General features: G+C 44.8%; 5 protein-coding genes across 5 annotated transcripts in view; 2 read left to right on the top strand and 3 right to left on the bottom strand.

Annotated features, from left to right (window-relative positions):
* Positions 1-7,080: 7,080 nt before the first annotated feature.
* LOC113936295 (V-set and transmembrane domain-containing protein 1-like) lies at positions 7,081-24,856 on the bottom strand. Its single transcript, XM_027619350.1, is given in 11 exon segments — positions 7,081-7,364; positions 9,304-9,335; positions 9,450-9,487; positions 9,629-9,656; positions 9,922-9,952; positions 9,954-10,015; positions 14,439-14,477; positions 18,521-18,805; positions 18,930-18,965; positions 24,725-24,789; positions 24,852-24,856. Coding segments are annotated over 11 exon segments (654 nt in total). The 3' UTR covers positions 7,081-7,331.
* An 8,472-nt stretch (positions 24,857-33,328) lies between these two features.
* Positions 33,329-34,107, bottom strand: LOC113936293 (persulfide dioxygenase ETHE1, mitochondrial-like). The gene has a single exon (XM_035725234.1). It carries the CDS (start codon positions 34,090-34,092, stop codon positions 33,445-33,447), a length of 648 nt encoding a protein of 215 aa, XP_035581127.1. The 5' UTR covers positions 34,093-34,107; the 3' UTR covers positions 33,329-33,444.
* Positions 34,108-35,289: 1,182 nt separating this feature from the next.
* On the top strand, positions 35,290-40,562 carry LOC113936292 (T-cell-interacting, activating receptor on myeloid cells protein 1-like). The gene is made up of 5 exons (XM_035725263.1): positions 35,290-35,360; positions 37,266-37,301; positions 37,432-37,722; positions 38,011-38,307; positions 39,566-40,562. The coding sequence occupies exons 1-5, from the start codon at positions 35,327-35,329 to the stop codon at positions 39,706-39,708; spliced, it is 801 nt and encodes a 266-aa protein (XP_035581156.1). The 5' UTR covers positions 35,290-35,326; the 3' UTR covers positions 39,709-40,562.
* A 7,664-nt stretch (positions 40,563-48,226) lies between these two features.
* On the top strand, positions 48,227-49,035 carry LOC113935882 (ADP-ribosylation factor-like protein 3). Its single transcript, XM_035725001.1, has one exon. It carries the CDS (start codon positions 48,260-48,262, stop codon positions 48,806-48,808), a length of 549 nt encoding a protein of 182 aa, XP_035580894.1. The 5' UTR covers positions 48,227-48,259; the 3' UTR covers positions 48,809-49,035.
* A 20,931-nt stretch (positions 49,036-69,966) lies between these two features.
* LOC113936291 (T-cell-interacting, activating receptor on myeloid cells protein 1-like) overlaps positions 69,967-71,123 on the bottom strand; it is an 11,751-nt gene continuing 10,594 nt past the window's right edge. Inside the window, 1 exon segment of the mRNA XM_035724917.1 lies at positions 69,967-70,088. Coding sequence (XP_035580810.1) covers positions 69,967-70,088 — 122 coding nt within the window.

Raw genomic sequence — 71,123 nt, forward strand, 5'->3', positions numbered from 1 at the left:
CAGGCGGTCCTTCCGTGAGCACCCGGAGGAGATGCGTTTACAGGCACCAGGGAGTATGCAGGTGAGAACGGTGCCTGGGGAGCAGGAGAGGAGGAGCAGAAGCTCCAGGTGGGGAAATAAAGAACAAGCTGACCATGCCCAATGCTGCTGCAGGCAACCTGCCAAAAGCATTTCAATTACTGAACTGACACTATTTTTCCCTTGCGTGTGACTAATTGGACACCTTTATTACCTAAGATGACTCTGAAGGTCATGAGACTTGCCTTAGATGTCTCCCAAGGGCACAGACCTGTGCCGTGGGTGTGTTAGGGTAATGGGGGCGGAAGGAGAGCGCCAATGTTCTTATCACGCCTGCTTACAGCTCCTACGCTTACGATGAGGGTGACGAACGAACTTGTAACTTGTTCCCATTTGCCCAGGGCTTTCTCAGTTTTAGCCCTGAAATGTCCATGTCCTGTGAAACTCCTCGTTCCCACATCCTGGGGCAGCCCTTTTCCCAGCCCCAGTCCTGGGGTAAGTGGGACAGTTGGTCCTGCTGGTAACAACCCTATCCAGTATCTCTCTCTCTTTATGGCGAGGACGTGGAGTCCTGGTGATTTTAAGAAATCTTCCTTGGGCTCACATAACCTGAACGTAGACCCAACACCATCTGAAAACAAAGGACACCCCCTTTCCTCAGCCCTGGCCTCTTCCCCGGCGTGCCCCGCCCCCCCACCGGAAGACACAAGTTAGGAAAACACCAGTGGCAACCCTCGCCATATTGCATTTGGAATTTTAACGAATAAACCGTTGGGAGTCACTTCATTACAATGAAAGATGTGCTGTAGTGATTTAGGATGAACACCAGAGTGGATGTCCATAAATGATATCTTTTAGGGCCAGCGATATTAACAATATTTGTCCAGACTCTGTTCAAAACAAAATCCATTCTCAGACTAGCTCCGACTCAGAAAACTTTCTTGGGTGTCATTTATTTTAATTTTATTTATTTATTTATTTTGGCTCAGTGGGTTCCCAGAATGACTGAACAAGAAGCCTGCACGGAGAGGGAGGATGCTGAGTGTTGGAAGCAGTCAGAAGCAAGAAAACAAAAGCTGCAGGCATCCCAGCTCCTCCGCGGATGCTCTGAGTCATCTTCGTGTTTCTCCTTAAAGACCGACTTCCTCCACATGGTGAGACAGATGGCCACCAAGAGCTCCCAAGTTTTAAAGAGAATGACTTCCCCGACAAGAGGAACAGAGGTACCGCTCCCCCGCCTGCCCAGTGACTCCCCCGGGGGCTTCAGCACTTTGTCAGCCGTGGGCTGTGCAGGGAGAGGAGGGGAGCAAAGGGGATGCGCCTTCAAGTGCACCGATCCTAGGAGCTGCTGACTGATGCTGGGGCATCAGCTTGGCCAGCTCCGACCAGTGCTGCAGGGCCTCACATTCAGCAGGGACCCTGTGCTCCGGGCTTCGTGCTCTGCACTCACCATCTTGAAGTTCTTAGTAGTTTATCTTGGGATCTGTGTTCTGCTAATGAATTCCTACCGGGACAGTGTAGCATATGCCCGGGGCTTAGAGCCATGCTTCCCTCCAGCTGCCTCCCTAGTTTCCTGGGTTAGCCTGTTCTCTCGGCCTGCTACCACAAAGCAGCACAGACTGGGGGTGGGGTGTGGGGAGGGGGCTTAAACAGCAGAAATCGATTCTTTCTTGGTTCTGGAGGAACCAAGGTCAGCAGGACTGGTTCCTTCTGTCTCAGGCCTCTCTCCTGGCTTCTGGTGCTTCTCGGCTTGTAGACACATCACCCGGATCTCTGCTTTTATGTTCGCATGGTGTTCCCCCTGTGTGCATCTCTGTGCCCAAAGTTCCCCTTATAAGGACATAGTCATATTGGACGAAGGACCCGCCCTCCTCCAGTAGGACCTCATCTTTCAAATTAGGTCTGCCGTGACCCCATCTCCAAATAAGGCCACATTCTGAGATACAGGAGGGTTAGGCCTTACACATAGGAATTTTGGGGGTACACAAGTTGAACCCACAAGAGTGTGAATCGGTGTGTGTGACTGTGCACACGTACAGGGTCTGTGAAGCTCTCTCTGTGGGTGTGTGTATGTGTGTGTGTTATGGACTGAGTATTTGTGTTCTCCCAAAACGCATTATGTTGCAGCCCTAAATTCCAGTGTGGCTATATTTGGAGATGGGCCTCTAAGGAAGTAATTAAGGTTAAATGAGGTCATAAGAGTGGGGCCCTGATCTGATAGTATTAGTGTCCTTATGAGAAGAGCCCCAGAGAGTTCGCCCTCTCTGTCTCTGTCTCTGTCTCTCTCTCTCCACCCATGGCATGAACACAGAGGGAAGGTCATGTGAAGACACAGTGAGAGGGTGGCCTCTGCAGGTCAGGAAGAGGGCTCTCACTAGAAGCTGAGTTGGCCAGCGCCCCATCCTGGACTTCCAGCCTCCAGAACTAAGGAAATAAATAAATGTCTATTGTTTAAATCACCCGATCTACAGGGTGTCACTGTGGCGGCTGGAGGGGTCTAATAGTGTGTGTGTGTGTGTGTGTGTGTGTGTGTGTGTGTGTGTGTGTGTGTGTCTGAGAGAGAGAGAGAGAGAGAGAGAAAGGGACTCTTTGTAGAGCAGAGGCCTCTGTAGGTTCATCATGGAAATCCAGACTGAGACTTCTCTCCCTTCCTCCAAGCTTAGTGACCCCTCACTCTCCTCTGCTTTCTGTCCTCACCCCCCAGAGTGCACCCCCCCCAAGCACACACAGTGAGAGCAGAGAGACTGACACACCCTAAGGAGGTTGAAGAATCTGGGACAGGCCAGGGCCCCAGGATTCAGGAGGCCTCTCTGCTCCTGGACCCCTTCACCCTCTTCCCCCACCCAGTCGCTTTGACTGTGCTTTGCAGACTGACTCAGGCTACAAAGGTGAAGCCACAAGCTGCAAAGTTCCTGGGAGACAAGCCCCATGCGAGTTGCAGAGCCTGCTGGGTCTCTTCACAAAGAGATGTCAGTCGGGCCCCCTCCCTTAGGCAAAACCACCTCTGCGGTAGGATGGACGGCTCCAGAAGTTTAGCACATCAGGACAGAGAGGACCCCAGAAACCATTCTATCCTGCTTGTTTCCCACTTTTACAGATCTGAAAACTGAGGAAGGGGCAAAAAAAGTCTCCCATTGCATCCTAGAACACATATTTCCTGGCTTAATTCAGTTCTTATTCTGGTGATTCATTCAGATTTCAAAAAGCATTGGTCTAGGACAGATGTTGGCGATAGGCCCATCACTTGTGTTTGTAAATAAAGTTTTATTAGAACACAGACCCACCTATTTGTTTACATAACAGATATGGCTGCCTTCATGCTTCAAGAGCAGAGATGATTCGACATAGAGATCTTATGGTCCACAAAGGCTGAAAATACTTTTCAGAAAAAGTTTGTGGACCTGCGGTCTAGGACTTGGCAGGCCTGGGTTTTCTACCTACTGTGTAGGTATATGGATGAAAGATGCTAAACCATATCCTCTGTTATTATTCCTGATAAGGTGGGCATGCATTAGCCAAAGATAGTCTTGGAGGTTTTCTTCTTTGTGTATTAGTTGTAGTAATGTATAAGTAGAAGCTTGGCCTCCTCAACTCTGTGGTTGTGCTAAGGTATAGGTTATAAATGAAAGCAAAGATAAATGCCTGATTTCTTTCCTCTGTGCTTAAGTCTTTTGTGAGTGCGTTTCTAGCATGTTCCAAAGGTAGCCAGTAATATCTTTTTCTAAATTGATCCAGTAAGTGAAAACCCCCCTTACCTCTTTGGCTAAAAGTCTGCAAGGCTGTGAGCCTAGAATTGTCACTGTCAGTCCCAGACTCCTCAGGACAGCTGGTCTGAATAATAATGATGACACAGAAATAGAAACAGGGATGAGAGATACAGAGAGGAAAAGTCTAAATGATATTTGAGCCTGTGGATGTAATTGTCTGAGATATCTCTAGTTCTGTCTTTTCCTTAGTTAGTTTACATGACTCAGTTTCTTCTTTCTTTCCCTCCCTCCCCCCCCTCTTTTTTTTTTTTAATGTGATCTCTAGGAGCACCTGGGTGGCTCAGTTGGTTAAGCATCTGACTCTTGGTTTCTGCTCAAGTCCTGATCTTAGGGTCTTGAGATCAAGCCCCGTGTCAGGGTCTGTGCTCCCTGGGGAGTCTGCTTGAGATTCTCTCTCTCCCTCTCTCATGCATGTGAGTTCTCTCTCTCTCAAATCAATCAATCTTAAAAAAAAATAAATGTAATCTCTACAACCAAGGTAGAGCTTGAACTCACAACCCCAAGAGTCTATCAACTGAGCCAGCCAGGCATCCCACCTTTTTCTTTATTGTTTCCAAGTCTTTTCAAATCAAGTTTCTCCTTTTGTCATTTCCATCCAAGAGTTTCAAGTACGCTAGTAATGGAAGGCAGTGCCCATGAAATAGAAGTGAGCATATGTCATCAGGAACAGGTCTTTCAGTAAAGGGTACTAGGGCAGTTGGTTATCCAAGTGGAAAAATTAGATCCCTACCTCACACCTTAGACAAAAATTAATATCAGATGCATTACATATGAAAAACAAAATTAAAACATTTTAATTTAGAAGAGTAGGAGAGTATATTCATCATGTAAAGTTAGTCAAGACAATGAGAAGTCCCTCAACATATAAATTAAAAGATGAATTACTTTGACTAGCTAACATTAAAAGATACAGAAGGAATGAAAATACGTCACAGGCTTCACGGAGATGTTTGCAGCATACAGCTTACAAAAGAAAGGTGTGCCTGCTCTATATATAAAAATCAGAAAGGAAAAGACCCACAGTTCAGCTGAAAAGTGAACAATGGATACAAATCATCAATTTACAGAAAAGAAACCCCAAATGGTCAATAAGCCTCACTCATACTCAGGAAAATGCAAATTAAAGCAACCATGAGATATCTTTATATAGGCAGCTTAAAGTGGGTTATGAGTTCATCTATTTTAATCAGCAAAAATTATCAAGTTTAATATATTTCTGAATTGGCAAGGACGTGGGGAACTGGGAACTTATTCATCCCTGGTGGAAGTATAAATAGGGAAAACTACCTTAGTTCTCAGTTTGGCTCTCCTAGTGGGATTAAAGATGTGGACATCACAAAATACAGGTTTTACTTCTAAATACGCCACTGAGAGATCACACTTGTGAACAGGATGTCTATTGTAGCATTTTGCTGATAGCATAGCCCCGGTAACAGCCCAAACATCTAGCCGTCGAGGAAAGAATTAAAGAGAAGCCATGGTTGGTGCATCCAACCAGTTCTTTTTACAAATTTGCTTATTGAGATATAATTCACATACCATAAAACCTTTGCTTCTAAAGCATCAAATTCAGCGTTTTTTTTAAAAAAAGTATATTCACAAGGATGCACAACCATCACCGTTTCTAATTCCACAACATTTCTGTCACCAGCAAAAAAAAACCCCAAAAAACCCATACTCATTCTCCTTTCTCTCAGCCCCTTGGCAGGCATGAATCTGCTGTGTCTGAGGTTCGCTTATTCTGGGTGTTTCAAAGAAATGGAATCCTACAGTATTTATGTAGCTTTTTGTGACTGGCTTCTTTCAACTGAGCATGTTTCCAAGGTTCATTCATGTTGTGGCATGTCATGGTGCTTCATTCCCTTTGGGGCTGAGCAGTATTCCATGGTATGGCTAGAAGCTGAATTCTATACTGCGGGGAATGAGCTAGACCCACAAAATTCACCTGAATGATTTTCAACAGCATAATATGGGGGACAATAAAAAGGCACAGGATTATAATATACAATAGGATTCCATATATATGTGTATATGTGAATAACACATAGACTTAGGGTTAGGGTTAGGGTTAGGCAATTTCAAGCAGATTGCCATATATTGACTATCAATAGATGTCTGTGTAGTAAAAATACAAAAAAATGCATAAGAATAACATATAATAACATGGATAAACTTCACCTCTGGGGAAGAGAGGAAGGACAACAGATCAGGAGTGGTAGAAGTGAAGCACAGCAAAAAATGTCTAGAAAGTAAGGACAGTGTGCATATTTCTATTTATATAATTTGGTGTTTTCCTTTATGGTCAAATTATTTCATAATTAAAAACCTGAAAGGAGAAAAGTTACCCAGCATATGCTTATAAGTTAAGAATATTTATATCTGCATCCCAAATCCTTATAGTTTCATTCATTCATATATTAAAAAATGACTTTCAATCCTGATCAGGTGACATAACTTTTGAAGCAGAGCGCATTTATTTATGTTTATATGTAACTGGCCATTCTGTGTCGTCACAGAAAAAAGTGCATGCTCAGAAATGTCCTTACAGTGACATAATACGTAAATTAATGAAGTTATGGGTGCCAAGTGACAAAATCCACATATATTTGGTAAGTCTAGCTTCATTGCATCCTTTGATTTTCAAGAAATAAAATGAACAGAAATATGATGGCACTGAGAAAATGCTTCCATTCATGTCAACAAGGAAACTGGTCTTGGCTTTAAGACTAGAGGGCTGCCCAGCATAGCTTGGAAGGATCATGGACCAAACACAGCTAGCAGCTTACCCTGTTGCATGCCACTCAGAGTCACTTTTGTTAGTTCACAGTCGAGTGTCCCTCTCTGTGGCTTGTATCTGGTGCTTCTTTTCTTTCTTTCTTTCTTTTTTTTTTTTTTTAAAGATTTAATTAATTTATTTTAGAGAGAGCAAGAGAGAGCATGAGCAGGGGAGGGGCAGAGGAAGAGGGAGAGAGAGAGAATCTCAAGCAGACTCTGCACTGAGCGAGGAGCCAGAAGTGGGGCTCGATCCCACGACCCTGAGATCATGAGCTGGGCTAAAAACAAGAGTCAGACGCTCAACCAACTGCGTCACTGAGGTGCCCCTCTTGTGCTCCTTTTCAAAATCCCTCTGTCTATGGGATGCCTCACCCAACAGCAACCAATGGACTTTTCTGGGGAAAAATCTTTCTATTTATGGGGTGCCATCCAGAATCCCCTAAGTGGGTATTATAGTACCATCAGCCCATAGACGTAGGGCATGTTTTAAGTCAATCCATACTAAAGTCACACTCCAGATTTTGGGAAAACCCAACCAGTAATTCTTGAGAGGTGTGGAAGCAAAAAGTCAGAGACTTAACTTTATTACTATGGATTATGAGCCAAGGACGTGGAATGACCTGGTTTCCATGTGTCCAGTCATCCCATCATCTTAACCCACATTCTCCTTCCTCTAGGGCTCCGGCTGTCCTCCTTCACCTGCCGCACTGCACATTCAAAAGATCCTGGGGGCTCCTCAGCTGGGGACAGAAGCTGCCTCAGGTATATAGGTCAGCATGGCTCACTCTCCGGGGGTCTTTCAGTCTTTGGGGGAAAGAGATGGGCATTTAGAGCTTAGCTGTCCCGTATGGTAACTGCAAGCCACATATGGCTATTTACATTTAAGTGAATTAAAATTACATTTAATTTAAAACTTGGGTCCTCAGTCACACCAGATGCATTTTGCATGTCAATAGCCACGTGTAGCCAGGGGCTGTTGTGCTGGACAGTACAGCCATAGGACACGTCCATTATTGCGGGAAGTCCTACTGGACAGCGCCATTCCAGGAATGGCTGTGTCTCGGGGAGGATGAGGGTTTTGACTCTAGTTTTAATAATATGATACTAATAACTATGACTGGTACTAAGAACAGTCATTGCAAACATATGGGGTTGAAAATAAGAACGACCATCCTGTAAGAATACCTACTGGTTATGTAATATTATGCTATTTTAAAAACAACTTTATTGAGATATGACTTATATATGTGAAATTCCCCTAATATAGGTGTGCAATTTGATGACATTTAGTGAATTTGTAGAATGATGTAGCCCTCGCCACACTTAAGTTTTAGAACATTCGTCACCAAAAAAGTTCCCTTGTGCCTGTGTGCGGTTTTATCTCCTCTCCCAGCTCCAGCCATAGGTGACTATTGATTTGCTTTTTCTGGAGATTTTACATAAATGGAACAATGGACAGTCCCCTGTATCTGGCTTTTTTCATAACTTAGCAAATGTTTTTGCAGTGCCTCCATTTACCACATGGATCTATCACTAGTTTCTTCCTTTTTTTTAATTGCTGAATAGAATTTCATTGTATGGAGGTACCACATCATAATATTATGTTATTATAATATTATTATTTTCAACAACTTGCTAATCAATGTCATTAATCCAACATTTAAAATAGACTAGATTTGTTCATTGATGGTTCATTTGTGAACCTGTGAACTGTGTTTTTCCATACCTTTAAAAAATATATGTATCTAAATGAATGCCATGTGCATAGATATTTTTTAAATACAACAGTGAACAATTTGCATCTTTTGTTAATGCCTCTTTTTACTTGCTCTGGCATAAAGAATGAACCAATAAACCTCTGTGTCCTATGGGAAAATGTATAAATATCACCTGATAATTGCTTTTAGAGGTAATGGTAATTAATGTTAAATCACAAGTAAGCAGTATTTCAAATAGAAAAAACTGATTGATGTATATTGATTAACATTTGTTAATTGATGCTTTCATGCCATCCATCTGACATTTAAAATTTGCCAGAAATTCCAGCAAACCCTTTGTGTTTAGTGCATCACTGGATTACACAGGACTGTCATGGGGGATTTTGATCCCCAATAGATAAGGGAGGGAATGAAGGGTCCAAATCACAGGGGTTTCGTGAGTTGTCTCAGACCATACTGGCAAGAAATGGTAGCCATAGGGAGTTGGAACCCAGTTACTCTGGAATACAAAGCATGTGTTTCTTTGTTGAATTATTGAGATATAATTGACGTATAACACCGTATGAGGTTAAGGGGTACCGCGTGTTGATTTGATACATTCATATATTGCAACACGATCACCACCGTAGTGTTAGCTAAACCTCCATCCTGCCACATAATTATCATTTCTTTTTTGCAGTGAGAACAATTAAGATCTAGTCTCTTAGCAACTCTGAGGTTTATAATACAATGTCGTGAACTCTAATCATGATGCTGTGCCTTACATCTCCACGACTTCCTTAACCACTAGTTGCAAGTCTGTACCCTTTGGCCAACATCTCCCCAGTTCTCCCACCCCTGGTAACCACCATTCTACTTTCTGTTTTTTTTTAGTTTGGTCAAAGCACATGTTTTTAAACACAATGTTAACTGGCCTCTTGTCAATCGTGTGAGCTGGGGGCATCCAAGTAACTAGAGTATGGGCTAAACCAGGAGGCAGACAGGGTCAGCCTATGGTGGTAAGTGAGCTCGTGGAGAGAACTCACCGAGACAGATATCCTTTCCAGGTTGGACAAATCTGCATGTGAGTGAAAGGAAAAAAAAAAAATCAGCTCTCAGATTGCAGGAGTGAGACTTATTCTTTCCATCCAAACCATAAGATTCTCTTATGGTTTCTTCCCTTACCACTCACCTGTAGCCTTCTGCTTGGGAAATTCGGAATGGCTGGTTCTGAGAGACAAAAACACATTAAAGTATGGGATCTGAAGACTGAGGGAGAAAATGGGGCATTAGAAGAGGCATGGGAATCACAGACATACAAACAGGGTATCTGAAGAAGAGAGGGGCGCAAGATATGTCAAGTATATCCACCTCTTGGTGGACTCTTCATGTGACGAACCTACAAAACAAAAAAATACAAGGAGGAATTTATATAATGAGAAAATCCTTCACTTCATTCCCCTTCCCTAGTGTATAAAACTGGTGCTTCCCTGGGGTGCCTGAGTGGCTCAGTTGCTTAAACACCCGACTCTTGATCTCAACTCAGGTCTTTGATCTCAGGGTCGTGATTTCAAGCCCGGAACTGGGCTCCATGCTGGGCATGGAGCCTACTTATTAAACAAGCAAGCAAGCAAACAAACCAACCAGTGCTTCCCTGAACTCACCATGCTGGGTACATCTGTTGATGAAGAAGATGAGAGAGGAAGAGAATCAAAATGGAAAGGCAGCTGAAGGTGGCAGTAAAGATTAATCCATTGGCTGGTGGGAGAGGAGCAGGTCGGAGAATCAGTTCGGCTCCTGAGACACCCTGATCAAGTTTAGTCCAACAGGTGTGAGGAGCCAGACAATCTGGCTTCCAAAACTTGCAGCTACCACTTCTGAGCTGGAACGTCTGATTACTATGGGAATTTCCTTAATCTCCCTGACTCTCCATTTTCCCATTCAAAGTGAGGATAAGAACAGTAGCTGCTGGACTGGATGGCAGGGGGTTAACTGGGTGGGCACTCACAGAGAGGGCCTCGCACAAGGGAAATCTCCAATAAACGTTTCAGCCATATCAATAATTCTGATTATTTGTCGTGAGCCTCTCTGTGCTAGGCGCTTCACATGTGTTCTCATCTTGACAAGAAGCACATGAGATGGTGGGAATGCAAGCTGGTACAGCCACTCTGGAAAACAGTATGGAGGTTCCTCAAGATGTTAAAAACAGAGCTACCTTATGACCCAGCAATCGCACCGCTAGGTATTTACTCCAAAGATACAGATGTAGTGAAAAGAAGGGGCACCTGCACCCCAATGTTTATAGCAGCCATGTCCACAATAGCCAAACTGTGGAAGGAGCCCAGATGTCCATTAACAGATGAATGGATAAAGAAGATGTGGTGTATGTACACAATGGAATATTACTCACCCATCAAAAAATGAAATCTTGCCATTTGCAATGATGTGGATGGAACTAGAGGGTATCATGCTAAGCAAAATAAGTCAGTCAGAGAAAGACAATTATCATGTGGTTTCACTCATATGTGGAACTTAAGAAACCAAACAGAGGATCATAGGGGAAGGGAAGGAAAAATAAAACAAGATGAAGTCAGAGAGGGAGACAAACCATAAGAGACTCTTAATCATAGGAAACAAACTGACAGTTGCTGGAGGGGAGGAGGGAGAGGGATGGGGTAACTGGGTGATCGACATTTAGGAGGGCATGTGACATAACGAGCCCTGGGTATTATATAAGACTGATGAATCACTGACCTCTACCTCTGAAACCAATAACACATGATATGTTAATTAATTGAATTTAAATAACATAACCTTAAATTAAAAAAAAAAAAGCATACAAGATAGCTTTACTGTTCCCCTTTCATTCCAATGGGAACAAAGTATCCAGAAGTTAAGGGAATTGCTCAAAGTCACACAGTCGGGATGGGCTTCGCATCCTGGTATGTGTAACCTTTTAGGCCAGTCGGCCACAGGTCAGGGCCGCTCCGTGCTGGCCTCTGGGTGTGGAAACACCAGAGAAGTGACCTCGCAACCTGGGGAAATGCACATTTACCCAGATAACTGTGATGCTGCAGAGGGAACAATAAGTCCAGTCCCATCTCAGATGAACGAAAATCCAAACTCTCTCCCAGTCCAAGAGTTGTTTAAATGGTATATATACTGGGATATTATTCAGCCATAAAAAGGTAGAAAATCCTGCCATCTGCGACAACGCAGATGGACCTGGAGGGCATTATGCTAAATGAGATGAGCCAGACAAAGACAAATACTACATGATTAGATTCCACTGATGCATGGAATCTAAAACAAACAAACAAAAAATTTTTAATTGAACTCATAGATTTATGGAATGTGAATTATGAATCAATAAAAAAGAAAGAAAATAAGTAATGCAAGAGCTAAAAACATGAACACTTCTCTTTCTCTACGCTCTTGCCCATCACTAGGCTTCCCGCCTTATTTCTGATACTTCCATGATCCTTGACCCTATCAGATTTCAGATCTCTCCCAGAAAACATTCCTGGGAGAATAGAGTGGTGGCTGCCAGGGGTCAAGGGCTGGGGAGGTGGGGAGAGGCTGGCAAAACGCTACCAGCTTCCAGTGAACAGATGAATAATTTCTGGAGATCCAACGTATAGCGTGGTGACAAGAGTTGACAAGTGCATAACTGAAATTTGCTAAGAGTAGATCTTAAGCATTCTCACACAGAAACCAAAGGTAAATATGTGAGGGGAGGATGCGTTCGTTAACTCGCTCCTTCCGCAAGTGGACGCGTGCATCAAACGATCACGTCGTACACTTGTCAGTTATACCTCAAGAAGGTGGGGTAAGGAGGAGAGGGGCAGGATGAAAACACCAAACTTGAAGAGCTTGAGTAATGAGGGAAAGTGCCGGCTTCAAAGTGCTTCAAGGTCTAGAATTTGACTCCGTGTGTAGGATAATGAGATTGCAGCGATAATGATTATTTTCTCCCCCGATATCCCACCCACATCTGCCTCCCTCTGTGACAGATGATGCCAGGTCTCCTCCACCCCTGCTCCACAGATCCCTTTGCCATTTTTATGCACTCCGGATCATCGTTTCTCTCACTTCCCGATGTGAACATTTGTATCTCTTTGTCGGGGGACTGCCAGGAAGGACCCCAAGCGCCTCGGGATCTATGTATCCCAGGGATACCTCTTCTGCACCTCCTACAATGTCGCTTTGACATTAGTACTTATTTGAGTCTGTTGGCAGCACTGAATCCAAGAGACCCTCAAAAGCAGCAAACTATCAGCGCATCTCCAAGGACATAAGAGAACAGGGTGGGAACAGGTGTTTCCGGACGAGCGGGGCCCGGATGGAAGAAGAGGAACATCAGCCCTGCCTTACACTTCATCTAGCCTACAGCTTCTCTCACACAACGACTCACTAGAAATGAGAAGTAAACTCTCACAAGACTTTCCCCTTCCTATGGTGCCACAACCCGCCAATCTGAGTTCACCCTGAGATGTCTGCGTTTCCTAGGCCAAATTTCACCTCACTCTTTACAAACTGCCAGAATAAATTACAAGGAGTCTCTGGTGTCAGTGTGAAGGAATCACACTGAGTAGTGGGATACAGCTTGCCACGGGGTGTAAATGAGGTCACAGGCAGCAGAGAGGAAGCCTGGCCTTGTGTGCACCTATGCATCCGTATGTACAGGCTGGGGGCATCATATCTGCGCTTAAAGACTTTATTCCATTTAGAATTGCTGCGGTATAAATTTGAACTCAGAAAGTACATCTCAAGAAACGATCTACACACCCACTAGGATGTCTATAATAAAATAAAAGGAAAATAAGTGTTGGCAAGGACGTGGAGATATTGGAACCCACACGTATTACTGGTGGGAATGTAAATTGGTGCGGCCACATTGGAAAACAATTTGGCAGTTTCTCAAAAAGTTAAACATAGAGTTACCATATGTCCCAGCAATTCTACTCCTAGGTGGATATCCAAGAACATTGGAAGCAGGGACTCAAACAGGTACTTGCCCACCAATGCTCAGGGCAGCCCTAATTGCGATACCCGAAAGGTATGAACAACCCAGTGTCCATCATGGGGATCGGAATGGGGAGAGACTGCTTACAGGGTAGGACATTTCATTTGGGGTCTGAGAATGTTCTGGAATTATAGAGTGGTGATGGTTGCACAGTCTTGTGAATATACCAAATGCCACTGAACCGTGTGCTTTAAAAGGGTGGATTTATGGAATGTGAATTATGAATCAATAAAAAAGAAAGAAAATAACTAATGCAAGAGCTAAAAACGTGAACACTTTTCTTTCTCTTTACCCTCTTGCCCATCACTAGGCTTCCCGCCTTATTTCTGATACTTCCATGATCCTTGACCCTATCAGATTTCAGATCTCTCCCAGAAAACATTCCTGTTATGAATTATGTTCATAAAGCTGGAGTAGAAATCATTTCCCAAGTCTGCTAATACTGAATAAAAACATTTTCAAAGGCTATTACTTATTTTGCAAAGACATTTTTGGGAGATACCTTTAAAAAAAAAACTGGTTATTCCAGCATAGATTCTAATCACAGCCTTGAACAATTTTGGCTCTTTGGAGTCGATTACAGGGAGGTTATGAGTTGCAGAAATTAAGGATGAGTAAGCAACTAGATGCCAACTTACATTATATATTTGGCCATTAAAATCTGGATGAGCTCCTATTTTCATCCAAAGATGCCAAAAGCTCTAACTTTTACAAGCATCTCCAAGGATAGACTCTTAGTCAATTCCTCATGGAAAAGCAACATCAGAGAAAAATAACTTAATATTCACCTGTTTTTGAGAACTTTAAAGTTTTAGCAAATCCTTGATCACACACATTCCCAAAGCACCTGGGCTCCACGGGTCCCCATCCTGTTGCCCAAACCAGACACACAAGCTCATTCCCATTCTTCACAAAACTCCGCCATGGTTTTTTGTTATGTAAAATGACAAGCAACCCACCTCTAGCTGTTTTACTCATCAGCTTTTCCTTAACCCATGAGGAGCTTGGGGTCATCTTCCCAGAAAGGCAGTCATTCTCCCCATCACAGTGAGGAAGCAGGCATCACGATTCTTCTTCTGTGCCTTTTATTCAAAGGGGAATGCCTGCCTCATGAGGTGGATATAATTTGGAAAAACATCTCTCAAATTATCTTACCATTTTTTACTCCAGTAGCTCCACGTCCATTGTGGTCATCTAGAAAACAGGATGCAGGAGGAAAAAAGTCACAATGACTGAGTGGAAACCTTGGGGACCTACGTCCTCACATTCCGTTTATGGACTCTAAGCCCTCTTTGGGAAGCAGACAATGCCTTTTCCACTCTTGGGATGCTCACTGGGTCCCCAAACCAGGGCCAGAACATTAGATGGCTCTTTTTTTTTTTTTTTAAAGATTTTATTTATTTATTTTTTTGAGGGGTGGGAAGAGGCAGAGGGAATCTCAAGCAGACTCCATGCTGAGCACAGAGCCCGACACAGGGCTCGATCTCACGACCCTGAGATCATGACCTGAGCCAAAATCAAGAGTCAGATGCTCAACGACTGAGCCACCCAGGCACCCCCAGGTGGCTCTTTTTAATGCTCCTGGAGTTTGATATTATTTTTAGTAACAAAAACATTTATAAATGATTCCACTGATTTCTCCCCTTCCAATCCTATTCCTTACCAGTCTTCTCCATCCCAGGAAAGAGCACCACCACTTTGCAAATATTTTCTCCCTTTGGTAAGTTGTCTTCTCATCTTGCTATTTCTTTTGCTGTGCAGAAAAGCTTTTTGCTTGATGCAATCCCACTTATTTATTTTTGCATTTGTTTCTTGTGCTTTATGTGTCATATAAAAAAAAAATCATTGCCAAGATCACGCAAAGGAGCTTTTCCCGTTTTCTTCTTGGTGCCTTATGCCTTGGGGTCCTATGTTTAAGTCTTTAATACATTTTGAGTTAATTTTTGTGAGCGGTGTAAGATGAGGGTCCAATTTCATTCTTCTGCATGTGTTTATCCAGTTTTCCAACATCATTTAGTGAAGAGACTGTCCTCTCCCCATTGAGTACTTTTGGCTCTCCTGCCAAATGTTAGTTGATTGTATATGTGAGGGTTTAATTCTGGGCTCTTGATTCTGTTCCATTAATCTATGTGTCTATTTTTATGCCAGTGCCACACCATTAGGATTATAAAACTTTGTAGTATAGTTTGAAAAAAGGGTGTATGATATCCCCAGCTTTATTTTTCTTTCTCAGTATTGCTTTGGCTATTCAGGATCTAGCAGGTTTTTGGTTGAGTCTTGAGGATTTTCCATAATAAGATTATATCATCTGCAAATAAAGACAGTTTTACTTCTTCCTTTCCAGTTTGGATGCCTTCCATTTCCTTGTCTTGCCTGATTGCCCTGGCTAGGACCTCCAGTACTATGTTGAACAGGAGTGGTAAGAGTGGACATCCTTGTCTTGTTTCTGATCTCAGAGGAAAGATTTTGACCTTTTGCCTTTGAGTACAATGCTAGCTGTGGACTTGTTGTGTATGCACTGTTATGTTGAGATGCATTCCTTCTACACCTGATTTGTGGAGAGTATTTGATCTTGAAAGGATGTTGTATTTTGTCAAGTGCTTTTTCTGCATCTACTGAGATGATCATATGATTTTTGTCTTTTATTCATTAATGTGGTCAATGACATTGATTGTGTAGGTTGAACCATCCTTGCACCCCAAGGATAAATCCCACTTAACCATAGCATATGATCTTCGTAATGTGCTGTTGAATTTGGTTGCTAATGTTTTGTTGAGAATTTTTGCATCTGTGTTCATCAGGGATATTGCTCTGTAGGTTTCTCCTAGTGTCTCTATCTGGCTTTGGTATCAGGATAATGCTGGCCTCATGAAATGAGTGTTGGAATGTTCCCTCTTCTTCAGTTCTTTTTTTAAGTAGGCGCCACACCCAGCATGGGGCTTGAACTCATCACCCTGAGATCAAGAGTCACATGATCTACCGACTGAGCCAGCCAGGCACCCCCACGTCTTCCATTTCTGGTAAGAGTTTGAGAAGGGTTGGCATTATTTCTTCTTTAAATGCCTGGTAGAAAGCACCAGTGAAGCCATCTGGATGTGGGCTTTTCTTCATTGGGAGGTTTTTGATTATTGAGGCAATCTCCTTATCTGTTATTGATCTGTTTAGATTTTCTATTTCTTCATGATTCACTCTTGGTTTATAGACTTCTACAAAGATTCTCTTATCCATGGGTGATTGCCCAAGTCTCCAGGTGCTTCTAGGCCATGGCCAACAGGGCCTGGAACTAATTTACAGTCTCCTGCAGGTTCCACAACTGGCACTGAGGTCTGTCTGCCTATTACTTAGGTGGGTGAGACTCCTCTCGGGTCCCTTGCTGTATGGTGCCAGATCCCACAACTCCCACAAAGGCACTTTTTTTGTGGATGGATGCCAAACTTCTTTTTTTTTTTTTTTTAAAGATTTTATTTATTTATTTGACAGAGAGAGACACAGCGAGAGAGGGAACACAAGCAGGGGGAGTGGGAGAGGGAGAAGCAGGCTTCCCATCGAGCAGGGAGCCAGATGCAGGGCTTGATCCCAGGACCCTGAGATCATGACCTGAGCCGAAGGCAGACTTAACGCCTGAGCCACCCAGGCACCCTGGACGCCAAACTTCTGTTGTTGAAGTGGGGGTCAAAAATGAGGGATGAGGGGTGGGGGGGATGGGTTAGCCTGGTGATGAGTATTAAAGAGGGCATGTACTGAATGGAGAACTGGGTGTTATACGCAAATAATGAATCATGGAACTAATGATGTGATGTATGGTGATTAACATAACATAATAAAAAAATTAAATATTATTAATTAAAAAAATTAGGGATGTCTTATGCTGTCCTGATAGTTTGGATTTTTCTTCTTTTCTCAACTTGTAGTGGCTCTGGCATTCCTGTTTTCAGCAGAACAATAACAATACAATTGGATCTGTTGTATGCAATCAGACATCAGAGTCTCTGTGACCTGGAGTCATCTCAGGGTCTATGTTGAGTAAGAGGGAAGGTTTTAGGACTGATCCTGAAGAGGACAGAGCAACAGGGGTGAAGGAAAGGACCAGGGATTCCCCTTTTCCAATGCACCTGGGGACATTCTTACCCATCTCTCTATTAACCACATATTTTATGTTCTGAATTTGACCCTTTGATATCTTGGGACCTTGGTGACCCTGGAGAGATTCCACCCCCCCGCAAGGGTATCCACTTCCCCAAGTGTGCCTCTCAAGTGCAAACCAACCAATCCAGAGCTTACGCTCCCAACCACCTCTTCTATGGCTCTCACACTCTGAGTCACAATTCCCCTGCCCTAATCATTCCAGGGCCAGATACCAGACAATCAGGGACAGCCTCTATACCCCAGAGCCAATCCTAAGCCTATTCCTTCCCACAGAAATCGTGGTAAAGGCTCTTGCCCAGTCTTATTCCTCCCTCTGTTTCCTGACTGATCCTGGTGCTTCTCTATGTGGTCCTGCATGGCATGACATACCCTTCTTCTTGGGAACTCTAACAAACTATCTCTCTCTCTCTCTCTCTTAAAATATTTTATTTATTTATTTATTTGAGAGAGAGAGAGAGAGAGAGAGAGAGAGAGAGTGCTTGAGAGAGAGCACCAGCAGGGGGCAGGGTGGGGCAGAGGGAGAGGGAGAAGCAGGCTCCCTGGGATCATGACCTGAGCCAAAGGCAGACACTTAACCAACTGAGCCACCCAGGTGTCCCCAAAATATCTTTTTCTCAATGACAATCATCTCTTCATCTTTGACCATACTCTACTTCAAATTTTCTATTAATACCTATATTATTTTTTTTAAAACTTTTATTTATCTATTTGACACACACACAGAGAGCACAAGCAGGGGGAGAAGCAGATGAGGGAGAAGCGGGCTCCCCACTGAGCAGGTAGCCCAATGCGGGGCTTGATGCCAGGACCCCGGGACCACAACCTGAGCTGAAGGCAGACGCCTAACCAACTGAGCCACCCAGGAGCGCCTAACACCTATATTCGAAAACACTCTCCCACATCCACCTCATTGATACACACTCAGAATCTCTGATGAGAGCCTGTCCCCACCCTCACTTCCCATTTCCCCCATACTTTACACTCAAGTGGTCACATCTGTTTGTTTCCTGGACTTTTCCTTCCCCAGCCAGGTTCCATCACAGGAAAAGGAATATGTGCCTCAAGAGCAAGCCTGAAGCTGCCTTTCTCACCTTTGACCTTCAGCTGCAGGTATTCACTCTCCCCTGACCACTCCTCGGAGATCATCGTCTTGTAGGCACAAAAGTACATCCCAGCATCCTTCGGTTCCAGGTGAGTGAGGAGGAATTCAGCCTTGTGTTCTGTGGATCTCTGCTCCTGCCTGTACCCGGAGTGCCGCAGCTTCCTCAGCATGAATGTCACATTCTGGAAGTGAAACTGGCACCTCAGGGTCACATTTCCTCTGTGTCCAACCACTAAGCTGGACAAGGCACTGAGGGAGGGTTTGGGAAGCATCTCTGGAAAGAATTCAGAGTTAGTCTGACTCTTCATCATGATGACCACCAGTGCCCTCCCAGAATTCAGAGGATTAAAGAGAAAATTTGGGTTGCAGGAACAGATAATTTATGCAGGAAAACTCACCATTCTTTTTCTTGTCTTCAAAGCCCAGGCTAAGCCCTGGAGGAGAAACCCTCCTGAGACATGGATTATATATTCATCTTTGACTACATATCAGGCAGAGAATGCATGATTAATTTGTTAAAGATCCATTCTATTTCTTTTTTTTATTAACATATTATGTATTATTTGTTTCAGGGGTACAGGTCTGTGACTCATCAGTCTTACACAATTCACAGCACTCACCATAGTACATACCCTCCCCAATGTCCATCACCCAACCACCCCATCCCTCCCACCCCCCTCCATTCCAGCAACCCTCAGTTTGTTTCCTGAGATTAAGAGTCTCTTATTGTTTGTCGCCCTCTGTTTTCATCTTGTTTCATTTTTCCCTCCCTTCCCCTATGATCCTCTGTCTTGTTTCTCAAATTCCTCATATCATTGAGGTCATATGATAATTGTCTTTCTCTGATTAACTTATTTCGCTTAGCATAATACCCTCTAGTTCCATCCACATCGTTGCAAATGGCAAGATTTCATTTTTTGATGGCTGCATAATCCATTGCATATATATATCACATCTTCTTTATCCATTCATCTGTTGATGGACATCTAGGCTCTTTCCATAGTTTGGCTATTGTAGACACTGCTGCTATAAACATTGGGGTGCAGGTGCCCCTTTGGATCCCTACATTTGTATCTTTGGGGTAAATACCCAGTAGTGCAATTGCTGGGTCATAGGGTAGCTCTATTTTCAACTTTTTGAGGAGCCTCCATACCATTTTCCAGAGTGGCTGCACCAGTCTGCATTCCCACCAACAGTGTAGGAGGATTTCCCTTTCTCCGCATCCTCACCAACATCTGTCGTTTCCTGACTTGTTAATTTTAGCCATTCTGACTGGTGTGAGGTGATATCTCATTGTGGTTTTGATTTGTATTTCCCTGATGCCGAGTGATGTTGAGCACTTTTTCATGTGTCTGTTGGTCATCTGGATGTCTTCTCTGTAGAAATGTCTGTTCATGTCTTCTGCCCATTTCTTGATTGGATTATTTGTTCTTTGGGTGTTGAGTTTGATAAGTTCTTTATAGATTTTGGATACTAGCCCTTTATCTGATATGTCGTTTGCAAATATCTTCTCCCATTCTGTCGGTTGTCTTTTGGTTTTGTTGACTGTTTCCTTTGCTGTGCAAAACTTTTTATTTTGATGTAGTCCCAATAGTTCATTTTTGCCCTTGCTTCCCTTGCCTTTGGCGATGTTTCTAGGAAGAAGTTGATGCAGCTGAAGTCAAAGAGGTTGCTGCCTGTGTTCTCCTCAAGGATTTTGATGGAAGATCCATTCTATTTCTTTAAGGCACTTCCTTGGATTGATTTTTTACCTTTTACTTATGTCCCATTGTCTCTCATTCAGGAGTTATGATTATGTACAAAATTCCAGCAACCTTTTCTGATTTATCATGTTGCTTTCATGATCAGGCTTTCTTTCACCATCTAGACATCATTGCACGTTTACCTATATTTTCCTCTCCTGCTTTTTATGACTGCACTTTTCACTCTTGCCACTTAAATAACACAATGGTTATTTTACTGTGGAGTGTGAGTGGAGGGTTTCCTCCCTGATTCAAACAGACAGAGGTCGCTCTCTCTGACCAGGTTCTTCTTTTCACAAGGAGTTCAAGACATTCATGGTCCTAAATGCTCTTCCCACATGTGGCTTTGATCTTTACAAACATCAGACCCTACCTCTCCTTTGTTCCATTCTATGTATTTCATTCTGGGATAGGAAGGTCATTCCTTCGATGGAAATATGGGAAACCAGTCTTGGGGTCTGTCAAGACGTGAAGCTAGAATTTCTGTAGGTGCGAGAATGTCTCAGAACACCTGGCCCTTGTTTAAACTCAGGGGTCAGCTCACAACATGGACCCCCCCAAGTTTCACCAAGAAGAAAGGAGGTAGGGGTCTGACGGTGCACTGAGGCCAAACTTGCAGTGACAGTGGCTGGGATTTGTAGGTAGAAATCATCATCTGGGTGGTCAGGGGGTCCTAGGTCTCCTGGTCTCTTTTTAGTCCCCCCTCCCCCACAAACCTGCTTTTAGACTCATGTTGTCTCAGCTCTGGTACAGCCAGTATTCTGCTCAAAACAGTGATTCCCCCTCTTTTTTTTAAGTAAGCACACAGGTGCCTTTAGTTCATTTTGCCTTGTGAAACCCTACTGGAGAATAGGGTGTAAAAGTGAGGGAGAGGTTCTCTTTCTTTGACAAATAAACTGTATATACTTAAGTTACACAACATGATGATATATATACACATATATAGAATGATTACCACAATCAAGCCAGTTAACACATCCATCAGCTCATAGAGTTACCCTTTGTGTGTGCGTTCATGTGTGTCTGTGATGAGAACACAGAATTATCAACTACAGTCTCCATGCTGTGCATTTGATCCCTTAGAACTTGCCCCTCTTTCCTAACAAGGGACCACAGTGGATGCAGACAAGGAAGACTGGCCACACAGAGGAAACCATCATTGAGGGGAATGCAGGATAACTTGAAAAAAGCATATTTCTCAGTAAAGAAGTACAATAAAAACCCATCAATTATTAAGTGTCTGTCTTTTGGCTGACTCTTTACAGACACTGACCACTGACATGCTTATATTCTTTGGCAGGTCCTTGGCAGACAGCTGTCATCTACCCTACAGCTACCTGCTCTGAACAACATCCAGCCTCGTTAGGTGCTACACCTTCCACTGAGATAGGAAGGAGTGGGAACACTAGAAACCACAGCTCCCTAAAAACTAATGTGATACTGTGATTTATGATAAATATACATTTGGTCTTTGTCCTGGTTCCTGGGACACAGCTGCTAAACACTTGGAATTTTCTTAACCATGCTTTTTTAAGTCTATTTATTTATTTATTTATCTATTTTAGTAATCTGTATACCCAACGTGGGGCTCGAACTCATGACCCCGAGATCAAGAGACCCATGCTCTTCTAAGTGAATCACCCAGACACCCACCCTTGGAATTTTCTATACAAGTGTCTTTCATTATGTTAATGAGGTGACTTTTGGACCACACCTAAGGATGAGGGCTGGTTGCCGGGGGAACCAACCATATGATGACAAGGTTGGAACATTCAATTCCACCTCGTTGACCTCTGGGAAGGAGAGAGGAGTTGGAGATGGAATCAATTGCCAATGGCCATGATTTAATCAATTGTGTTTATGTAATGAAGACTCTACAAAAGCTCAAAAGGATGGGTTCAGAGAGCTTCTAGGTTGATGAACCAGATGGAGGTGCAGGGAGAGTGGTGTGCCTGGAGAGGACGTGGAAGCTCTGTGCTCTTTCCCCATACCTAGCCCTCCATATTTCTTCCATCTGGCTGTGCAATTATATCCTTTTATAATACACTCATAATCCAGTAAGTTAAATATTCCTGTGAGTTCTGTGAGCCTCTCTAGTGAATTAATTGAACCCAAAGAGGGGGTCATGTGAACTCCTGATATATAGCCAATTGATCAGGTGATAACCCAGACTTGCCACTGACATCTAAAATGGGGAGGAGGCAGTTTTATGGGATGGAGCCCTTACATACAGGATCTGATGCTAACTCCAGGTAGTGTCAGAACTGAATTAAATTATAGAACACCCAATTGGTGTTCAAGAATTGCTTGGTGGTGTCAGGGCCCCACCCTCACACATTGGAATTGGGGGGCCAGAACTGGATCTCCAGATTACTGTTAAATTATAATTTAACAGATCCCTTGAACTCATCATCTGGAAAGCTTAAAATTTTTATGTAAAACATTATTCAGATTGTAATATAAAATACTATCCTATTCTATTATAGAAAGAAATGTTGCAGTGATATATCATGGATGGACCTTAAAAACATCATTCCAAGAAAAAGAAGCCAGACATGAAAGGTCACATGGTATGATTCCATTTACATGATATATCCAGAATAGCTACATCTAGAGAGACAGAAAGTGGATGGGTGGTTAGCCCCCCCGGGGAAGGGGGATGGCGAGTGACTGCTTTGTGGGTACAGCATTTCCTTGACGGGTGATGAAAACATTTTGTTGTGGTTACACAGCATTGTGAATGTTTAAAATGTCACAAGATTGTCTACTTTAAAATGGTTACTCTCATGTGCATTGTATCTCAATACATTTTTAAAATTTTATGTAAGTTGGGTACACTTACCGTCTGTACTAAAGATGTATAAAGATTCAAATATCAGAAGTCTGCCTGAAATCAGATGAAGTGGAAATGACTAGTTGTGTTAGTTTAGACAAGCAACCTCCATTAAGTGCAATGGTAGATCATGTTTCCAGAGCAGCCTGACCCAGGGATTCAGTGCTGTTGCAGTCTTTTCTCTCAGCTGCCGTGTGTCATTCCCTCCGAATATTGTCAGGACAGGACCAGGAGCCTGGAAGCAGGGCTGTAGGCAGCTACGATCTGGCATCTTTGGAAGGTCACACTTGGAATTTTCTTAACCATGAACCAAAAGTTATCTGTGTCTCAATGCCAGTTTGAGAAACTTCCTGACAGAACTGGACTGGCTTGCTTTGCATCATAGACCTATCTGTGGAATAATGATTATTTGCGTCCTCCAGAAAGGTATGTTCAAGTCCTAACCCCCAGTACCTGTGAATGTGCACTTATTTGGAATTGCATTATTTGGGAGTAGGCTGGTCCCATAATTCAGTATGACTGGTGTCCCCATAAGAAGAGGTGGAGAGCTATGGAGACAGACGCAGAGGGAAGAAGGCCATGTGAAGACATGAGGGATTGCAGCAAAGCATCTGCAAATAAGGAACCCAAGGACTGCCTGCCATCCCCAGAAGTGAGGAGAGCCTGGAACAGATTCTCCCTGGGAGCCTCAGAGCCCTCAGAAGGAACCAACTCTGCTGGCACCTTGATCTTGGACTTCTGGCCTCCCGAACTGTGAGAGAATAGATTTCTGTTGTTTTAAGCCACTTGGTGTGTAGCACTTTGTCACGGCAGCCCTGGGAAATGAATACAAGCAGGATGAGGTCAGTCTCTTGACTGTCCAACTTATTCTGCCCTACAGCTGGAGGTTTGGGGTATAGTGACTGACAGCCACCCCTAAAGCTCAAATGTGTGTGTGGGAGGAGCATTACCCCAAAGGAAGGGCTGTGTCTCCGAAGAGGAAGGAAGGAACTGGGGCAGATGACAAGTCCTGATATCCTCTACACACACCCCTCAGCCCCACCTCACGAAAGAGGAACTGGGGGCTTGGTCAGTGGAGCTGCTGGTTCACAGCCTAGAGCTCCTGTGAGACCAAGCCAGGGTTGTAATCCCAGGTCTTCCTTTTTACAGGCTGAGGTCCCTTTGATTACATCATGTTCAAGTTGAGGACAGTTAAAATCAGTAGAGGGTAGAGCTGGTCAGAAAATTTTCTTTTCATCCGTTGTCCCCAGACATAGCCCTTCTCTGTAATCTCGGTCTGTACCCAAACCCACAGCTCCACACCCTATGTATTCTGCCCTCCTATATGCCAACACACATTCCTGGGAGGATTGGTATTTGGACAAATCAGGTTTGGAGACCTCATTGGAGCTCTGCATTGCTCAGCTGAGTAAATGAGGGTATCAGCCCACGTCTCTGAACCTCACTTCACCATCTCCTGTGTGCAAGCACCAAAACAGAGGCATGTCAACCACAGCCCATGAAACTCTGACAGCTAGCATGTGTCCAGTACACAGAAGATATCACTTCACATCAACCCCTGCTTCACCATGAATTTTCTCACCATCCAAACCCATCTGTCCCAGTCCTGGAGACTCACCAAGGCAAAGCAGGGGCAGGAATTCTCTGAGCTTAGTGTCCCTTCCACTCAGACCAAGATCCCATCTTCAGTTTTACAGTTCAAAGGAAGAAGAGGAATTGGGCCATTGCAGGTCTTTCCTGCCGACTTCATCTCCAGATTGTGTGGACAGAGGTTTTACCCTGACACTTTTGTTCTCCACTGCCTATTGTACAATTTCCTTCTCACAACCAAGGCAGGAAACCATCAATGACATCTCCCTCAGAAACAGTGTGTGTGGCTCCAGCACCACCCACCCTGAGATCTGTCCTATCTCATCTGAAGTCCTGACCAAGACATTTTCTTTAAAAAAATAATAATTGTTTGGGAAAAAGTTTTAGAGTTGCAAAAAAGTAGTACAGAGTTCCCACATACCCAACAAGCAGCTTTCTCGTTAGTAATAGAACTACAGCACATTATGAAAACCAGAAAGTTGGCATGGGCACAATAAGATGGCCGGGCAAGCACATGGTAACATCTAAAATGTGGGAGTCTCTGGTAATGCTGGGCACCCACTGCTCCTGAGAGCAGGGGGTTCAACAAGAAAACAGAAATGGATGTTTGTCTTTGAGTCTGAACAACTTGTCTTTTAGTAAATCTTGACAAATGGGTCACACCATATCAGATTTTTGCTGTGCTTTCTTTTACAGAAGAGAAAGTAATCAAGGGAAACTGGAAAGCTTCGATTCAATTTTTTTCCCAGATGGGAAGAGTATAATCCCATTTTCCATGAACAAAGGAGGAAACACTGATGAATTAAAGGAGCAAATTCTTCTCTAGAAGTACAACACTCATCCTTCCTTCCCAGCTACTCATTGCTTCCCAAGTCTGTTAAGAACTCTTGTTGATTATTGATTGCCTCATGTAACTGAAAACACTAGGGTTGTGTTCAAGTATGAGTAGATCCAAATGCTCAAATAATGGTACTGGGAATCTGTCTTTCTCCATGTCTAGGTGCCACTTTCCACTGCGTAGACTTCACTCTCAGGTTGGTTCTCTTCATGTGCTGGGAAGCTATGCACCAGCATCTCTAGGCAGAAATAGTGCACTGGCACTAACACTTGCAACACTTGCAACAAAACTCATAAGGCAGACTCAACATTGCTTGATTGGTTTACATGTCCATTCCTAAATTGATCGATGTAGCCAAGGTGATGGATTGCACTAATTGGTCTTTCTGGGACATATGAGCACACCTGCAGCTAGAAAGCTGGATCAGTCTCATTTAACCACAAAGAGTAAGTGACAGGTGGCCAATGTCCCAGTGAAGATAGTCATACCAGGATATACTGGATATGAATAGTTGGACATGCAATAAGTCAATACTGTCCACTCTGTGCCTTCATCTGCCCATTTCAGGCTATGCCCAGGCAAGATTTTGTCTCCTTCCAAGAACTAATCTATGATTCTTCTCTCCCTTAACCATGAGTCTTTAACCATGAGATTGCTGAAAGCATGTGCAGTTGCCATAATATTATTATAACTATACATCAGTTTTCTAGAATTATTAGGTCCCCCGCCTGGAGGTATGAGAGGTGGGAGGAAACATGGTTGTCTGCTGATACACAATGTTACAAGGGTTGAAAAATCCTATACTACATTGCAAAGCAGATGTCAGCACTTCAGATACACAATACCCTAGCAGAGGTAACACACAGTTGAGCAAGAAACAAAAAGCAGATTTTCATACATTCTCTGAGAGGGCAAAATAGATCAAGTCCCTCAGGTTGGATTGAAATTATTGGAGGGATTAAGACTGGAAGGGAAGACAGAGTAAGCAGAGAAAAGCCCCAATCCTGGGCCACTACAACTCTGGGTCACTACATGTCTATTAAAAACACCTTGTTTGAATCTCTTAAAGCTCATCGCCTTCTGATTCAACCTCAACCTTGTCCTGCAATTATTTTTTAAGTACAATTTTTCAGAAGTTAACATTCCAACACAACACCAATGGAAAGTGAGTCCTGATTTTTGTTAAGATTTGAAATCACCAAAGTTCAACCCTAACTAGTAATGGGAATGTATGTCTGAATGCACAAATGCACACATGCTCTCCACATCTCCCAGATCCACTTATTTCTGGTCCAGGTCTTTCTGCATTCAGATGAGGTGACTTGGCTCTGGTTCACATGTCCTTCATCTTCCCCCTGAGAACAATGTGCTAGCTCTCACATGTCCTCGTGGAAATGGAAGATGCACAGGGGCTAAATCAAAATATGCTGTGCCCCTGAAGACCTGGGCTGCAGTTAAAATATTGCCATTTGCACCTTATCCTGTTGACCAAAGCAAATAACACAGCTGAATCCATAGTTGAGGGGCTATTAATGCGAACTATTGCACTATGACTTCTTGGCCAGTTATTCATATACATCCTATGTACAAAATATGCTCATTCCCATCCCAGGACCTGTTCCCCCAAATTTCCATCCAATAATGGTGTCAGGTTTTAAATCCAGCACCTAGTGATCATTATCAAGTCTATAGGTGGCTCCTTTGGATCCAGGACTCATGAACTAAAAACACAAATTAGCTGACCCATACATCTGCCATATGATGACAAAACAGAAGTGGGATATAACCACAATAGTCACTGGTTTGCAGCAGTTTCAAAATCACTTTGGGAAAATGCCACCAGATGCCACAATTCTGGGGATGGAAATGTTGCTTCATGAAGTTTCAGTCTTGTTCTCTATTAGGAGCTTCTCAGCCCACTGTCCTGTGAGGTCTTGTTTCCTCCCTCTGAGATGTCTTTGTTTTATCAACCTTCCTGTCCACTTCTGAAGAGGACCTTGGAGAATATGACCCTCTTGATGGATGGCCCAGTTTCTCAGCTTGCTTTCTGCACATAGGAAGTTGAGCCTTCATGTCTTTGTATAATTTCTCTAAGGTTAGGCTGGCAGCAATTTTGCCAGCGTAGCTCTCAAAACCGTTGTCGCTTTCGGGGCACCTGGGTGGCTCAGTTGGTTAAGCCTCGGACTCTTGATTTTGGCTCAGGTCATGATCTCAGGGTTTCTGGAGCAGAATTCAGTGATCACTTACATACAACACCTACTGCTAATCACATCAAGTGCCCTCCTCAATCCCCATCCCGCCCATCCCCCACCACTTCCCTCCATCAACCCTCAGTTTGTTCCCTAATTAGAGGGTATTATGCTAAGCAAAATAAGTCAATCAGAGAAAGACAAGTATCATATGATTCACTGATATGAGGAATTTGAGAAACAAGACAGAGGAAGGGAGGGGAAAATGAAACAAGACGAAACCAGAAAGGGAGACAAACCGTAAGAGACTCTTAATCTCAGGACACAAACTGAGGGTTGCTGGAGTGGAGGGGGGTGGGAGGGATGGGGTGGCTGGGTGATGGACACTGGGGGAGAGTATGTGCTATGGTGAGCACTGTGAATTGTGTAAGACTGATGAATCACAGACCTGTACCCCTGAAACAAATAGTATATTATATGTTAATTAAAAAATAAAAAAAGACTTATGATTTCCTTCCCTCTCTCCTTTTTTCTTTTCCCCCTTCCCATACGTTCATCTTTTTATTTGTTAAATTCCACATATGAGGGAGATCATATGGTATTTGCCTTTCTCTGAATAACTTATTTCATTTAGCGCTCTAGCTCCATCCATTGCAAATGGCAAGATTTCACTCTTTTTGATGGCTGAGTAATATTCCATTGTATATATACACCACATCTTTTCGATGGACATTTGGGCTCTCTCCATAGTTTGGCTACTGGGGACATTGCTGCTATTAACATCTGGGTGCATGTACCCCTTCAAGTCTGTAGTTTTGTATCCTTTGGATAAATACCTAGTAGTGCAATTGTTGGATCATAGGGTAGTTCTATTTTTAACTTTTTTATTTTAGATTTTATTTATTTATTTGAGAGAGAGAGCTTGAGTGGGGGAAGGGCAAAAGGGAGAGGGAGAGGCAGACTCTCTGCTGAGCAGGGAGCCCGACATGGGGCTCAATCCCAGGACCCTGAGATCACGACCTGAGCCGAAGGCAGTTAATCGACTGAGCCACTCAGGTGTCGCTATTTTTTTAAAAAGATTTTATTTATTTATTTGACAGAGAGAGAACGAGAGCAGGAACACAAGCAGGGGGAGTGGGAGAGGGAGAAGCAGGCTTCCTGCCTAGCAGGGAGCCCGATGTGGGGCTCGATCCCAGGACCCTGGGATCATGACCTGAGCTGAAGGCAGACGCTTAACGACTGAGCCACCCAGGTGCCCCAGGTGCCGCTATTTTTAACTTTTTGTGGAACCTCCAAACTGTTTTTCAGAGTGGCTACACCAGTTTGTATTCCCACTAACACTGTAAGAGTGTTCCCCTTTCCCTACATTTTTGCCAACACCTGTTGTTTCTTGTGTTGTTAATTTTAGCCATTCTGACAGGTGTGAGGTGGTATATTAATCTGGTTTTGATTTGTATTTCCCTGATGATGAGTGATGTTGAACATCTTTTCATGTGTCTGTTGGCCATCTGTATGTCTTCTTTGGGAAAATGTCTGTTCATGCCTTCTGCCCATTTCTTAATTGGATTATTTGTTTTTTGGGTGTTGAGTTTGGTAAGTTCTTTATAGATTTTGTTTTTTTTAAAGATTTTATTTCTTTATTTGTCAGAGAGTGAGCACAAGCAGGGGTAGCAGCAGGCAGAGGGAGAGGCAGGCGCCCCACTGAGCAAGGACCCCGTCGCAGGACTTGATCCCAGAACTCTGGGATCATGACCTGAGCTGAAGGCAGACACTTACTAACAGAGCTACACAGGCGTTCCAGTTCTTTAGAGATTCTGGATACTAACCCTTTATCAGATACGTCATTTGCAAATATCTTCTCCCATTCTGTAGGCTGTGTTTTAGTTTTGTTGCTTACTTCCTTCACTGTGCAGAAGCTTTTTATCCTGATGAAGTTCCAATAGTTCAGTTTTGCTTTTGTTTCCCTTGCCTCTGGTGACATGTTTAATAAGAAATTGCTGTGACTAAGGTCAAAGAGGTTGCTGCCTGTGTTCTCCTCTAGGATTTTGATAGTTTCCTGTCTTACATTTAGGTCTTTCATCCATTTTTGTGTCTATTTTTGTGAGTGGTGTAAGAAAGTGGTCCAGTTTCATTCTTCTACATGTTGCGGTCCCAACACCATTTGTTGAAGAGACTGTCTTTTTTCCATTGGACATTCTTTCCTGCTTTGTCAAAGATTAGTTGACCATAGGGTTGAGGGTCCATTTCTGGATTCTCTATCCTGTTCCCTTGATCTATGTGTCTGTTTTTGTGCCAGTACCATACTCTTTTGATGATTATAGCTTTGTAATAGAGCCTGAAGTGATGCCTCCAGTTTTGTGTTTCTTCTTCAGAATTGCTTTGGCTATTCAGGGTCTTCTTTGGTTCCATACAAATTTTAGGATTGTTTATTCTAGCTCTGTGGGAATTGCTGGTGGTATTTTGATAGGGATTGCAATATATGTGTAGATTTCTTTGGGTAGTGTAGACATTTTAACAATGTTTCTTCTTCCAGTCCATGAGCATGGAATGCTTTTCCCTTTCTTTGTGTTCTCTTCAATTTCTTTCATAAGTGCTTTATAGTTTTCAGAGTACAGATCTTTTACCTCTTTAGTTATGTTTATTCCTAGGTATCTTATTGTTTTGGGTGCAATTGCAAATGGGATCCATTCCTTGATTTCTTTTTCTGCTGCTTCATTATTGGTGTATAGAAATGCAATAGATTTCTGCACATTGATTCTATATCCTGTGACTTTGCTGAATTCAGGTCTCAGTTCTAGCAGTTTTTTGGTGGGGTCTTTTGGGTTCTCTGCATAGAGTATCATGTCATCTACAAATAGTAAAAGTTTGACCTCTTCCTTGACAATTTGGATGCCTTTTATTTCATTTTGTGGTCTGATTGCTGAGGCTAGGACTTCCAGTACTCTGTTAAATATTAATGGTAGGAGTGAACATCCTTGTCTTGTTCCTGACCCTAGGGGAAAGGCTCTCAGTTTTTCCCCATTGAGGATGATATTAGTTGTGGGTCTTTTGTATATGATGTTGATGTATGTTCCATCTATCCCTGCTTGTTGAGGGTTTTTATCAAGAAAGAATGCTATATTTTGTCAAATGCTTTTTCTGCATCTATTGAGAGGATCATATGGTTCTTATTCTTTCTTTTTATTAATGTAAGGCTAACTTCTTTTTTTTTTAAAGATTTTATTTATTTATTTATTTATTTGACAGAGATAGATACAGTTAGAGAGGGAACACAAGCAGGGGGGAGTGGGAGAGGGAGAAGCAGGCTTCCCGTGGAGCAGGGAGCCCGATGTGGGGCTCGATCCCAGGACCCCGGGATCATGACCTGAGCCAAAGGCAGCCGCTTAAATGACTGAGCCACCCAGGCGCCCCTGTAAGGCTAACTTCTTTAGAATGTTTAGGGTGATACATCCTAATGTTTGGGGTGTTATATCCTAAAAAAATTATTTTATATATATATATTTATATATATGTATGTAAAAATTATTTTATATATATATGAGAAATTTTTTTCTTATACAAGATATCTGATATAGGATCATATATATGTATATATGTATATAAACACATATGTATGATCTATGTATACTATATAGTTATCTTCTTTAGTCACAAACCAACACATTTTATTTATTTATTTGTTTGTTTTTTAAGATTTTTTTTTAAATTTATTTGACAGAGAAAGACACAGCGAGAGAGGGAACACAGGCCAGGGGGAGTGGGAGAGGGAGAAGCAGGCTTCCTGCTGAGCAGAGAGCCCATGTGGGGCTTGATCCCAGGACCCTGGGATCATGACCTGAGCCGAAGGCAGATGCTTAAAGACTGAGCCACCCAGGTGCCCCACAAACCAACACATTTTATTTTATTTTTTTTTAAAGATTTTATTTATTTATTTATTCGAGAGAGAGAGAATGAGAGAGAGAGAGAGAGAGAGAGCACATGAGAGGGGGAAGGGTCAGAGGGAGAAGCAGACTCCCTGCTGAGCAGGGAGCCCGATGTGGGACTCGATCCTGGGACTCCAGGATCATGACCTGAGCCGAAGGCAGTCGCCTAACCAACTGAGCCACCCAGGCACCCCATAACCAACACATTTTAAAGGGTGTTCCATGCCAATGAATACTTTCTCACACCATAGTTATAAATGGCTTCCACAGTGTGATTTATTTTTAATTTTTTTTAATTTTGAGGTTTCTTTATTTGTTTATACATATTTATATACATTTTCATGTCTTCTTTTTTTATTTTTTTAAAGATTTTATTTATTTATTTGACAGAGAGAGACAGCGAGAGAGGGAACACAAGCAGGGGGAGTGGGAGAGGGAGAAGCAGGCTTCCAGCTGAGCAGGGAGCCCGATGCGGGGCTCGATCCCAGGACCCTGGGACCATGACCTGAGCCGGAGGCAGACACTTAATGACTGAGCCACCCAGGCGCCCCCATTTTCATATCTTCTTAGAAAACTGAAATTTTATTTTTATGCTCCACAATGTGATTTAAATTGATGCATAGTTTTCCCCTCTATGGAAGTAAGAACTTGTAACTAACCAATCCCTTACTTCTGCACATTTATATTGCTCCCAACTCACTTGCTAATATAAATATAATTAAAATGATTATGGACAACCTTATCTTTTTGACAACTTTAATTATTATAAATCTTTTGGACAACCGTAATTATTCCTCAGGGTAAAACTACTGGGATTTAAACTCCCAGATGGAAGGCTATAAGTGTTGTGTGTGTGTGTGGGAGGGGGGGGCAGATAAGCTTCATAACCTAGTGGCCATTTGGTAAAGAATATTGATTTTTTATCCTAAAAACTGATGATGCACATGTAATTTTCCCAAATTCTATTCAACATGACATGTTAACATTAAAACCTTTTTATCAAATAGAGAGTGAAATGGCATCTTTACTTTTCCTGGGTTTGATTGCTTGAGATGGTGAATGTATTTCTTTTCTTTCTTTGTTTTGACTTGTTTTTTTTTTTTCACATGGATTGCAGTTACTGAGAGAGATGTGTTAAAAGATAGAATGTGATTATAGGCTTATTTAGGTCCTTTAATGGTGTCGACAATTCTTTTATGGATTTCTGTATCTATGTTAGTAGGTGCATACAAAGTTAGGATTATTATGTATTTCCCTTGTATTGACTCTTTTATCTTAGGAAGTATTCCTCTTCATATCTAATGCTATTTCTTGCCTTAAAATCTATTTACATGATACTAATATATCCATATCACTTTTCTATTGCTGGTGTTTGCATGTTATATCTTTTTCTATTTTTTTGCTTTCAACTCATCTGTGCATATACGTAAAGTATTTCTCTTTATTTTATCTTTTAAAAGTGTTTCTCCTTAAAAAGCAGCATACATTTAGGTCTTTTTAAAACATCCAGCCTAATAGTCTTTTAATTGACTTATTGAGCCCATTTACATTTCATGTAATTACTTATTTGTAGGTTGTAAGTTTATCATCTTGCTAATCCTTCTATCTGCACATCTATTTTATGTTTCCTCATTTCCAATTTTTTTTTTTTTTTCAGAGCAAAAAATATATATATTTTTTTATTTAAGAAGCTCAGGGGCTGGTGAGGGAGGGGAAGAAGAGAGGCCTGGCAATGGCACCTTTCAATGTACCCCACCTAGTGCATTCTTAACAGAAATGAGCACCTGACAAAGCCGGGTCAGGAAGGGGGAGTCTGGATCCCACAGCGCATGTTAGCTGGAACAGCAAAGTCGCGGTAATCATGAGCAGGGTAGATCAGGCAGTCTCCTGGAAGCGTGAAGATCTTTTCGTGGACTGAGTGGTACAAGGTCTTAGCACAGCCTTGCTGGAAGTCCGTCCGCCCACACCCTCGGATGAGCAGGGCATCTCCAGTGAAGGCCATGCTGTGGTCATTCAGAACAAAGGTGACACAGCCCGGGGTGTGGCCGGGGCTCGCCCGGGTCTCCAAGGCGAAGCGCCCGAAGTGGATGGAGTCTCCATCCTCAATGTGCAAGTCAGCCTGGGCTCCACTAAGGCGGGAGATGACAGACTGGCAGCCGGGGAGTAGGGACCGGAGCAGCCCTGAGCCCGTAATATGGTCCGCGTGGCAGTGGGTATTCACAGCATACAGCAGTCGCAGCCCCAGTTCCTTGACCAGCTGGGCATCCCGAGGCGCTGTCTCCAGAACCGGGTCGATCAGAATGGCCTCACGGGACTCTCTGTCACCCAGGAGGTACGAGTAGGTGCAGCTCTTGGGCTCAAACATCTGCCGTAGGAGGATGGGGACTCCAGAGCCGCTGAGCTGGCTGAGCTGCCTCTCCGCGCCTCTCAGTACGGATCCCGCCATCGCGCCCGCGGCCGGGTGGGGCTTCCAATTTTTTTTTTTAAGAGAGAGAGAGCATGTGAGTGGGGTGGGGAGGGGCAGAGGGAGAGAAAGACAGAGAATCTTAAGCAGGCTCAGTGCAGAGCCTGATGCAGGGCTCAGTCTGACGACCCTGATATCATGGCCTGAGCCAAAATCAAGAGTCAAACACTTAACCAACTGAGCCACCCAGGTGCCCCTCCAATATCATTGTTTAAAAAAAGTTATTGTTATTTCTAATAGGTCATTTTAACTCCCCTATTTTTTCCCATCTATTTGCTTTTTGTACAATTCTTTTAGTGATTACCCAATGGATAGAAACATTTATGCTGGACTTACTAATAACTGTGTTGAATTTTCCCACTTAAAACAAAAAAACTTTAGGGACACCTTGGTGGATCAGTCGGTTAAGCATCTGCCTTCAGCTCAGGTCATGATCCCAGGGTCCTCGGATTGAGTCCCGCATCAGGCTCCTTGATTGGTAGAGAGTCTGCTTCTCCCTCTGTCTGCTGCTCCCCCCTGCTTGTGCTCTCTCTCTCTCTCTCTCTCTCTCTCTCTCTGGCAAGTACATAAAAATAAAATCTTTACAAGAAAACTTTACACAGTGTAACTCTCCAGACTCAATTTGTTTTCAAATGCATGAACCATAGTCTTATTTTTTTTAAGTACACTCTACACCCAACGTGGGGCTTGAATTCACAACCCTGAGATCAAGAGGCACAGGCTCCACTGACTGAGCCAGCCAGGCATCCCCGTGAACCATTGGTCTTGCTCGTCACTGCACATGGACCTCAGAAAAATACCTCATCCACTACGGTCACTCAAAAATAGTCACTAACACTGACTCCTTCATTCAGTTCCAAAGCCCAGCATCTTTCCTATAGACCAGAGAATCTCCAGCAGTCTCTGCACCAACCTGTTTCCATCTCCTCAGTGGAATCATTTGGATCCAGGAGTCTGGCACCCCTGGCTTTTCTAGGTGGGTTAGAATTTGAAGCCTGAATTCACTGTGTTCACATAAAGAGTTTGTGTAAATTATGACCTCATGGAGCATTTTATTCCTTCTTGTTTCCGGAATGTGGTTGGAACACAAAACCCGAAGGTCACATGGGAGGAAGGAAGGGAAGTGTTGGCCAAAGATGCCACCACCCACATCACCTTCCTTCCCTGTTGTGGATGAAACCAGAGAGGGACCCCTAGAGCAGGCTGCAGGGCCAGTATGATCCCTGAATTCCTGTGCCTCCTCTGCTTTGGTAAGTCTCTTGGACCTGTCGACCAGAATTAGAGATAAAGGTAGGTGGAGAAAGATGTGACCACTAGAATTGGAAAGAGAAGTGGTAACATCTGCTTGTCTTTACTGATTGCTTCATGTGTGTCAGGAATCTTGGAGGAGGCTTTAGATACGTCTTACCCATCAAAGGTTCTCCAGTATGCAAATACATTTCATGTCCATAACTGTCCTGTATGCTTCTAGCATCCCTATTTATTTAAAATTTTATTGACTCAATATCTTTATTTTGTTTTATTTATTTTTTTGTATCTTTATTTTTTTATTTTTTTTAAAGATTTTATTTATTTGTTTGACAGAGACATAGCAAGAGAGGGAACACAAGCAGAGGGAGTGGGAGAGGGAGAAGCAGGCTTCCCACCGAGCAGGGAACTGGATGCGGGGCTTGATCCCAGGACCCTGGGATCGTGACCTGAGCTGAAGGCAGATGCTTAACCGACTAAGCCACCCCAAGGCGCCCCTTAATATCTTTGTTTTAAACAGGCACATTCATCTGAAGATGGAAATTTTATGCCAATAGCTTAAATTAAAAAATAAAATTTAAAAGAAAAGCCAGGGTCACTTAGCAAAATATAGAAGGTTAATGTAAACATATATACGATGCAAAGGAAGAAGACATTAGGACATTCTAGCCATGGGCTGTTGGCCATCACATTTCTGAGCCCATGGCCAGCTACTTATTTATTACAAATGGCAGTTGGCCAGAGACAGATGTATAAGAAGGTTGATCTCTAGCTTGAGAAATTCTTTGTTGTGATCAAAGGAGTGGACGTGATTTGAAAGGGTAATACCGTTTTGATCAATGCTATAGAATACCATGTCACTGCATCCCCTGAAATCATCTGTAGAGCCCCTGTGGTTTGTATTCCATCCTGTGGGAAATACTGCTCTGACCCTTGCAAACAACCTGTGTGATGGAAATCAGACTCGTGTTGATAAATGAGGACCAGAGACTGACAGCTCATGGTTCCTGCTCAGGGCCACACAGTGAGTGAGCAGAAACCTCAACACTCAAACCCAGGCCTGTCTGGCTCCAAAGTCACTGTTGTTTCCACTTGGTCATAATGGGATATTAAGAATGAGGCGTGGGCTCTTCATAATGGGAAAGTCCTTGGGGTGAGTCAGCAAATGCCAGGTTGGGAAAATTATAACGACATGAAAGCAGAGTGCTTCAAAATGTGCAGGGGCATAGAGCTGTGGACAACTCAGGATGTCTGTTTGCTGGTGCTAAGAAAGCCTTCTTTGCACAAATAGGGACAGTGTGGGCCTTAGCTCGATTGGGTCCCAGCGATGTGATTGGTCTTACACAATAGTCTCTGATCCCTAGATTCTAGGGTAATCCATGGGGCTTTCATTGCCTTCAGGCTGGTCTATCTGGTGAAATGAGGAAAGGACGGTATTATAAGTTTGAATCTTTCTACCATCCTTGAAAAATCTGAGCCATGCTTAACTTGGGGCATCTCTTCTGTTGACCAAAGTGCTTCTTACTATGTTCCAGGATTGTGTAGACACTGGGGATGCTAAGGAGAACAGAATAGAGTAGCTACGTTCCAGGTGTTGACAGGACAGTAATGCCTTGTGTCTCCCATGGCATGAGTACACAAACACTCTTAAGGATTAAGGGGCTTGTCGACATTGGGGAACCAGGACAGGTCCTGGGGCTGTGGGAGGAGTGAGCTGCACAGGAGACCTTCTGGGAGAGTGGGGAAGGAGCCGAGAGCACAGCTGCAGCCGCAGTCCAGTGTGGGGAAATGAGAAGCCCCAGATGCATGACCTCCAGGGTCCGAGCTCAGCAGCAGCCCCCGGGGAGGCCCCTCAGAACGGGGCTCCAGGTGGACGCTCAGGTCTCATGGATGGTTCTCTCCCGCAGGGCTGTGTGCCGGCCAAGGAAGCAGGACAACTGATGGTGAGTTCCTTCAGTCAGACCCTCCCTCCCCTTCACTCCAAAGTCCCCGTGTCCTGTCTCTTTCCTTCAAGGGGCTTCCTGACAGCAGACGAGGGCACCAAACCCCGTCCCCAAATCTGCTTCCTTCCAGAGTCCCTTCCCAAGCCCTCCCTCAGGGCCTGGCCCAGCTCGGTGGTGCCTCACAAGAGTAATGTGACACTGCAGTGCCAAACGTCTACCAAGAATGTCAACTTTGTTCTCAGAAAGGGAAAAGTTCCACTGCAGTCCGTGCAATCACGGGCTTCCACAGAGGGCCTGGCTGAATTTCACCTCACTGACCTAAAAACCGACAATGCTGGAGAGTACAGCTGTGAGTACTACAGACTAGGGAGCCCGTCCGTAAGTTCGCGGCCCAGTGACGTCCTCCTACTGCTGGTGACAGGTGAGGAGGTGCCTCGGAGGGACATAGGGTCTTGCAGGGACAGGTGTGCGGGAGGAACCCGAGGGAGGGAGGGAACGAGGGGAGATGGAGAAACACAGAACAGAATGACCTGGCTCAGCTTCATCCAGGGCTTGTTGGGGAAATCTTCCCACAGTCAGAGTGGAAAGAGGGTGAGACCAGGGATCTGTCATTTTTGCCCACTTGGCGGGAACCCCTGCCAGGAGAACAAGGGAGGGTGGGGGACCCCGGGCTTCTCCCCATGACCTTGGAGCCCTCCTTCTCTTCCAGGAGATTTAACAAAACCTTCCCTCCAAGCCCACCAAAGGGGTGAGGTGACCGCAGGAGACACCGTGACCCTGCAGTGCCAGAGGCCAGACAATATTTTCGCGCCTGTAATGTTCGCTCTACTGAAGGCGGGGGCAGCAGAGCCCATACGGGTCCAGAGTCCTGCAGGGAAGGAGACGGACTTCTCCCTCCGGACTGTGACAGTCAGTGATGCCGGGAACTACAGCTGTGTGTACTTTCTGATGAGGGCTCCCTTCCTGACCTCACAGCCTAGTGATCATCTTGAGATCCGGGTGACAGGTGAAGTTTTGCATGATTCTTAGGACGTTTTAAAAATTTAATTAATTTATTAATGAGTTTGTTTTTATTTTGGCTACTTATTTTCTTTCTCCTGTTTTGTTGACCTATAACCGACTTATAACACTGTATTAGTTTAAGGTGTGAGTCTTTTTTTTTTTAAACTGGCGAGCATTTCTTCTGTTACTTTCTGATTCCTGTTTCTCCTTCACTTTCCCGAGCATCTCCTTTTTAATCTCTCCTTTCCTAGTTTCTAGTCTTTGGTGTTTGTTGCTTTGCATTCTTGGAGAATGTCTCAGGCTGTTCTTCCAAACGATCCATCCCGCCACCACCAGAGCCCCTTCTGCCACCCTGGGCGTCACTTAGACTTGTGGGACATCCTGCTGATGGCAACTTCATGGCAGTACCTTTCTCACTCTTAGAACACGGTGCTCCCCCAGCCGCCCACTTTTCTGGCATAGACGTGGTATCTTCTAAACTGATCTTCTTGCTTCATTGGATGCTACACCCTGCTTCCTCGGTGGTGTAAATGTTTGCGTGTGTGTTGTGGTTAGCGAATGTTCTGTAGTTGGAAAGCAAGGTCCGGGCGGGCAGTGCTGAGGGATGCAGAGGGCATCCTGGGCTTGGTGGGGTCATCACATGTCTCTCCCCGTGGACTATGTCTCCAGGGGGCATTGTTGCTGATGTCTTCAGACATGAACTCTGCACTCATGGCACGTGTGAGCTGGAAGATTCAAGTGCAGGTTCTGTCTAGGAGCCAGGGCCAATGCTGAGCCCTAACTCTTCTTGGGTGAAGCTGAAATGAAATGTATGGTGGTTCTGATGCTCAGCTAAGCTTGAATTTTCTTGAGCTCACTGGCTGCACTAAGCCTTTGCTCTGAGGAGGGGAGCAGACGGAGCCCTGAACTACTTTCATTCTCCGTGCAGCACCTTTGGGTTTTGGGGTTGCTCCTAAGCCTGATTCCTACTACAAGGAAGGGGAAGGGGGAAAGGGCAGTGTGGGAGGGTGGAAATGAGATGAAGAGCAAAGAAATGAAGGAAGAGCGGTAAGGCAGAAAGAATAGAAAGGAGACAAAGGAAGACCCACTACAACTCTCAGGAAATGTCACGTTGTGTTTTGAGTGATTACAACATCAGTGAAGGTACAGCTGACCACTGTCCAGGAAACACAAGCAGGTGCAGGAGAGTCACATTGGGCAGATCCGCGTGAGAAGGAGGGATGCTCCTTTCCAGCTGGTGTTCACCCTCTTCTCTCTTTCAGCTCCCCCAGATGCCATGTCGGGGGATTACATCATGGGCAACCTCATCCGACTGGGTCTGGCTGCCATAATTGTGGTGATTATGGGGGCTCTCGTGGTGGAAGCCTGGTGCAGCCAGAAGGAGTCTCCACGTGGATCGACCTGAAACAGCTGAGCGCCTCTCTTGTTCATGGGCTGGTGTAGTGACACGGGGTTCTCTAAACACCAAACTCTACCATGGGACTTCTTGTGTTTTTCAACATGGGCACAGATGGCTTTTTGGTAGGATATTTCTTCACCATATGGGACTGTCCTGTTCATCGTGGGAACATTTAGCACCGTTCCTCTTTCCCATTAAAGAGCAGTTGAAGCCCCAGTCATTGTGGAAGAAGATAACAAGCAAGTACTACTGTACTTTTCCAACACCCCTAGATATGGAGGATGGGAGTGGGGTGGTGTTCCCCTGGCGGAGAGCCCGTGTTTGGAGGCCAGGAGAAATATTCCTTCTCTTCCTCCCTTTCCGATCTCACATCTGTCCTTCTACACATAGGCTCCTCAGCTGTCCAGGGGGAATGATGCATCCTTGATCAAGTAAACAGCTTGTGTGAGATCTGGTTCTCCTCTACCCTGGGACAGAAGGTGCACATGAGGAGATTTGGGAAGCTTGCAGATGAGATGTGATCCCACTCATTTCCTGACATTACCTAAGACCCAAAGTGGCCCCTGCATCTCCTGACAGTATCATCTAGGATAGTGACAGGAGTGACCAGGAACTGTCCCCCATATTGAAGGCTTCTTGGTGCTCAGGATGACATAAATTAAGATAGTTTCATTTGGTTGTAAAATTTTTTGTGTGTCAAAATCAAAATTAATAAGGTATATGGCACCAGCTCACTTTTACTGTTACTAGGATACAGAAAAGTGGAATTTAACCACAAATTCCATACCAATTAAGTGTGATACAGCCTTCCACAGTGTTTTGGTAAAAGTAAAAGCATCATGACATCCTGGTGTTCCATTACCTGAGAAATTTGAGAATAAATATCTTTTACTTAAGTGTGATCTTGGTTTCTGAAATCAAAAGCTAAGAACCAGTGGCCTTGAAAAGGATTTTCTGAACTGTGGGTTTATGTCTGAGCCATTGAAAGGCAACAAAACTGCTCTCATAAATCATCCCTTGCTCTCAGGACCAAGCCTCAAATCATCAACATGCTCCTTTAGGTCAAGAAAGATTTGGGTCCGCTTCCCTTGAGACTTCTGGTACACAAAAATTGAATCAATGCCAAAACCGTTTACAAAAATGGAAGCATATTTTGAAAGCTTATATCTAGCTCACACACAACTCAATCTAATTTTGCTACTCACAAGTTCATGATAGGTTTTATATGCGTGTATGGATTCTTAGAGCAACAGGGACCTCTAGGTCCAGAAACTGGAAACCAGCAGTGAGATGTTCTCTTTTATTTAAGCCTGAAGATGCATCTTCCTGACTGTACTGATAGTCTCCCTTGGAGCCAAACTCAAAACTGAGGCTCCTTTTTTTGTTTGTTTTTTAAGGATTATTTATTTATTTATTTGTCAGAGAGAGGGGGCACAAGCAAGGCAGGGGCACAGGGAGACGCAGGCTCCCCGCTGAGCAAGGAGCCCAGTGTGGGACTCTATCCCAGGACCCTGGGATCATGACCTGAGCCACAGGCAGATGCTTAAGTGACTGAACCACCCAGGTGTTCCTTGGAGGCCCTTTCTGAAAGTGAGGTCCAAAGACGCTGGCGACCACATCCCCATCTAAGCCTTGCTCACCATTGTCTGACATAAACCACTCACTACAGCCAGACCACACTCCTTTCTACTCCCTGCCACCTCCCCCTCATCTAGAGCATTCCACTTTTTTTAAATAAAGATTTTATTTATTTATTTATTTGAGAGAGAGAGAAGGAGCAGAGGAAGAGGGAGAAGCAGACTCCCCTGCTGAGTAGGGACCCTGACACTGGGATTATGACCTGGGCCGAAGGCAGATGTTTAACCCACTAAGCGCCGAAGCGCCCAAACATTCGACATTTCAAAGCCTGATTGGAGCCCAGCATCGTCGGGGAAGGTTCCCCCCCCCCCCGCCCCCGTCTCTGGCCCTCGTGTGACCTCCAACAGCACTTAGAATTTGTCATTTTTGTTCCTGCCGTTCTTCCTTGCAAGTTCATCTTCCTGCTTAAACTAAAGTGCGCAGGAGCTCACCGACTCTCCCCCAAGTCCAGCTAAGGTGTTCAGCATTCAGCAGGCGCTCAGTAAGTAATACGGACCCGGGTGTGATGCAAGTGAAGCACGGTGCTCTCCAACGCTGTAAAACGGAGTGGTCCCCAGCCCTACTGATTTCGCAGAGGGGATGACTGCCGAGTCGGGCCCCACCCGGGGACTACAAGTCCCAGCGGCCCGTGCGGGCCTGAGCCTGTTCTCGGGGGCCCCGCAGCTTTGTCCCACTGAGCAGGGCTCCAGCCGGACGACATACTGGGACCTCTCACAGGGCCGAGTCTGGGGGCAGTTCGACATTCCCTGGATGCACAGGGCATTGTTGTTCAGTCCGGGCCGGGGGCGGGCCCGGGAGAGGGCAGCTGCGGCCCGCGCGCTCCCGACCTGCGCACCGCCCGCCGCGCGCTCGCTCACGGCGGGGCCGCAGCGGGTGGGGGCTCGGCCCGAGGCCGCCCCCGCGTGCGCGCCGCGTGCGCCTTCGGGAAGCTTCGGTGCCCGCCCTCGGCGCCCCGGCGCCCTGCGGGTCTGTGCTGGCAGAGGCCCGAGAGCCGCGTCCCGGGCGGCGGGAGAGCCGCCTGTCGCGTCTGGTGAGGAGGAGCGGTGTCCCCGACAGGTGAGTATCGGCCCCGAGCTCCCGCGTCGCCAGGGGAGAGGGCGTTGCCCGGAGGACGCTCCAGAGCCGGCCCTGCGGAGCGCTCCCCGCGCCGGGGGTGCGCCGGGTAGACGCGGGCTCGAGGGCCGGGGCGCCCCGGGGAGCCGCCCGCGCTGGCCCCCCGCCTCCGCCCCGCAGAGGAAGCGGGGGCTCCGGGATTTCAGGCGCTTTGGGTGTGGCATCTCAGTGAGCGCCCTGCATATGCAAGGGGGTCTTTTCTTCTCCAGAGCTTTCCCTTAGTGTAACCCATTTAATACTCCGAAGTCTTCAAGGAGGGCGTGCCATTTTGTATTCTTCTTGAGTAAATTTGACGTGTGAGATTAGGGTGTACAGCTGTGATTTTGATACATTTCTGTGTTGCAGCATGATTGTTGTAGCGACATTTATCCCATTGTATAATTACAGCAGAATATTACTGTCTGTATTCATTATGCGGTCCATTAGGTCTCTGTGGTTTATTTACTACTCGTTACAGTTTTGTACCCTGAAAAACGTCAGTCTAATCCCTGCATCTCCTGCTAATCACCATTTACTCTCTGTTGTTTTATAGGTTTGACTTCTTTAGATTCCCCGTATAAGTGATAGCATGCGGTACCTGTCTTTCTGTCTGGCTTACCTCCCTTAGCATAATGTCCTCAGGGTCCACCCACGTTGTTGTAAATGGCAGGATAGCCTCCTTTAACGTTACATTGTGTATATGTATTACTTTTTATTTTATTTTATTTTTTAAAAGATTGTATTTATTTGAGAGAGAGAGAATGAGAGATAGCACGAGAGGGAAGAGGGTCAGAGGGAGAAGCAGACTCCCCGCCGAGCAGGGAGCCTGATGTGAGACTGGAGCCCGATGTGGGACTCGATCCCGAGACTCCAGGATCATAACCTGAGCGGAAGGCAGTCACTTAACCAACTGAGCCACCCAGGCGCCCTGTATTACTTTTTTTTTTTTTTTAAAGAGTTTATTTTCAAGCAATGTCTACACCCAACATGGAACTCGAACCCACAACCCCGAGCTGAAGAGTCACATGCTGCAGGGACTGAGGCAGCAAGATACCCCTGTACTACATCTTTTTATCCATTCACCAGCTGATGGGCATTTGGGTTGTTTCCATATCTTGGCTCACGTGAATAATGCTTTGATGAGCATGGGTGTGCAGAGATCTCGTTGAAATCCTGTTTTCGTTTCATTTGGGTATATATTCCCAGAAGTGGAATTGTTGGATCATTTCATAGGTCTATTTTAAATTTTTTGAGGAATCTCCATAGTGTCTTCCATAGTGGTTAGACCAATTTACCTTCCCACAACAGTGAACAAGGGTTTGGTTTTGGTTTTTGTTTTTCACCACATCCTCACCAGCATTGTTATCTCTTATCTTTTTGATGATAGTCATTTTGACAGGATGAGGTGCCATATCATTGTGGTTTCGATTTGCATTTCCCTGATGATGGGTGATGTGGAGGTTTTTTCATGTGTCTGTTGACCATCTGGATGTCTTCTTTGGAAAAATGTCTATTTACTTCTGGCCATGTTTTAATCTGATTGTTTTTGTTGTTGTTACTAAGTTGTGTGAGTTCTTTATGTATCTTGGAGATTACTCCCTTGTCTGGTATCCCCGTCTGTTTCTGCCTACTTTTGTAAGTTGGTTGTTTTCCATTGTGATTTGCTCAGTCTGCACATTTTTTCATGCTGTATGTCTTTGCTGTAGATTTTTGCTTTATGGTTACTGTGAGGTTTACATCGAGCATCTCATAGATAACATAGTCCCGTTTCTGCTCTAGCAGTTTGTCTTCACTTGCCTGCCAAAGTTTCATCCTTTTACTCTTCCCTTGTGTATTTTTGATACCACAAATTATTTCTTTTTATGCCGTGATTTCATCACCAAATTGGTGATTTTTAATGCTCTTTTTTCTTTAACCTTTATGCTATATCTAAGTGTTCAATATACTGTTCTAAAAATGTTACCTTTTTTCTAATGGTGACTATCACCTTAATCAGAATTTTGTGTATTTTTGTCCTTCGGTTTCAGTTTGAAGAACCCCCTTCAACATTTCTTGAGAGGCGAGGGTGGTGGTGGCGAGCTCCCTGAGCTTTTGTTTGTCCGAGAAAGTCTTTACTCTCCTTCGTATCTGAAGAGTTTTCTTGGCTGGCAATTTTTGTCTTTCAATATTTGTCATTCCAGTCTCTCCTAACCTGTAGAATTTCTGTGAGAAATCTGCTTATAGCCTCGAGGAGGTTCCTTTATAGGTTACTGCCTTTTCCCCCTGGCTGCCTTTACAATTCTTTATCGCTGTCTTTTGACAGCATTGTTGTAATGTGTCTTAGAGAAGGTCTTTTGCCTTGAGATAATAAGGTGTTCTGTTATTAATCCCCCCTGAGCACAAGCAGGGGGATTGGCAGGCAGAGGGAGAAGCAGGCTCCCCACCGAGCAAGGAGCCCAAAGTGGGACTCGATCCCAGGACCTTGGAATCATGACCTGAGCCGAAGGTGGACTCTTAACCAACTGAGCCACCCAGGCGTCCCTGCTTTGTGGACTTTTATGTCTAGTTTCTACCCCAGGGTTGGGGAATTCTTAGCTTTTGTTTCTTTAAATACAGTCTCCCCTTCCCTCTCCCTCTCTTCTCCTTCTGGTGTACCCTTGAATCTTGTGCTTTTTCCTCTAATGGAGCCTGATGGTTCTTGTAGGGTTTGTTTTGTTTTGTTTTGTTTTTAAGATTTTATTTTTTTAAGTAATCTCTAAACCTAGTGTGGGACTCAAACCCACAATCCTGAGATCAAGAGCCACATGATCCACTGACTGAGCCGGCCAGGCACCCCTCCTGTAGGGTTTATTTGCTTTAGAAATCTTAGTTTTGGGGGCACCTGGGTGGCTCAGATGGTTAAGCATCTGCCTTCAGCTCAGGTCATGATCCCAGGGGTCCTGGGATGGAGCCCCGCATCTGGCTCCCTGCTCAGCAGGGAGCCTGCTTCTCCCTCTCCCTGCCTCCCTCTGCTTGCCACTCCCCCTGCTTGTGTGCATGCGTGCGTGCGCTCTCTCTCTCTCTGTCAAATAAATAAATCTTAAAAAAAAAAAAAATCTTCTCTCTCATCTTCCACCTGAATCATTTCTAGATCCCTATATTCAGGCTCACCTATTCTCTCTTCCAGCTGATCTGCTCTATTTCTAGTGCTTTCTAATGTATTATCCATCTCATTTATTGAGTTTCTTCAGCTCCAGAATTTCCATTTGGCTCTTATTTAGAATTTTAATCTCTTTGGTAAGATACTCCTTCTGTTCATTAATTTTATTCCTGAGTTCGTTGTATTGCCTCTCTGAGTTTTCTTGTAGCTCACTGAATTTCCTCATAGCTCTTTTGAATACATTTTTTAAAAGATTTTATTTTTAAGTTAGGCTTCACACTGCACATGTGGCTCGAAATCACAACCCCAAGATCGAGTTGCATGCTCCACCCACTGAGCCAGCCATGTGCCCCAGCCTTCTTTTTTTTTCCTTTCCTTTTTTTTTTTTAAGAGAGGAGGAGAGCAGAGCTGGAGGGGTGGGGAAGAAAGGGGCAGAGGGAGAGGATGGGAGAATCTTAACCAGGCTCCACGCCCAGCTCAGAGCCAGATGCGGGGCTCGATCTCAGGACTCCGAGATCATAACCTGAGCTGAAATCAAGAGTTGGACGCTTAATCGACTGTGCCCCCCAGGCGCCCCACCTCACCTCTTTTGAACTCTTTAGCAGATAACAATATTGTGTCTTTGGGTTTGGTTGGTTACTGGAAAATTTCATTTGCTTTTTGTAATGCTGTGCTGCCGTGATTCTTCACAGTGTTTGATGAGAAGTATCCCTGCCCCTGCACTTGAAGTAGTGAGCGCATTCTTACTTGGGTAGGGTTTTGTTCACTTTGATTCTGATCTAATGGTTCAACGGGTAGGTCACTAGGAGCCTTTCTTCTGTGTTCCAGAAGGTGGCACTAGGGCACAAGTCTTGGTTTCTCTTTGCCAGAGCTGCCTCCCGGCTAAGCTTGGGAGCATGTGAAGAAGCAGGTTGAGGAAAAGGTGGGGTGGCTCAGAGTGGGGGGGGTGCGTGCTTAGTACTGCTGCTTCAGGTGTGTCCTTGCTGTAGGGACTCCTCGAAGGGGTGATCCCGGAGCTCCTTCTGGGCAGACAGTGGGAGAGTGTTCCTTCAGTTCTATCTGTTCAGTCTTGGAGGTCTCGCCTCTGAAATGGGGGTGTCGCTGAGGAGCGGGGGCCCCTCTAGCTGCAGCCGGGCTGCAGATTTTCACTCCTCACTTCATTGCCCCCCCTCTTCCACGCAGCCACCTGCAGGTCCCAGCCACCCACCTTCCATGCACACAAGGATGGATCTCTGGTGTCCTAGTGAGCAGTGCAGAGGTGCTTTTGTTCAGTTACAGATGTGGATTTGTTGTGCTCAGCAGGGAGAGAGAAAAGGACTGACTCCTGTCACCAGGATGCTAACATCCCTCTGGTTGTGAAATCTCGAGTGAGTTTAGGGGCGCCTGGGTGGCTCAGTCGTTAAGCGTCTGCCTTCAGCTCAGGTCATGATCCCAGGGTCCTGGGATCGAGCCCTGCATCAGGCTCCCTGCTCGGCGGGAAGCCTGCTTCTCCCTCTCCCTCTGCCCCTGCTTGTGCTCCCTCTCTCGCTGTGTCTCTCTCTGTCAAATAAATAAAATCTTCAAAAAAAAAAAAAATCTCGAGCGAGTTTATAGAAGTGTATGTCCTTCGTGCCACAGGAGACACGATGTCACTCGCCCATAAAGCCGGGACCGGTGCTGTTACCTCGGCATCCCTCTTTGTACACAGGTCCTGGCACACAGTAGGGCCTCAACAAACACACGATGGCTGACTGACAACATGCCCAGTATAAGCACGACTCAGAGATTTTTTTCAAGGGTGTGAAAAGTTGCAAAGTCACCATAACTAACCAGTGAACGCCACTTCCAACCCAGTGAGCGCCACTTCCAACACCACCCCGTGGTCACCCACACCCACTTGAGGGGAGAAGGGCTGGCTCGGAGATGGAGAAAACCCTTTCCTTGCAGAGAAATACATGTGACAGTCTTAGCCCTGGCAATGAAAGGTTTTTGAACTGATCTTTTCCATCATCTCTTTTCATTCCCTGATACTCCAAGCAGGACAAGGCTCACTGCTTAGTGCCCTAAAACAAACCTCAAAATCCAAGTGGCTATTCCAGAAAGGGGAACACATGCATTCCTCGCCTGTCCCACATGCAGATGCATTTGTAGGTGTCTTCGTCAGCTCAGCCCGCTCTAACAGAAGACCGTAGACCAGGTGGCTACACCAGCAAATGCTTATTCCCACAGTTCTGGAGGCTAGAAGTCAGAGACCAGGGTGCTACCATGTTTGGATTCTTAGCAAGTGCATTCTTGCCGGTTTACAGACCGCTGCCTTTTCCCCTGTACCCTCACATGGTGAAGAGAGATCATCTTTCTTGTGTCTCTTATAAGAAGAGACTAATCCCATTCATGGAGACCGCATCCTTATGCCATAATTCTCTCTCAAAGGCCCCACCTCCCAACACCATCACACTGGGGCTTAAGGTTTCTACATGCGAACTTTCGGGAACAGGTATATTCCAGTAGAAGTAGGATGCTCCAACTCAAGTGTTCTTACTCTTGGCTACTCTTTGGCTCCCCTGCATGCATATGCTTCCTTTCTCTCTCAAATAAAAATAAAATGTTTAGGAAAAAAGGGATTAAGACCTAAATGTAAAATCTAAAGCTGTAGTAGGTACATAAGAAAACATAGGAGAGGAGGAGGGGGAGGGGGAGGGGGAGGGGGAGGAGGAGGGACTCGGCGGGAGGATGGGCTTGCTCTCAATTTTGCGCAAATTGAAAAGTGCACCAGACCAGGAGGTGAGAATTCTTCTCCTGGGCTTGGATAATGCTGGCAAGACCACTCTTCCGAAGCAGCTTGCATCTGAAGACATCAGCCACATTACACCTACACAGGGATTTAACATCAAAAGTGTACAATCACAAGGTTTTAAACTGAATGTATGGGACATTGGTAGACAGAGAAAAATCAGACCATACTGGAGAAATTATTTTGAAAATACTGGTATTCTCATATATGTAATGGACAGTGCAGACAGAAAAAGATTTGAAGAGACGGGTCAGGAACTAGCTGAATTACTGGAGGAAGAAAAACTAAGTTGTGTGCCAGTGCTCATCTTTGCTGACAAGCAGGATTTGCTCACGGCAGGCCCTGCCTCTGAAATTGCAGAAGGACTAAACCTGCGTACCATCCGCGACCGCGTCTGGCAGATCCAGTCCTGCTCAGCTCTCACAGGAGAGGGCGTTCAGGACGGCACGAACTGGGTCTGCAAAAATGTCAATGCAAAGAAGAAATAAAATCTAGCCAAACGGAGAGACGCAGGAGCTGTGGGAGCTGAATTCTGTCCTGAAAAACACTAATTTGCTGCTTTCTGACCAAATGTTTTTCCATCTGCGTACAGCTACAGCTGTTTGAAGGCAGGGAACCACACAGTTTATAAAGAATCCCCGTTCCAGCAGCTTTAACTGATCTCTGAGGCTCAGTATCATTCTTCAAATAAAGGAATTATATTATTTCCTCTGCAAAAAAAAAAAAAAAAAGGAAAAGGATCTTTGTGACCTTGAGTTAAGCAAAGATTCCTTAGGACATAAACGCTCAAGCCATAAAGAAAAAATAATTCATAGTTGGTGAGCTTAACCAAAATGTAAAACTTTTGCTCTTTAAGAGAGGTTTAAAAATGAAAAGACAAGTCACACAAACTGTAAGAAAAATACTTGTAAAGTAGATGTTTGTTAACAGACTTGTGGCCAGAATATATATATATTCTTGCAATTCAGTATTAGGAAGACAAATAACCGAATTAAAAATGGGTAAATAGGGGCGCCTGGGCGGCTCAGTCGTTAAGCCTCTGCCTTCGGCTCAGGTCATGGTCCCAGGGTCCTGGGATCGAGCCCCGCATCGGGCTCCCTGCTCCGGGAAGCCTGCTTCTCCCTCTCCCGCTCCCCCTGTTTGTGTTCCCTCTCTCGCGTGTCTCTCTCTCTGTCAAATAAATAAAATCTTTAAAAAAATAAAAATGGGCAAATATTTAATCAGATACTTTATCAGGAATTAAAATAAATGTCATATAGTGACAGATGGTGACCATGCTTACCATGGTGAGCATCAAGTAACGTGTAGAACCATTGAATCAATATGTTGTGTGCCTTAAACTAATATAACATTTTTTTTAAAAACATTTATTTATTTGACAGGGAGAGAGAGTGAGAGCAGGAACACAAGCAGGGGGAGTGGGAGAGGGAGAAGCAGGCTTCCCGCGGAGCAGGGAGCCCAACGTGGGGCTGGATCCCAGAACCCTGGGATCATGACCTGAGCCGAAGGCAGATGCTTAACAACTGAGCCACCCAGGCGCCCCTTTTGATAAAAAGTTTTTAAAAGGCCAATAGTACGTGGGAAGACACTCAATATCATTAGCTATGAGGAAAATGCAAAATAAAGACACACCAAATAACTAGAGTAGTGATTCCAGAAAGAGGTTCATCCATGTATGGAAATTTGGGGTATGACCTAAGTGGCATGTCATATTGGTGTAACAAAAGATAGAGTGTTCAGGGTGGCATAATCTTTGTTGGGTGCATTTTTATGCCCCGTCCTGTTCTCTGCCACAGGTGAGGAGTACAGAAGAGGAGACCATCATCTTGTCCGGGAGGGGCTCTCAGCAGAGGTGAGAATGAATGCACGACCCACTGGAAACTGTTCAGGGTCAGTAGGTCCAACTTCATCAACACTCATCATTCCCCTCAGCAGCTGGGGGACCTGTAGGTGGAGGAGAACCGAGAGAGGTCAGGCGAGGGAGGAAGAGGAAGATAACGGTTTCTGCTGGCCTCCAAACACAGGTCTCCAGCAGTGGAACTCTCCCCTCCTCCTCCGTATCTAGGGATGTTGAGAGGGCATGGGAGTGTTAGTTAGTATGTCTACACAGCGACTGGGGCTTCAGCTGATTTAACGAGAGATGAGAGAGATGCTGAATGTTCTTGCAATGAACCAGACAGTCCTACATGGTAAGAAATACCCCACCAGCAATACCAATCATGCCACGTTGAGAAACATAGGAGGTCCCCACAAGGCAAGTTTGGTGTTGACATGCCCCCTATCACTAGGACAGCCCATGAAAAAGAAGGGTGCTCAGTTGTTTACTTGGGTCCATGCAGAGACTCCTTGCGGCTCTGCCAGGCTTCAGCCAGGACAGCCTCCATAATCAGAAAGAGGGCCGCGAGACCCAGTCGGAGGTGGTTTATCTTGGTGTGATTTCCTTTTGCCATATTTGAGGAAAGTGAAAGAGACAGGCATTCAGCACTGACCACAGAGCACGCTCCCTCCTGCTCTGTCAGAAGTCAGAGCCCATTTGTGTGTCCTGGTCAGTGAGCTTACCATCCTGAGTCATCAGAGAGCAGAAGCAGAAGCACCAGGACACAGAATGCACTGTATTTCATTGCCTAGGATGATGGTTTCTTAAAATTCCTAATCAATTAAAAATATATAAATGTACATTGGTGAGGGCCAAGGGAGAAGTCCACACATGCGATGCATCATGATAAAGAAGAAATAATGCAAGGAGGAGAATGGATGGGGAAAGGGGAAATCTTAAAACCCCCAAAGGCAGAGATTGCTGCTAGTCACAGGTTAGGTTTGTGGGGGAGAAAGTCTCCGTCCTGTATCCCACTCTGTGTGCGAGGGTCTCTTCCAACGTGATTCTTAGCTTGTGCTGGCTCCCAGGGGCTCGGTTCTCCCACCGTGACACTGAGAATGACAGCTCTGTAGAGAGAATACATTTGCACGCGGGCTTTCTGATGACAGAGTCCCTGGTCCCTGAGCAAGACGGAGTGATCCAAGGATTTCCCAGATCGAGATGACCGAGATCTTGGCTTCCAGTTTCTGGTTGCCCATGGAAGTCACTACTCCACAGTAACAGTGAGGAAAAGCAGAACAAACTGAAAAGTTTATAACTCTTGTGAGATCTGAAATGGCAGTGAGGACACAGAGAGCCCTCGGCCCTGCAGCTGGAGAGGCCAACCCCTGAGTCCCGAGAATCAGAGTTTGCTGAGCAAGAACCCACAAGCCGAAACCTCCATGGGGACCGGTGCCGGGTGGGGATGCTTGGCTTGGACAAGTCTGGGAGTTCGGAACTCCGGGGAGCTGGTCATGGCCCGGTCATGGGGTCTGGGAGTTTCACCTCCTGGAGCTCTACCAGGTTCTCCTAGTGAAGAGCCAAGAAAAACCCCCTCCTGTTTCTGGCAGGGAGAGGGGAAAACCCACTTTGAAATACAGCAGAGCACTGTGTTGTTGTTGTCCTTTTTTTTTTTTAATTTTTATTGTTATGTTAATCACCATACATTACATCATTAGTTTTTGATGTAGTGTTCCATGATTCATTGTTTGTGCATAACACCCAGTGCTCCATGCAGAATGTGCCCTCTTTAATACCCATCACCAGGCTAACCCATCCCCCCACCCCCCTCCCCTCTAGAACCCTCAGTTTGTTTCTCAGAGTCCATTGTCTCTCATGGTTCGTCTCCCCTTTCAATTTACCCCCCTTCATTCTTCCCCTCCTGCTATCTTCTTTTTTTTTTTTTCTTAACATATATTGCATTATTTGTTTCGGAGGTACAGATCTGTGATTCAACAGTCTTGCACAATTCACAGCGCTCACCATAGCATGTACCCTCCCCAATGTCTATCACCCAGCCACCCCATCCCTCCCACCCCACCCCCACTCCAGCAACCCTCAGTTTGTTTCCTGAGATTAAGAATTCCTCATATAGGGTGCCTGGGTGGCTCAGTCGTTAAGCATCTGCCTTCGGCTCAGGTCATGATCCCAGGGTCCTGGGATCGAGTCCCACATCGGGCTCCCTGCTCGGCGGGAAGCCTGCTTCTCCGTCTCTCACGCCCCCCCTGCTTGTGTTCCTGCTCTCGCTATCTCTCTCTCTGTCAAATAAATAAATAAAAATCTTAAAAAAAAAATTCCTCATATAAGTGAGGTCATATGGTACATGTCTTTCTCTGATTGACTTATTTCACTCAGCATAACACCTTCCAGTTCCATCCACATCGCTTCAAATGGCAAGATCTCATTCCTTTTGATGGCTACATAATATCCCATTGTGTATATATACCACATCTTCTTTATCAATTCATCTGTTGATGGACATCTTGGCTCTTTCCACAGTTTGGCTATTGTGGACTTTGCTGCTATAAACATCGGGGTGCACATACCGCTTCGGATCCCTACATTTGTATCTTTGTGGTAAATACCCAGTAGTGCAATTGCTGGATCGTATGGTAGCTCTATTTTCAACTGTTTGAAGAATCTCCATCTCCATATTGTTTTCCAGAGTGGTTGCACCAGCTTGCATTCCCACCAACAGAGCACTGTGTTCTTCTTAGCAAGGCCAGGGGAAACTAGCTCACCGAGCCTAACCTCCTGGGGTTTTATCAGAGCCTAACTGACCTGGAAGAAGAGAAACACCCAACCCCAGCCAGCTCTGGCCACCCTGTCCCACCATGGCAAGAGGACTGAGAAACCCTGTGAGGGTCACAGCCCAGGGGCACAGGCTCTGTGCAAGTCGGAGTCCCAATCCTAGGAAAGATCCTACCAAATCACTAAAGGCCAGTTTCCAACAGTTCCTTTGCCCGGCGCATCATGGCTGGCCATCAAGAACAAAGGACAGGGTGTACCAAAAGCCAAAAAAAAAAAAAAAAAAAAAACCCAAGCAAAAACATTTTGAAGAGATACAGCAGCAGCAGAACCAGATGCAGGTATAGCAGAAATGCTGGAATGATCATCTCAGGAACTTAACCCACGGTGATTCATATGCTAAGGGCTCTTGCAGGTAGAGTAGACAGCATGCAAGAGCAGATGGGCGATGTGAACAGGGAGGTGGAAATCCTAAGAAAGACTCAAGAAGAAGCTCCAGAGACCAGAAACCCTGTGACAGAAATGAAGAATGCCTTTCGATGGGCTTGTAGGTGGACTGGGTGTGGCTGAGGGAGTAAGCTCGGTGCCTGAGGATGCACCAGCAGAAGCCTCCGAAACCAAGCAGCAAACAGAAACAAGACTGGGAGAACACAGAAAGGAGTGTCCAGGGGCTGTGAACCAGGGCGTAACCCGTGCGTCATGGGATCAGCAGGAGGGGAGAGAGAGAGAGAGAAACAGAAGAAATAGGAGAAATAGCAACTGAGAATTTTCTCCAAATTAATGTCAGACGCAAAACCGCAGATCCAGGAAACAGAACAGCAGGCAGGATAAACATCAGAAATGAAGGAAAAACAACCCTATCTCTATGCATATCCTTTTCAAACTAGAAAGGCAGAGGTTAAGAAAATCCTGAAGGAAGCCAGAGGAGAAAACACCTCAGCTACAGAGGAGCAATAGTAAGGATTATATCTGACTTTCTTGAAACGATGTGGGAAGAGAGTGGAGTGAAATATCAACGTGTTGAGAGAAAAAAACCACCAACCTGACATCCTGGACCCTGAGATACTATCCTTCAAAATGAAGAAGTAAAACGTTCCTCCGACAAACAAAAACTGAGGGAATTTGTTGCCGCTACACCTGCCTTGCACGGAATGTAACCAGAAGTTCTTTAGTGAGAGGGAAGGTGATGCGGATCAGAAACTCAGATCTGCGTGGAGAAAGGCAAAGCAGGGGCGCCTGGGTGGCTCAGTTGGTTAGGCCACTGCCTTCGGCTCAGGTCATGATCCCGGAGTCCTGGGATCGAGTCCCGCATCGGGCTGCCGGCTTGGCGGGGAGCCTGCTTCTCCCTCTGACCCTCTCCCCTCTCATGCTGTTTCTCCCTCTCAAATAAATAAATAAATAAAATCTTAAAAAAAAAAAAAGGGCAAAGCATCATAGAAGGAATAAGTGAAGGTAAAAATAAGTTTCATTTTTCCTGTCCTTCAGTCATCTAGCAGGTAACTGTTTGAAACGAGCATAGCAACACTGCATTCGACTGTGTTTGCTTATATTGGTATATGTGTTTGCGAGTAAGTGAAATGAACACTGCAAGGATGCAGGGCATGACAGCGAGAGGTTAGGGTTATTTTATTATAAAATCATCCCAATCTTTACCTGTCACCCACAGTTCTAAGCTGTTGCTGGGCTGTGAGGCCCAGAAAGGAGCCTCGGTTTGGTAGTATACACATCTGTAGCTGCCATGGTCCCTGACTCTTACAGTCCCGAAGGCGAAGTGAGCCACATTCCCTGATGGTCTCCGGGATGTCAGCAGGCTCAGGAATTCCCTGCTTCAGCAGAGCACACGTGATAAATGCAGTCTCGAGGTCTGTCTTCCGGCACTGAAGGGTCAACGTTCTCTCCTGGTGTCACCGTAGGCCTCTTCTGATTGAGGAAGTTTGGTTTAGATGAGCTTCCTGGAGGAGAAAGAGGGTCAGAAACAATGGGGAGAAGCTCAGGGTCCCCTGAGGTCTTTCCTGGGAGCATGTGAACCAAGGATTCCAGACACACCTTTGCCCAGCTGTGGGCAGAGTCTTGTCGAGGATCAGAATTTCACTTTCACTAATCCCCAATCAAACCAGTGTCCTCAGACTGCTCCTGCTGTCCTCAGGCCCCTCCGTGGGAGCAGAGACCACTTAATGTCCTCTGAGTCCTTCTTCATCCTCTAAGGCTGGGGGCGGGGGCAGATGGGTTAAGCCAGACTCTTTCTGGGACACTTCCTTCTCACCTGTAACCACGAGAAGGACATCTCTGGCTGGGGAACACTGGCAGGGGGGCCTCTGTGTGGCAATATTTGCAGGTATATTTCCCCGAGTCTTGCTGACTCAGGCTAACAAGGGGGGACTTCAACCATTCTTCCTGAATGATCCACGGACACCATGGGCTTTGAGGGTAGCAGGATTCTTCCCTTGCTGAAGGTAAACTCTACATTCGTGACAGGAGTCCAGCATCTTAGGGTCATGTTACTCTCGGCAGGAACCAAAAAGCTGGGTGAGGCTCTGAGGAAAGGCTTGGGGAGCTTCTCCCCGGAGAGAAGTAGAGCCCAGAGCTGGATTTGATGAGCTCAGCAGTTCTCAGGGGGCCCTCTGATGAGATGTCACCTTGCACCTGTCAGAATGGCACTCATCCAGAAAACAAGAGACCACAGGTGTCGTCAAGGAGGAGGAGAACAGGGAACCCTGTGCACTGTTGCTGGGAAAGTAAGTAGGGGCAGCAGCTAAAGTTGGGTGGTTCCTCAGAAAACGAAAAGTAGATCTACGCTTCGATACAGCAACCCCACTTCTGCACATATAGCTGAACAAAATGAAAACACTGCCTTGTAAAATTACCTGCACCCCGATGTCCTCTGCAGTGTCATTTACAACAGCCAAAACATGTCCAGTGATGAGTGAATGGATGAAGAAAATTTGGTGTGTGTCTATGTATAATGGAATATTATTCACCCACAGAAAGAAGGAAATATTGCCACTTGTGTCAATATGGATGGATCTGGAAGGATTGTGTTAAGTGAGATAAATCAGATGGCGGAAGACAAATACTGTATGATGTCATTTATACGTGGAATCTAAAAAGGAAAAAAGAACGAAAGAAATCATAGATACGGAGAACAGACTGTTGGTTGCCAGAGTGAAATGGGTGAAGTGGGTCAAAAGACCCAAATCTCCAGTTACAAAGTTAGTCCTGGGGATGCAACATGCAGCATGGGGACTGTAGTTCGCAATGCCGTAGTGCTTATTTGAAAGCTGCTGAGAGAGTAGATCGTAAAAAGTTCTCATTAACCAGAAAAAACAAAAAATTGTTAACTGTGTGGTATGTATGTTGACTACATTTATTGTGATGATCATTTCCCAATATATACAAACTTTGAATCCTGAAACTAATACGATGTTACATGACCATTATATCTAAAAAGAAAACATGGGGGCGCCTGGGTGGCTCAGTCGGTTAAGCATCTGCCTTCGGCTCACGTCGTGATCCCAGGGTCCTGGGATCGAGCCCCACGTTGGGCTCCCTGCTCAGCCGGGAGTCTGGTTCTCCCTTTGCCTCTGCCTCCTGCTTGTGCTCTCTCCCTCAAATAAATAAATAAATAAATAATAAATAAATAAAAAAAAATAAATAAATAATAAATAAAAATAAATAAAAATAATAAATAAATAATAAATAAATAATAAAGAAAGAAAGAAAGAAAGAAAATGGGGGGGCACCTGGGTGGCTCAGTTGGTTAAGCGACTGACTTCAGCTCAGGTCATGATCCTGGAGTCTCGGGATCGAGTCCCACATTGGGCTCCCTGCTCGGCAGGGAGTCTGCTTCTCCCTCTGACCCTCCTCCCTTCTCATGCTCTCTCTCTAATAAATATAAAATAAAATAAAAATAAAATGGGAAGAAGAAGCCTCTGCCCCTTGACAAGACCCAGAGAAGAAGAATTAGGGCTGCAGAACAAAGGTGAAGAGGGTCTCACCAAGAATCTCACCGTTGGTACCCCTGCTTCCTTGGCCGGCACACAGCCCTGCGGGAGAACCGTCCATGTGACATGAGCAGCCACCTGGAGCCCCGTCCTGAGGGGCCTCCCCGGGGGCTGCTGCTGAGCTCGGACCCTGGAGGTCATGCATCTGGGGCTTCTCATTTCCCCACACTGGACTGTGGCTGCAGCTGTGCTCTCGGCTCCTTCCCCACTCTCCCAGAAGGTCTCCTGTGCGGCTCACTCCTCCCACGGCCCCAGGACCTGTCCTGGTTCCACAGATGTCCACAAACCCTTCCATTCACATCCTCTGTCCAAACCACCCTTATTCTTAGCATTTGCTACTAGAATCCGTGTTCTATTTCCTTGATTCCCCATCCCCCAGGGAGAAAGGCAGGACTGTGCAGGAGATTGGTGAGCCTGGGCTGAGTATTGCTGCCAGCTTAAGTCCTGATGATCACCAGACCCTGAGTGGGCCTGGGACGCCCCCCGCCGCCAGACAGTCTCCTCTGTGATAAAAGCATCCCCCATAATGAAGGCTGCTTGGTGCCCTGGGTGGCATGAATTAAGACAAACGATTGGGTCATAAAATCTTCGAGTTTATAAAGTCTGCAGCTCATGCCACGGGAGACGAAGGCAGGGACTCTATGTTCTTCATCTCAGCATGCCCAGTGTCTGCACAGGCCCTGGCACATAGTAGGACCTCAGTGAACTCACACTGACCGGCTGACGAGATGCCTCTCTAAGCGCAGCTCAGATTTTATAAGGATGGTAAAAAATGCAAACTCATAGGGCTGTTTAAGTCATATCTTAATCCTCAAGGACCAGAAAATGACAGGCCTTTCCAGATAGATACTGACTCCATTTACGAACCTGACTGATGCTGGGTCCTCTACTAAATTGTGATATTTTTTTTGGAGATGACCAATGTCCTTTCATCCCGTTGTATTCTTGGCACCATCTAGAAGTCTCCACACGGTAGATGGTCAGTTCATTTGAACAGTGCAAACTTCCAACAACTGCTGTCATTCCTCCCTCCGGCCCCTGGGATGACACCGTCCTCACCCACGTCCATGTGGCTGGATGGTGCAGCGCGCCCTTTTGTGGGAAGGAGCTAGTGAGGACAGCCTCAGCCTTTTGTGCTAAAACGTTTCGGAGCCCATCTTTTCCATTATGTATTTTCATTCCTTATTTCTCCAAGCAGGACAGAGCTCACTGCATAGCGCCCTAAAACAGATCTCAGGAACAGACCATGTTTCTCCCCCGTCCTACACAACACTGTCCCACACAACAGCTGTGTTTGTAGCATACTCCAACACTGGCTACGCATTGGGCTCCCCGGGGGACTGTGGAAACTCCCAGCGCAGATGGTGACATCAGCAAGAGGGTGGGCTGCAGGGGCCTCAGTGCTCGGGTCCCCCACAAAAACAAGAACAAATTAAAAGCACAGCTGCAAACGGGTGGAAATAGCTCTGGGAAATCTCTGGACTGCAGCGAAGAGGCAGCAGAAATGCTGAGAGCTCAAAAAGCAGGTGTGGCCACGTAGGGAAGCGAGGTCAGCCTTTGACCTGCAGCCCTGCAACTCCCAGGCCAGAGCAGCTGGGCACGGGGGGGAGATCCCCTCTGAGGGCTTGTACCGCATGGGGGAAGGGAGAGCAGGAGAGCCCCAGCAAGTCTCACCCCAAGAGCCCCACGGTATTCACCCAACACTGACCCCAGCCGACAGTGGCCCACCCTCCCAGCCACTGGGGCGCCCTGGGACCGGAGCTGTCACCACCATGGGACCTGCCCCAGGAGCCCCAGTTGCTGCCATGCCCTGTCATCCCAGGGCCTGTGCCGCTGCTGCGACCCCCTACCCGGCTTGCGCTCCCAGACCTGATCCGGTGGGAGGCCTGCACTCACCCACACCTCAGGCACTACTGCCGTCACCTTCTGAGGAAAGCCTCCCCGCCCGAGCCAGACCCAAGAGGCCGGGAGAGGCGACCACTCCCTCAAACGTGCAGATATGCATGCAGCGTGGACTAGCAGCGTGAAAAAGCAAGCAGACAACACCGTCAGGGAACACAGCCATTTTCCAGGAATGGACTCCAAAGAAGCAGAGCATTCTAAGTTTCCAGAGAAAGAATTTAAAGTAATGATTTTAAGGAAGCTCCGCAGCATTCAAGAGAAGACATGTTGGCAACTCCGTGAACTCCAGAAAGCACGGCATGGAGAAAACACGTTCAGCAAGAAGCAAGACCCCCAGCTGGACAGAGCCTGGTCTCTGTGCATTAAAGCCCTGGGGCCTGGACCCTTGTCCCTCCTGCCCAGTCCCTGCCGACAGGAGGAGCCCTCCAGCAGACCCTTCCCCGTTGTAATGACCATGCTGGGTGGGCAGAATGTGCGCCATTTCAGTTGTTGTGTAACTCTGCGTAAAGGTGGGGGATTCACACCATGCATGGAGCAAAGGGAGCGGACAGGCCGGTGTGAATGGGATCTCTATGGACAGGTGTGTGAAGGCTTAGAGAATGTGCAGGCTGCTGTTTGCCCAGAGCTGGTGGAGAATCAGGGCAGAGGAGGGATTAAGGAGTGAGAGTCCAGTTCATCTCGGTTAAGAAAAGATTCTCAGCATCATGAAGCAGGTCCTAAGCGATTCCCATTGGAACTCGGTGCCCTCGCCCTGCCGTCTCCTGACTGATGATCACACAGGGTTCTGAAACATCCAGACCTCTTCAGTTCCTGCCTTTGCAACACCCGCCATCACTCACCCCTGCAGAGACTGCTTGGCAGGGGGTGGAACTGCGACCCTCTACTGCCTCCCAAGTGGGGTATCCCTCTGAGGCTTGAGGGCTTCACCCAACATGGTTGGAAGAACATGTTGGTTGGATACACGCTTGACCACCTGGCTTCTGATCTGACTGGCATCTTGTGTCAACTCTGCACATCACCTATTCAGTGATAAGAGACCATTCCTAGAAGTCTTATCTCAAAGGGGTCAGTGCCTTGGAGCCTGGTTAACAGGGGCACACATTCTGTCAAGGACAGAAGAGAGCAGGGACCTGCATTCTTCAGTGACATGATGGAGACTTCTCTGTGAGCGATTTCCAGCAGAAATAGCACCTGAGCCAGGGAGGTGGGGTGATAAAAGGATTCCTTCCCCCATGGAAATAACAGTAATCTTCCTATGCATACACAGTCTCTCGTCACTGTGATGGCCCTGCAGATGGCCATAATTATCCTCATTGTATGGACAAGGAAGTCAAGCCCCAGCGCCGTGTGATGTATTTCAAATGCAGTCAACCAGCATGTGTAGGAGTGGAGGCCCAGAACACACACCTGATTCACTCCTCTCCTGGAAAAACAGGTGGGCAGCTTATGATGTGGACCCCTTCACCATCCCAAGGATGACGCTTTTAGATCTAGTCTAGAGTATTGGAATCAGAGGAATGTGGTGAAGACAGAGCTAGGTGATGGCGACCACTGCCTGGAGACCATGCCCACTCCCCTTGTGGACACCAGGCTTTCGTGGTGCCTACAAACAGACATCCTGAGATGTACTTCCTCCCCACACTTGTTTGAATCACTCCTGTGTCACCTCTTTAGATTCCTCAACCTGTGTGCACTCCCCCTGAGGACATTTATACTCTGAAGACCCCATGCACACCTTCCTCTTAATATCCCATGATGACTGGACAGAAACAGCAGTGATTTTGGAGCCAGAGAGGCCTGGGTTTGAATGCTGACTTTTCTGCTCCTTTTCTGTGTGGCCATGAGCAGGAGCCCTCAGCTTTTGGTCTCAGGGACCTCATCTATTCCCGTGGGCCTAGTTCCCATCACAAAGGACACTTTGCGTTGCTTAGAGTGATACTTCCCACAACATCAGCTAGGAACCGTAGGTGCTCTGTGGGATGATTTTAGGGGATTCAGTGACTAGCATTCTGTAGTATTGATCACGGCTTCAGAAAGTTACTTCGGTAACTTTCAGTCACGTTAAGCCCTTTTATCACAGCGAGGATAAAGGCTCAGGTAGGGATGGGCACCTCTATGTCTTGCTAATCACCCTTCTAACAAGAGGTGAGCCATCTTGAGCTCAGAAACTTGACCAGCAACTGCACGTAGCTAGAAATCCTAACATTTTCTTCTTTTTCCTTCTGCATACACTTACAGAAACCTTCCATACTTAGTGAATCTGGATTATTGTTGAAAGTATTGCTTGAAAGTGTCCATCCTCCAATAAAAAATACCGAGTCGCTAAAACTAAAATGTTAAGTAGAAGTGATGTGGGCGCAGAGCACAGTCATGGATACGGAATGTAAAATTTTAAATGTTGACATCACTTGTTAGAGGAAGCCTGTCTAGAGCTGCCAGCAGGGCCCTGACACCTGTGAGCTGTGAATGAAGATAAGCAGATGGTTCCCACTTCATTACCTTCCCTAGGTCTGTCACTCAGTCCACCCCCGTCTCGAATCCCAGTATATGCAGTCCAAGGAACTTACCAAAGCAGACAAGGGAGAGGGACGCAGGGATCATACTGGCCCTGCAGCCTGCTCTAGGGGCCCTGCTTCAGTGTTGCAAGCATGGGAGGGTGGAGAGACCCCCATGGTGGCATCTCTGGCCAACCCTCCCCTTCCGTCCTCTCCTGTGACTCATGGGTTTCGTGACTTACCCACATCCCTGTAGTGAGGACCAGGTGTGTGCACGAAGAGCCGCACAAGCAACCACTTCTTTTGTCAAAATCCTCATCTGAACACACTCAACCGCAGGTCCCAATTTTAACTTAGAAAAGCCCTCAGGGACCAGAGGATTCTCTTTGAGGAGACGGAGTCAGGTTGATATCAAGAATATTGCCCATTCCCTGGTTAGTGGGAAAGATGGTGGGCACCAGGATGAAATGAGGTCATCAGCACTGCTGAATAAGTTTTTGAATGACTATAGTGAGACATTCATCAACATCCTTAAAAAGTCCACGAAACACTACCACCCGTCTGCCCAAACACACACACACAAGGGTCTTCCATCATGGAAGGTTTTTATCTACATAGTTATTGATGAAACAAAAATATCAGGCTAAAGAAGTTGGAACAAAATGATTAACCAATTTGACCTAATTAATATTTTTAGAATCCTGCTACACCCAGCAATTACAGAATGTATATTATTTTCAAGGACACATGGAGCATTTACCAAAATAGGTATATGCACTGTTAAAAAGCAAGAAGGAAGGAAAGCAAAAGGAAGGGAAGGTTTGTGTCTCTCCCAAGTGAGAGCTCTAGATCCTAGTTTAATATGTATTTAGGAGCTTGGAGCCTGCAGTTGTTACCTTGGACTTACAGTGGTTTAAACATGTCCATATATTCTTTTCTATTCATCACATCAAAAGTTAGGGTCAAAATCTCCTCTCCTTGAACATGGGCTATTTTTTAGTAGTTTGTTTCTAACGACTAGAATGCAGGAAAGTGTGAAGGAAAGGGTGAACTCAGCTGGCCTGCCTTGCTCAAACACCGCATGTTACTAAGAAAAGCCTGTCTTCTGCTCAGGGCTTACCTTTGGCAGCTACTGGGGGATGGGCCCTGAGCCGTTGGAATATTCAACCTGGTCAGTGCAGCAGGGAGTGTGGTGTCCCCTCTGCAGTCCTGCACAAAATCTTTGTACATAATCACATGCTCTGAGAGAAGAGGATTTTTTTTTTTTTAGGAAATCTTTAGGGAAAGTGAAGTGTTGAACATCGATCTAACAAGACAAGTCAAAATGGTATGCCACTTGCTAGGAGGTAGTGAGAACCCAAGATCATGTTTGTGAAGATCCTTTTGAAGATTCACAGATAACCTGAATCTAAATATAAGGAGAAAGGAAACTAACCGACCGGAGACCTGTTCTGCAAAGTAACTGGCCTGTAATCTCAGGTCCTGAAAATCAAGGGAAAACCATTCAAGAGTGAAGAAGATGAAACATGGCTGCTACGTGCAACATGAAACCCTGAACTGGGTCATCTTGCTGCAAAAGGAGGTCCTGAAGCAATTGGCAGAATTCAGACGAGCTCTGAGTACTAGAAGGCAGTCATGGATCAGTGTCTAGTCCTGACTCTGAGGTGTCCTGTTGTCATAGAAGAGAATGCTGTATTCATAGGGATCACACAACGGATTGAATGTTGGGAGCATCACTATTATGCACTCTCGATTGCTTTGCAAATCAGAAGGCTTTCATGCTGTACTTGGAAACCATGTGTAGCTTTGAAGTTGTTGCAAAACGAAATATTTACAAAGTGCATCTTTCTTTAAAAAGATGTTATTTATATGGTGTGAGATTATTTTAATTTTTTTGAAAGTAGGCTCCGTGCCCAAAGTGGGGCTGGAACTCACATCCTTGAGATTAAGAGTCACATGCTCTGCGGACTGGAGCCAGTCAGGCACCCAATGAGATGATTTTAATCTTCATTTTCTGTGTTTTCTAATTTGATATACAGTCCTTTTATTCCATTATGTAGATGTTATTTAGGTTTTCCTTAAGAATTAATAATGGAAACATTCCTATTATTAATAGATTTCATGAACTACTGTAGGCTAAATAAATACCAAAGAAAGCTCCATGCATTTTATATCTTTTGTAGTGTTCGGTAATTGAAAATTGTTGCTCCATAATAATTCTTAGTTCAAAAATTCGCTAGTATACGGGGCGCCTGGGTGGCTTAGTCATTAAGTCTCTGCCTTCAGCTCAGGTCATGATCCGAGGCCTGCATCGGGCTCCCTGCTCTGCAGGAAGCCTTCTCCCTTTCCCACTCCCCCTGCTTGTGTTCCCTGTCTTGCTGTGTCTCTTTCTGTCAAATAAAATCTTTTAAAAGAATTCACTAGTATAGACTAGGGTTTTTCTGTCAAAAAGAGAATCAGGAATCAAACTTTGATACTGAAGAAATTTTAAGAATTTCTTAAATTATTTATGTATTTTCTTTGTGCTTATTCTTAAATTGTGTCTTACCTTTCTTATATGTTTTCTATTATAGCAGACATGATAAAAACAATAAAGACCAGCCAATAAAAAAAAAAAAAAAGACTAGGTAAAATTCATGTCCTAGGGTTGGTCCTCTGACTATAAGAAAGAATAAGAACTTCATTTCATGAATAGAAATATCTCTATTCAATATACTTTTGTGCGTGTGGCAGGGGGAGAGGCAGAGTGAGAGGGAGAAAATCTTAAGCAGACTCCATGCTGACAGCAGAGCCTGATGTGGGACTCCATCCCCCAACCCTGAGATTATGACCTGAGCCGAAATCAAGAGTCAGACACTTAACTGACTCATCCACCCAGTCACCCCTGCAATATACTTTTCATACGCTGTGCCTTTAAGCATTGTTTTCCATAATCTGATAAATAGGGTCAAGTGGAGAAGTAGTTATAGCAATTCCAACTAAGGACATACAAGCACTTCCTTAAATAATAGGGGTAGACAGGCAAGTCAGCCATCTCCTATATGGGTTGATTTGTGGCCCCCCAAAAGATGTTGAACTCCTATCCTCCAGTACCTATGAATGTGGCTTTATTTGGAAATAGGGTCTTTGCAAATGTATACTTTTTCAGATGAGGACATTAGGGTGTGTCCTAATTCAGTATCACTGGTGTCCTCATAAAAAGAGAAGAGACACAGAGGGAGTAGACCAGGTGACCAGAGAGGCAGAGAGTGGAGTGATCACTGTGAAAGGCAAGCGTGCCAAAGATGTAGCAAGGCTAGAAACTAAGAGAAAGGCAAGGAGCAGATCTCCCCCTAGAGCCCTCAGAGAGAACATGGCTTTTCCAGTACCTTGATTTCAGACTTCTAGCCTCCAGACTGCAAGAGAATAAATATTTATTGTTGAGAGCCACCCAGTTTGTGGTACTTTGTTACAGCGGGTGAGGAGATGAATACAGTCACTAACATTGATTACATCATTCCATACCAATATCCAGCAAATTTTTGATTAACCAAAGAATTCCTGATAGGCTCAACACCAACCTCAGTCATATCCTTCAGATCTTAGGGGTTTGGGGTCCTTCTCTGTGAGTTAGTGCTTGAGGCTTGAATTCATGAATTTGACCATGTCTCGGCACTAATTTCACATGAATGAAAATCTTTTGTGTTGAAGAGGAGTGGTCTACATTAATGGGATCAGACAGCCTGTGTTTTTGAGATTGGGTTTTTTTCACTAAGAAAATGCCCTTGATACCCATCCAAATTGTATGTCTGAATCTCAGTAATTTGTTAATTTTTATTCCTAAGCAGTAGCCCATGTGGGTGTATGAGTTTAACTATTCACCTGCAGACATTGTTGATATTCCATGGTTTTGGCTATTGCAAATAAAGTTGATAAAACACTGTGTACAAGATTTTGTGGATATATAATTCCATTTCTGTGGGATAAATGCCCAAGATTGAGATTTCTGGGTCATATGGTGAGTACACATTTAGTTTTATCAAAAAAAACAAAAAACAAAAACAGGTGCCCGGGTGGCTCAGTCGTTAAGCATCTGCCTTCGGCTCAGGTCATGATCCCAGGGTCCTGGGATCAAGCCCCGCATCAGGCTCCCTGCTCAGCAAGAAGCCTGCTTCTCCCTCTCCCACTCCCCCTGCTTGTGTTCCCTCTCTCACTGTGTCTCTCTCTCTGTCAAATAAATAAAATCTTTTAAAAAAATTAAAAATAAATTTAAAAAAACCAAAACTACCAAACTAATTTGCAGAGCGACTATACCATGTAAGCTCCCAGAAGCATCGTATGAGAAACCCACTTTCTCTGCATCCTCCCACATTTGATATTGTCATTATTCTTAATTTAGATGTTCTTATTGATATGTTCCTTAAGTTGTGGTCTTAATTGGAATTTTCCTAATGGCTAGTGATGTTGAACACACATTTATGTGCTTATTTACCATCATATAATCTCTTTGAGGAAATGACTGTTTATGGCTTTTGCCCACTCTCTAATTTTTTTTTAAAGATTTTATTTATTCATTTGAGACAGAGAGATACAGAGAAAGAGAGAGCATGAGCAGGGAGAGGCAGAGGGCGAGGGAGAAGCAGGCTCCCCGCTGAGCCAGGAGCCAGACGTGGGGCTCGATCCCAGGACCCTGGGATCATGACCTGAGCTGAAAGCAGACGCTTAACTGACTGAGCCACCCAGGCGCCCCGCCCACTCTCTGATTTTTTAAAAGATTTTATTTTTAAGTAATCTCTACACCCAATGTGGGACTTGAACTCAACCCTGAGATCAAGAATTGCATGTTCTACTAGAGTATATTCTAAGTGAAATAAGTCAGAGAAAGACAAATACCATATGATTTCACTCTGATGTGGAATTTAGGAAGCAAAGCAGATGAACATAGCGGACATGGGGGAAAAAGAGAGGGACGCAAACCACAATAGACTCTTTAACTATAGAGAACAAACTGAGGGTTGACGGAAGGAAGTGGGTGGGGGGTGGGCTAAACAGGTAGTGGGTGTTAGGGAGGGCGCTTGCTATGATGAGCACTGGGTGTTGTATGTAAGTGATGAATCACTGAATTCTCCTGAAACCAATATTACGCTATATGTCAACTAACTAGAATTTAAATAAAAGCTTGGAAAAAAAAAAAAAGGAATCCCATGCTCTACCAACTGAGCCAACCAGGCGCCTTGCCGTTCTCTAATTTTTTTCCAATATTTTTATTGTGGTAAAGCACACATAATGTAAAATTTAGTACCTTGACCATTTGGAAGTGTACAGTTCAGCGGTATTAGGTACATTCACACTGTTGTGCAACCCCCACCACCATCTACCTCCAGGGCTCTCTTCTTGCAGAACTGAAACTCTGTCTCCATTAACCAACTCCCCAATTAAAAAAAAAAATTCTTTATTGTTGATATTTGAGAGTTCTTGATTTATTCTAGATAGAAGGCCTTTGTCAAATACAGGATTTGCAAATATTTTCTCCCAGACTGTAGCTTGTCTTCTGATCCCCTTTTGAGTCTTCTGCAGAGTGGTAGCTCTTAATTTTGATTAAATCTAACTTAATGCATTTTTCTGGAATGGGTCATGCTTTGGTGTCGTGTCTAATAACTTCACCAAGGCCTTGATCCTGATGATTTTCTGCTATGTTTGCTTTCAAAATTTTTTTTTAAGTTTTTATTTATTTGACAGAGATAGCGAGAGAGGAAACAAGCAGGGGGGAGCTGGAGAGGGAGAAGCATGGGGGAGCTAGAGAGGGAGAAGCAGGCTGTCCTTCCCATCCCATGATGCTGGGATCATGCCCTGAGCCGAAGGCAGGCTTAACAAATGAACCACCCAGGCACCCCTCTTTCAAAGGTTTTCTAATATTACATCTTAAATTCAAATCTTTAATCCATTTTGATTTCATTTTTATAAGGTGTGAGGTTTCAGCAAACCAGGAACATAGAAGGGAACTTCCTTCGATGTATAAAGGACATCTGTGAAAAACCTATGAGTAATAGCATATTTAATGGTGAACAACTGAATGCTTTCACTGTAAGATCACATAGAAGGCAAGGTCACTAATTTCCTCAACAGCATTCTGAATATTCTATCTAGAGAAATTAGGCTAAAAAAAAATAGTATACAGATTAGAAGTGGAAGAGGGTAAAACTCTCTCCAGTCACAGAGAATATGATGGACTATGTAAAAATTTCTAAGGAATCTACAAAAAGTTAAATAATATCTGAGCTTGGCAAGGTAGCAGGATGTCTCAGTAACAACAAAATAACTGTACTTATATGCACATGCAGGGAACCACTGCAAGTGATAATTCAGGAGGCAGTATCATTTACATCATGTAAATGAACATGAAGAACCTAAGGATAAAATTTAGTTGACATATGTCAGTCCTGTATGTTGAAAAAGGCAAAACACTGATGAGAGAAATGAGAGAAGTCTAAATAAAGATATAAACTGTGCCCCTGGATCAGAACACTCAATATTATTAAGATATCTATTCTCTCTGAGTTGATACATAGTGTAAACACAAGACCAATCAGGATCCCAGTAGCCTTTGGTAGAAATTGACAAGTTGATGCTAAAATGTATATGGAAATTTAAAAAGATCTAGAACTGGGGCGTCTGGGTGGCTCAGTTGGTTAAGCAACTGCCTTTGGCTCAGGTCATGATCCCAGGGTCCTGGGATCGAGTCCCACATCGGGCTCCTGGCTCAGCAGGGAGCCTGCTTCTCCCTCTGACCCTCTCCCCTCTCATGCTGTTTCTCTCTCAAATAAATAAATAAATAAAATCTTTAAAAAAATAAAAGATCTAGAATTGCCAGAATAATTTAAAAACCTGATATGCCAACAGCCTCTGTTTTCGAGACTTAAAAAAACTACAGTCATCAATATAGTGTGGTATAGGCAGAAGTATAGAAAAATGGATCAGTGGACCAACAGAGTTCAGAAAGCAACTAGTTAATCTATGGTAAACTGGTTTTTATTTATTTCTTATTTTTTTATTTTTTATTTATTTGACAGAGAGAGACACAGCGAGAGAGGGAACACGAGCAGGCGGAGTGGGAGAGTGAGAAGCAGGCTTCCCGCCGAGCAGGGAGCCCGATGCGGGGTTTGATCCCAGGACTGCAGGATCATGACCTGAGCCGAAGGCAGACGCTTAACGACTGAGCCACCCAGGCACCCCCTGGTAAACTGGTTTTTAAACAAAAATGCCAAAATAATTCAGTGGGAAAAGAATAACCCTTTCAAGAGATGGTACAGGAACAATTGGGTTAATCTGTTTGTTAAAAGAATGAACCTTGACTCTTACGTGATACCATCTCTATAAATTTTGAAAAGATAATAGACCTAAATGTAAGGGGTAATACTATCATACCTACAGAAGAAAACAAGGATTCACAATCTATGTGTGGCAGAAATTTCCTAGATAGAATACAAGAGCTCTAGCTGTAAAAGAAAAACTTTCATAATTTATAGACTTCATGAAAATTCAAAACTTTGGCTTTTAAAAAGATGCAAAATTTCATTTAAAAGTGCAGAGAGGAGTAACAGACTGAGGTAAATATTTGCAGTACATATCTGTTAATAATGGACTTGTGCCCAGATTATATATATATTCTTACAACTCAATATCAAGAAGATTAACAACCCAATTTAAAAATGGGCAGAGTTGGGGTGCTTGGGCGGCTCAGTCGGTTAAGTGTCCGACTCTTGATCTCAGCTCAGATCTTGATCTCAGGGTCATGAGTCCAAGCCCCACGTTGCGCTCCATGCTGGGCCTGGAGTCTGCTTAAAAAATGGGCAAAATCCTTCATCAGATACTTCAGTGGGAATATATACATATATCCAGTAGTACATGAGAAGATGCTCAATGACATTAGCTGTCAGGAAAATGCACAGTAAAGCCACATTGACCAAATAAATAATGATCCCAGAAACAGATCTATATACTTATAGAAGTTTGCTTTATGACAGAAATGGTACATCAAAACAGTAGGGAAAAGATGTTCTGTGTTACATAAATTAATATTCTGTTGGATTAATCTTTATGCCCAGGCCTGTCCTCTGCCCCAAGTGAGGAGTACAGAAGAGGAGACATCATGTTGTCCTGGAGGGGCTCTCAGCAGAGGTGAGAATGCACGACCCACTGGAAACTGTTCAGGGTCAGTGGGTCCAACTTGATCAAAACCCATCATTCCCCCGGACAGCTGTGGGGCCTGTAGGTAGAGGACAGAGAGAGAGATCAGGGGAGGGAGGAGGAGAAAGAATGTCATTTCTCCTGGCCTCCAAGCACAGGTTCTCCACCAGGGGAACACCCTGCTCCCCATTGTCTATATCTAGGGATGTCTGAGAAAGTACAGTAGTACTTGCCTTTTTTCTTCTTCCACACTTATTGTGGATTTTAGCTGGCGTTTAGTGGGGAGGGAAAATAGATGCTAAGTGTTTCTATAATCAATAGGACAGTCACACATGGTAAAGAAGTATCCCGCCTAAAGGCCACTGGCCCTCCTACTGAGAAACAGGAAATCTCCATGATACAGTTTGGTGCTTAAAGAACCCTGTATCACTATAAAAGCCCATGAAAAAGATAAGTACTCAGATGCTTTATGTGGATCCTCATGGAGACTCCTTCTGGCTATGCCAGGCTTCAGCCAGCAAAATCCTGGTGATAATCAGAAACATGGCAGCGAGACCCAGTCGGATGAGGTTAATCTTGGTGTAATCCCCCAGTGTGGTACCTGGGAAAACAGAGAGAGAATGAGGTCATCACTGATATCCCTTCTTCTCAAATGAATCTACCAGCTGTGACTCTCACACACCCACTTGTGTTTCCTGGCGTGGTCACCTACCTGTATCTTCACTGAAGTTTTATTCATTGAAAACATAGGCTTTCAAGAGGGCTGTAGTGGTCCTTCTTTTGCCTTCTTTTCTTTATATTCTCTCTGCCTCATCTCTCTTTCTTCGTTTATTTGCTCTTTATTTCATTTCCACCTTCCCACTCTTCCTTTCTCCCTCCATAGATTAGGAATTAGTCTTAGGAGCACACAAAAAGACTTAGAGGGCTTTTAGTGGTTTCCTAGGGCTGCTGTAACAAAGTCCCACAAACTGGGTGACTTAACATAACAGAAATGTATTATCTCACAGCCTGGAGGTTAGAAGTCTGAAGTCAGGGTGTTGACAGGGCAATACTTTCTCCAAAGACTCTAGGGAAAGATCCTTCTCATCCTTCTCTCTTTGCATCTTGCAGCTTCTGGAAGCTCCAAGCCTTCTTTGGCTTGTGACAGCATCACTCCAGAATCTCTGCCTCTGTTGTCACATAGCTGTCTTTCTTCTGTGTGTCTCTGTGTCTTTACTCTTCATCTTTTATGGACACCAGTCATATTGAGTAAGAGTCTTCCCTAATCCACTATGACTTCATGTGGACTTAAATGATTATCTGCAAAGACCAAGTAATGCTATTACCAAATAAGATCACATTCACACATACCAGGAGTTAGGAGGACTCAAGCATACCTTCTGGGGGGCAAAAATCAACCTATTACAGCATCAACAGAGTACTGAAATCTAGTAGCTGGCCCAGTATCCTCCTCAGAGCACAAAACTCAATTTCATACAGGGAGTGAGCTCAGGAATTTTGGAATTCAGCAGCTAAGCATCTGGGTCATGGTGTATTTCAGCTGCATCTAAGAAGAGCTTGAGACTGGCAGTGGCTCTGATTCCTAATGAGGAGCCTGTGCATGTGTCATCCCTCTCAATAGAGCTGGGCATAGCTA

The sequence above is a fragment of the Zalophus californianus genome, chromosome 17, assembly GCF_009762305.2.
Source record: "Zalophus californianus isolate mZalCal1 chromosome 17, mZalCal1.pri.v2, whole genome shotgun sequence".
In the NCBI taxonomy this organism is placed as follows: domain Eukaryota; kingdom Metazoa; phylum Chordata; class Mammalia; order Carnivora; family Otariidae; genus Zalophus; species Zalophus californianus.

Excerpts from the sequence above, each read along its gene's own strand:
- LOC113936293 (XM_035725234.1), bottom strand. The coding sequence starts at position 34,092 with ATGGCGGGATCCGTACTGAGAGGCGCGGAGAGGCAGCTCAGCCAGCTC.
- LOC113936292 (XM_035725263.1), top strand. The coding sequence starts at position 35,327 with ATGATCCCTGAATTCCTGTGCCTCCTCTGCTTTG. Across the intron at positions 35,361-37,265 it reads CCTGTGCCTCCTCTGCTTTG|GGCTGTGTGCCGGCCAAGGA; the intron begins GTAAGTCTCTTG and ends TCTCTCCCGCAG. Across the intron at positions 38,308-39,565 it reads TCTTGAGATCCGGGTGACAG|CTCCCCCAGATGCCATGTCG; the intron begins GTGAAGTTTTGC and ends TCTCTCTTTCAG.
- LOC113935882 (XM_035725001.1), top strand. The coding sequence starts at position 48,260 with ATGGGCTTGCTCTCAATTTTGCGCAAATTGAAAAGTGCACCAGACCAG.